Source organism: Panthera leo, chromosome E1, assembly GCF_018350215.1.
Source record: "Panthera leo isolate Ple1 chromosome E1, P.leo_Ple1_pat1.1, whole genome shotgun sequence".
Classification (NCBI taxonomy): Eukaryota; Metazoa; Chordata; class Mammalia; order Carnivora; family Felidae; genus Panthera; species Panthera leo.
In genome coordinates, this window is record NC_056692.1 from 39,608,561 (window position 1) to 39,659,756 (window position 51,196).

At 43.7% G+C, this 51,196-nt stretch overlaps 5 protein-coding genes across 10 annotated transcripts; all 5 read right to left on the minus strand.

Annotated features, from left to right (window-relative positions):
* Positions 1–701: 701 nt before the first annotated feature.
* LOC122207086 (keratin-associated protein 4-12-like) lies at positions 702–1,286 on the minus strand. Of its 2 annotated transcripts, XM_042916849.1 has the most exons (2): positions 1,165–1,286; positions 702–1,089 (listed from the first exon to the last, which is right to left on the minus strand). In XM_042916849.1, exons 1-2 carry the CDS (start codon positions 1,284–1,286, stop codon positions 702–704), a joined length of 510 nt encoding a protein of 169 aa, XP_042772783.1. The 2 variants fall into 2 exon arrangements, with proteins under 2 accessions (XP_042772783.1, XP_042772782.1); XM_042916848.1 differs by having other exon boundaries at positions 702–1,286.
* Positions 1,287–8,995: 7,709 nt separating this feature from the next.
* Positions 8,996–9,766, minus strand: LOC122207072 (keratin-associated protein 4-12-like). Of its 4 annotated transcripts, XM_042916825.1 has the most exons (3): positions 9,662–9,766; positions 9,291–9,598; positions 8,996–9,203 (listed from the first exon to the last, which is right to left on the minus strand). In XM_042916825.1, the coding sequence occupies exons 1-3, from the start codon at positions 9,764–9,766 to the stop codon at positions 8,996–8,998; spliced, it is 621 nt and encodes a 206-aa protein (XP_042772759.1). The 4 variants fall into 4 exon arrangements, with proteins under 4 accessions (XP_042772759.1, XP_042772758.1, XP_042772757.1 ...); XM_042916824.1 differs by having other exon boundaries at positions 8,996–9,557; positions 9,660–9,766; XM_042916823.1 differs by having other exon boundaries at positions 9,291–9,766.
* An 8,215-nt stretch (positions 9,767–17,981) lies between these two features.
* On the minus strand, positions 17,982–18,416 carry LOC122207093 (keratin-associated protein 4-3-like). Its single transcript, XM_042916859.1, has one exon. It carries the CDS (start codon positions 18,414–18,416, stop codon positions 17,982–17,984), a length of 435 nt encoding a protein of 144 aa, XP_042772793.1.
* Positions 18,417–28,647: 10,231 nt separating this feature from the next.
* LOC122207082 (keratin-associated protein 4-2-like) lies at positions 28,648–30,648 on the minus strand. 2 transcript variants are annotated; one of them, XM_042916842.1, is made up of 2 exons: positions 30,641–30,648; positions 28,648–29,205 (listed from the first exon to the last, which is right to left on the minus strand). In XM_042916842.1, the coding sequence occupies exons 1-2, from the start codon at positions 30,646–30,648 to the stop codon at positions 28,770–28,772; spliced, it is 444 nt and encodes a 147-aa protein (XP_042772776.1). In that variant the 3' UTR covers positions 28,648–28,769. The 2 variants fall into 2 exon arrangements, with proteins under 2 accessions (XP_042772776.1, XP_042772775.1); XM_042916841.1 differs by lacking the exon at positions 30,641–30,648 and having other exon boundaries at positions 28,648–29,422.
* Positions 30,649–41,402: 10,754 nt separating this feature from the next.
* On the minus strand, positions 41,403–41,969 carry LOC122207087 (keratin-associated protein 4-2-like). The gene has a single exon (XM_042916850.1). It carries the CDS (start codon positions 41,967–41,969, stop codon positions 41,403–41,405), a length of 567 nt encoding a protein of 188 aa, XP_042772784.1.
* Between the last annotated feature and the right edge of the window lie 9,227 nt (positions 41,970–51,196).

The following is a 51,196-nucleotide window of genomic DNA, read 5'->3' on the forward strand; positions in this document are numbered from 1 at the left end:
GGAAATATAGTCAAAGGAAATTTAAGTGACTAGGGTTTCAAGAAAAATAACCCCCCCCAAAAAAAAGATATTTATTGACAGCTGACATTATGTACCCCACTCTGCTAACTGTAGTGTATACATGGATTATGTCTTTGAACCTTTGAAGAACATTATATATTGTCCTCATTTCTCAGAGAAGGCAAACCGAGGCTCGGAGAGGTTATGCAATGTTGCCTATATCATACAATGAATGCCTACTAGAGTCTTGATTCCAATATAAGTAACTGCTCTTGAACACATTCTCCTGCATTTGAAGTAAGATGGGCTTTAGTGTGAGGTGATAGCTAAGGACATGGACACATACATGCATGCACACACACATGTACATGCCAAATCATTAACAGATCAGGAGATTTTAGTATTGGGGAAATGGCTGTTTATTAAGAACACATGAAAACAATGTCATGTAAGATCATCACAATCAGTGTATACGTAGGATGAAGATATTGCTGGCCTAAAAATGGATGTATCGGATAAAAATCATTTGACAATTGTTTTAATCTATTATTTCCTAAAACTGAATGCCAACTCTAAATGCCAAATCAGAAGATGAAGAGTTGGCAGCTGAGAGTCCATCCCCCAGTCACTGGCTGGCTCTAACACATTTTATGTGACTTGTGGAGACATCCCTATGTCACAAAGATTATAGGCAGAGAGATTCAGCAGCAAGAGGAGGCACAGCACATGGGGCGGGGGCAGGTGGAGATGACACAGGTGGGGCGATAGCAAGTGGTGTGGCAGGAGACCCGGCCACAGACTGGGCGCAGGCAGCAGGAGGGGCAGCAGGAGGGGCGGCAGCAGCTGGAGCCACAGCAGCTGGAGCCACAGCAGTTGGAACCACAGCAAGAGGGGCGGCAGCAGCTAGAAATGCAGCAGGAGGGGCGGCAGCAGCTGGAGCCACAGCAGCTGGAGCCGCAGCAGCTGGAGCCACAGCAGCTGGGGCGGCAGCAGCTGGACACACAGCAGCTGGGGCGGCAGCAGGTGGTTCTGCAGCAGGTGGTCTGGCAGCAGGTGGGGCGGCAGCAGCTAGAGATGCAGCAGCTGGGCCTGCAGCAGCTGGAGCCACAGCAATTAGAGCCACAGCAGCTGGAGCCACAGCAGGAGGGGCGGCAGCAGCTGGACACACAGCAAGTGGGCCGGCAGCAGGTGGTCCTGCAGCAGGTGGTCTGGCAGCAGGTGGGGCGGCAGCAAGGCTGGCAGCAGCTGGAGCCACAGCAGCTGGAACTACAACAGGAGTTGACCATGGTGTCAGAGGGTGAAGGTTCTGGGATGGTTTCCAGGAGAGTGAGGGGCTTGAGTTTGAAGTCTCCTTGTGCCATGGCCCCTTATATATGCCCTGAACAGGGTGATTTGTCAACACATCTTCCTTGTTTTTGTTTATCTAATATTTAAGTAATTATCACAGTACACAGTAATGTTTGTCTATGTAATGGTTTAAACTTGTGGGAAACAAATTTTCTTTTCTAGATGTGGTAAGTTCTATCTGGTCTGCTTTTCCTCCTGACTCATACCTGCTAGCATCTTCCAGACCACACTCTCCTCATCTTCCTTGACAGTGGGCTGTCATGTGATAGGTGGCATTTACAGTTACATTTCTTCCTGTCCCATTTCTTCTAGCAGTGATAGGATCAAGGCAGTTATATTTCTGGTTCTGCATTTCTTCCAATGATCAGTTGGGAAGAAATCCTATCTGCATAGTGTGGCATGGGACAAGAGGAAGAAGCTCTCTTTGGTGGGTCATTTTTGAACAATGAGGAAGGAGACAACTCTATGTGTGTATGACATTGCTGATTTCTGTGCCACTGGAATGGATTTTCTTGGATGTTTCTCCCTTTGGATCTTGTCCTCTGCCCCAAAACCATGGCAGACAATTATCTGTGTGGTCTGCATCACTGCCATGTCCCATCGCTCATTACGTTGTTACTTTGCTGTCATATATATTTGTGTTGTTTTTCCCAGTTGGTCTTTAGATTCTGGAAGACATAGCCTCGTTTTTATTCTTATCTCATTCTTAATTAAAATATTCTTCAATGGAGGAAAAATGGGCCCAATAATCAAAATGTATCTCTCCTCAGAATTTACCTCTATAGCTGGGAAATCTATGGCACACATCTTTTTCCATCCACTTGAAATGTGAATGGATTTTAGTCAATTTAATTTAGTTACCATTTCTACTTATCCTCTATTTAGTGATGGTCTAACCTGAGCATGCAGCAAATCATCTGAAGGGCTTATTAAACATGGTTGGGACAAATCCCAGAGATTCTGCCTTAGAGTGGAGCCTAGGTTTGGCATTTCTAGCAAGTACCCAGATGGATGTTGATGCTAAGGACCCAAGGACCACACTTGGAGATACTCCTTTGTTCTGTTCATTCAGGCTTTGAGGAAGTGCCTCTATCAAGTTCCAGCCTATTTATAAAGCAGATTTGTTGAGTGGGTAATCCAAGATACACATGTTGCCAGTTCCTGGGGTGACAAATATGGTTTAGGGTCTTCTCCTTGGGAATTTACAGATTACTGTGAAGATCATACGTGCGTATGCACACCCATCCCCCCCCCCCCCCCCCAGCCCGCCCCTCTCCCCCATACAACTGTGCAACATCAAGGAACTCATAGTAGTATAATTTAACTAAAAGAAGAGTGTCTAAGACAAATTAGCCAAGGTGACAGTTTGGTAAAGACATAGATTTATTCATAAATAAATAATTCTAGTTACTGTTTCTTACTTACTTTGTATGATTTGTTTTACATTTTAGGAAAATTTTACATACCCTGAAAGGTACAGATTCTAAGTGTATTATTTGATGAGTTTTGACGAATGGATACACATCCATGTAATCCCCATCCCTATAAGATATAGAACATTTCCATTATATCAGAAAGTTCCCACATATCACTTTAGTAAACTCCCTGCCACCAAAGAGACAACAATTGTTTTAGTATTTTTTTTCACTGTAGATTTGTTTTGATGTAGAGCTTCAAACATGATATATAGCATCATTTCTTTTCTGTCTGGCACCATTTACTTGGCATGTGAATATTATTAATGTTGATACTTGTATCACTAGTTCATTCAGAGCTGTAGTGACAAAGTACCAAAACTTATTGTAACTACTACCAACCATCCTTGTTTACCTGGGACTTGATGGGGGTTCCAGAACTCAAAACTTTGTTAAACAGGAAAGTCCCAGGCAAACAGCAGCATTGATCACCTTCTGATTAAATATCTTAATTGGGACCATTTGAAGACCAAGACCATTGCAATATGTTTATCACAATAACTTTCTTAGCAAACACTGATTTACGTGTTTTTATTCCATAGGCTTGTGAGGCAAAGCTAGAGAACCTAAGCCATTTAAACAATTCGATTGTGAGGCAACATGGTGTCCCAAGGGGAGAGATTTTCACTTGATTTGCTGTATGGGAGATGCTGAGGGAAGAAAAACCATAAAAAGAAAAAAAAAAGAGTTCTTAATACCAGGGGAGAGCTTTCTATATAAATCGAGAGAGATTAAGAAAACCCTTTTGTCATATATGGAAAGGCAGAGTACATTCTCATTATAGAGAAGTATGCAGAGAATCAGCCCCTAGACCAGTGGTTTGCAAAGTTGGCTGCATAATAGGATCACCTAAGGAGAGATAAAAATTACTTATGCCGACTTCTGCCCTGAAAAATTCTGATTTTAACTGATCTGGTGTATGGCCTGGGCATCTGAATTTTTTAAGCTCGTGAGGTATAATCTTAAATGCATGGCCAAGTTTTAGACCTCCTTAAACTGTCTATATCACACAGACTTGTGTAGTATTAGATTAGGAACAGAAGTAGCTACAATATTAAAATATAATTGGTAACACTTAATTAATAGAATTGTACCGATTTTGAATCACTGAACTTTGAGCAATATCAGACTGAAGCATCGATAATTCTCTTCACTCTCGTAAATCCGTCTTATGCCAAACAAAAGTCCTACATGGATAAGAATAAACAGTGGGGCATGGACCACAAAGGCAAATTACTATAGACAGCACACTGAATTTTTTAAAATTGCATATCAAAAGCAAGAGAGACATCACTCTGTGTACTCCTTGCTAAAAATTTTACCCATAGTCTGGTGAGGTAGAATTGATAATTAACATCAGGACCATGCACACAAATTATGTATGGTCTACCTAAACTTTAGTATTTTATTGCATAGAGTAGATGGAGTGTAATTTTTTTCTTCATTGTACTTAAACATTTTAATTGTATATGTTATATAAATATATGTGTGAATATATATAATATAAAATAACACTTAAATTTTTTTTTGTTGTCTTTTTAGAATTCCACAAAGTAAAATATGGTAGTTAGGTAAACATCAATGAAATTTGAATGAGGTGGACCCAACTGATGTTTGCACCACCATCGAGGAACCTGTGTTGTACCTTCCAGAGAAACTGATCACATCATATTAATATATCCTTTAAAGAATAACATGCAAAAAATAAAAGACTTTTCTCATCAGGTAAGACATATGTTAGTACTCATTATTATTTTAATAAATGCCCAGGTACCTGGAATGTATTTTGTCTGTAGCTAAAATGTATTACCACTAGGTAATTATAGTGACTTAGTTTGTAGAATTATTATCTAAACAGACACATAAAAAAGGCATGGGTAATTGATAGGAAAGTTAACATATTTCAAGTCAATTAAGTTATTTTATAATAAAATAAGCTCCATTAAAATATTTAAGGATACACATTAACAATATTGCCAGTCTTGATATAAGGTAGTATGTGTAATTAAAGCAATATTTGAAACCATATAAATGCCTATATGCCATTGATTGAATTTCCTTCAGTTCTCTAACTACGGTTGACCCTTGACCAACGCAGGGGTTAGAGATGCCATCCCCTGTGCTGTCAAAAGTCTCCACATAACTTTTGATTCCCTGAAAACTACTAAATAAAGTAAACTTTATTTATCAAAAAAATCTGCCTATAAATGGACTCACGTGGTTCAAACCTGTATCATTCAAGGGTCAACAGTATGTTCAATCAATTCTTAATCTAATATTTCTTCTTAAATTATAAATAGAGCAAACATTTCAATTCACACTGAATTTATAGAAATTTGTATTATGAAGAACACATACACTGCATGGTGTATAAAAGATACATGTATAATATATAATAAATAATTATGACACAAACACTATGTACCCAAAGCACAAGTCATGAAATAGAATGTTGCCTTCACCAAGACCACACATCTCCCTCTTTCCACCCTATAAATGATCACTAACCAGATTTTTAAATTCTCTTTTCATTAACTTTCTTCATGATTTTACCACCTGGATATGCATCCCTAAACAATATAGTTTAGTTTTACTTGGTTTTGAATTTTATATAAAGGAATCTTAAATGTATTTTGATTCTTTCACTGAATATTATGCACATGTATTGAGGCATACTCCAAGAAGGCCCAATGATTTCCACCTCTTGGTGTTCAGGGTCTCATGTAAGTACCACCCCTTGAATAAATTGCTTCTAAATAACAGGATGTGACAACATCAAGTGATTGAGTTACAAAAGATTGTCATGACTTTCATCTTAATGCCAACTCTCTCTCTCTGTCTCTCACTGGCTTTGATGAAGCCTGGTGCCATGTGGGAGAGATTCTTGCAGCAAAGAACTGAGCACAATATCCATTCAACAACAAGCAAGGAAGCGAGGTCCTCCCTCCAGTGGCCCTCCAGGATCTGAATCCTGCCAATGACCACATAAGTGAACTTGGAAGTGGATTCTTCCACAGTTGAGACTTCAGGCGAGATCTTAGTGCCAGTTAACTAGCTGAGGAGACCCTTGTGAGAGCCTCACTGAGCAGCATCGGGATTCCTGATCCACAGAAACTGTGAGGTAATAACTTTGTGTCATTTAAAGTGGCTAAATAGTGAGGTCATGTTAAGTAAATGCATATCCAGTTCAGGCTTTTCTAGCACTACATTACATACAGGTGAGGAGGAAGGGATCAAAAGGTGCAGAGAAGTACATATGCTAGAATACACGTAGTCATAAGCCCAAAAAAGCCAACTGGCAGCATATGATCCCGAGTAGGTCAAAGGGGCACTCTCTTTACCAAGGTAATAAGGAATTATCAGGTATGGGGTGCCTATTCTCTGAATACAGAGGTGGTGGAAAGGAATACTGTGAGAGAACTGGCCTCCCGAGGAATAATGGGGATGACATGTCTCTGAATAGCAGAAGCCAGGTGGCAGCATTTAACTCTAAGAAGTAATGTGGATATAATTATGTGAAAGTCAGCGAGGTTGGAATGACAAAGGGGGCAGAATGACATGTGACCCTCAGGGATCTTCCAATATGGATAATAGAGCATGATGTCCCTTGAAATAGAATGTAGGCGACCAACTAGGGTATAGCTGTACTTGTACCTTAAATTTTGTACCTTAAGTTGTTTACCTTAAGCTCTGTACAGCTAGGGAATAAATGAACAAAAAGCTGAGGTCAGTGTTCCCAAAGGAAACTGATGATCCCTCATGCAGTTTGCAGACCTGTGCCAATTCTCAGACCTAGAAGCCATTGACCCATCAAAACAGAGGCCAGTCCTCTAGGATAAAGGACAACAGCAGGTGTGTATAGTAGAAATGTCTTTAGAATTTTCCCAAATGAATATAGAGCCATTTATGGTGGGGGTGGGGGCACTAGAATACTCATGTATTTGGATGCTGTTTGATATGGGATATGATTTGACCATGAGTGCTAAATACACAAAGTGCCAGCATGGCCCCATTAGAATACATTGATCCAGATGCCATGGTTATAGGAGGGGTTCCCCACTCATCTTCATACCCAGTATTCCATTTGGGAGAATTTGCGCCTCCTTTTTCCAAAATTATGGGCTGTGTGCAGGTAAGGTCTTGGCTTTAAGAGAGAAAGCTACCTTGAGGCGACATGGTAAAGATCTGAATAAAAGCTCTGGCTGTCACCTTATCTTTTTGGGCTTCTAGTACCAGGAAATCAGCATGCAAAGTTAGGAGTTATGGGGGCCAAGAGGAATACATATAGCATTGAGATGACCCACAGGGGCATTCATGGTATTCCTGTTCCCAGGAATAACTGCAGATGGGCAAGTAGTGTCGCTTGAAGAGGACATAGAAACCATGGGCTTGGGACTCTCAGGGATGGGGATGTAGGTCACCGCACCAGACAAGTCAGCTAAAGGAGCAGAGAGCCTCCTCCTCTTGTTGGTTTTTCTAGAAATAGTGAAAAATCACATGAAGCAAGGTTACTAAGAGAAATCCATACACATGAGCAGAGGCAGGGGTAGTTACATGATATCCCATTCGATCCCTTTTGCCATAAATGCCCTTATGCACAAGCTGGTGAGAGTATGGACTGGGAGTGGCTCACACGGAACTGTAGTTAATTCTCTCAGATGAGGGAGGGGACCAGCCTGGGGATTTGTACTCTCCATCCTACATCTCGCCAAGGGTTGTGCAAAAGTAGTGTTAAGTGTATAGGGGCACAAAGACCTAAACCCTCTGCCTCCAAGAGGAGCAGGTATGTGACCCAGGCCATGCTTGTCAAAAGTGGGGTCACAATGTAAGGCTGGTATTGACCTGAAACTGCATTTTGTCTTAGCCGCTTTTACTGCTTTACCCTGTTTCCCTCACTTTCTCATTGATTTCTCCAAGGAGCACTTCCTTATACATCACGTGCAAGAATGCATTTTATTTTCTGATTTTTAAAGAAAAAATGCAATGTAAGAATCACATTTGGGGATGGTCTCCCTTAAACATAGCCCCCATTAAGGAGACAGTTCCTAATCTGGTGAGCTATGTTACTTGTGGCAGTGTGTCCTGTACTTCAGGATATATGGCATTTTAAAAATAGGAGACAAGTATTCTAAAGCCAAGTGTGCCAAAACTGTAGAAACAGCATCCTGTCAAAATATTCAGTGGTTCAGGGGAGAGTAAGTTCAGCAGTTGACCTGTCACCCTGTGACCATTCATATCATACGGAAATGTTTGAAGGCACTGCTACTGAGACTTGGAACACTGGTGTTTGGTTGACCTCAGGATCAGACCCCAAAAGAGAGGTTTGAGAAGAAGTAGTTTGTCTGGGAGGTGACCCCAAGTGGTGCTCTAGGGAAACTGATGTGATCCAGGGAAGGGTGGCAGCCAATCCAGGTTGATTTCAAGAGCAGATGACTCCTGTGGGCCTCTGGGGTTTGTGCAGTGCTGCTGAGACCCTCTGGTCTCACATGTCTCACTCGAGGGGAAAGAGGCTAGAGTACTTACCCACCAAGTACTGCCCACTGGTTGAGGACTTCTCCCAGAGACTTCCTTCCCTGCTCTGTCCTTTGCGATCTGCTCCTTCATGTAGACTGAGCCCTCTGCAGAGAGTTCCAGGTGCTTGCTGCAAGCCACCATCCTATACTGTTAGTGTGGGAAGCGCTGAGGTCATAGAAGTGAAAATCCTGAAATCGCCTGCTATGATCTCCTCATTGTGCAGAGAATAGTAGAAGACCTGACAGCTAAGGGTGAGCATCGAAGAAGGAAAAAGAACGAGACACGATTTCTTGTATTTGTATGCCTGGAAAGTTAAGATTTATTTCACATATAGAAACATCTCCATATCAGAAAATCTGGCAGTAAACAGATATATCAATTAGGATGACATGTTAACAGATATCAGAGAAAATTCAACCTTTGTATTGATTTGGGATGGAGATAGTAACAAGGAGGTGGGAGGGTGGCAGAGGAGGGTATATTCGGAAGCCAACTAAGTTGAAAATCACTGGGAACTGAGGTTTTACAGTTGGCCTCACATGATTCAGCTCCCAGTTGGATGACATGAAGGAGATTGGCTGATGAAAACAGCAGGGTGCAGGTCAGGGCACTGAGCAGCAGCAAGAGCCACTAGAGCAGGTTGGGTGGTGGCAGAGGGTCTAGCAACAGCTGGGGCGGCAGCAGCTGGACACACAGCAGGTGGGGCGGCAGCAGGTGGTCTGGCAGCAGGTGGTCTGGCAGCAGGTGGGGCGGCAGCAAGGCTGGCAGCAGCTGGAGCCACAGCAATTAGAGCCACAGCAGCTGGAACCCCCACAGCAGGGGCGGCAGCAGCTGGACACACAGCAGGTGGGGCGGCAGCAGGTGGTCCTGCAGCAGGTGGTCCTGCAGCAGATGGGGTGGCAGCAAGGCTGGCAGCAGCTGGAGCCACAGCAGCTGGAACCCCCACAGCAGGGCCGGCAGCAGCTAGAGATGCAGCAGCTGGGGCGGCAGCAGCTGGAACCACAGCAGCTGGAACCACAGCAGCTGGGGCGGCAGCAAGTGGTCCTGCAGCAGGTGGTCTGGCAGCAGGTGGGGCGGCAGCAAGGCTGGCAGCAGCTGGAGCCACAGCAGCTGGAACCCCCACAGCAGGGCCGGCAGCAGCTAGAGATGCAGCAGCTGGGGCGGCAGCAGCTGGAACCACAGCAGCTGGAACCACAGCAGCTGGGGCGGCAGCAAGTGGTCCTGCAGCAGGTGGTCTGGCAGCAGGTGGGGCGGCAGCAAGGCTGGCAGCAGCTGGAGCCACAGCAGCTGGATCCCCCGCAGCAGGGGTGGCAGCAGCTGGACACACAGCAGGTAGGGCGGCAGCAGGTGGTCCTGCAGCAGGTGGTCTGGCAGCAGGTGGGGCAGCAACAAGGCTGGCAGCAGCTGGAGCCACAACAGGAGTTGACCATGGTGTCAGAGGGTGGAGATTCTGGACTGGTTTCCAGGAGAGTGAGGAGCTGGACTTTGGAAGTCTCCTTGTGCCCTGACCTCTTATATACTGCTCGTACCGGGTGATTTGTCAACACATCTTCCTTGTTTTTGTTTACCTAATATTTAAGTAATTATGATATTTCACAGTCACATTTGTCTTTGTAATGGTTTAAACTTGAGGGGAACAAAATTTTCTTTTCTAAATGTGATAAATTCTATCTGGTCTGCTTTTCCTTTTGACTTATACCCACTGGCATCTTCTGGACCAGTCTTTCCTCATCTTTCACCCAGAGGGCTTCATGTGATAGGTGGCACCTGCAATTACATCTTTCTGTCCCCTGCTACATCCCCTAGCAGGATGGGATGAAGACAGTCCTGGTTTTGGTTGTGCATTTCTGCCAGTGATCACATCTGCAGAGGATGGAGGTGGCATGGGACAAGAGGAAAAGTTCCAATTTTATGGGTCATTGTTGATCAATGAGGAAGGGAGCAGCTGCCAGTGAGCATGTGATGTTGCTGACCTCTGCCACTAGAATGGGTTTTCTTGGATGTTTCTAACTTTGGATCATGTTCTCTACTCTAAAATCATGTAGACAATTACTTGTATGGTTCCAGTCACTGCCATGATTTGTAGTTCATTGAGTGTTTACATTTTCATCATATCTTTTTGTGTTGCATTTTTCTGTATGGTCTTTGGATTCTAGAAGACATAGCCTCTTCTTTATTCTTGCCTCATTCTTAATTAAAAATATTCTTCAATGGGGGCGCCTAGGTGGCGCAGTCGGTTAAGCGTCCGACTTCAGCCAGGTCACGATCTCGCGGTCCGTGAGTTCGAGCCCCGCGTCAGGCTCTGGGCTGATGGCTCGGAGCCTGGAGCCTGTTTCCGATTCTGTGTCTCCCTCTCTCTCTGCCCCTCCCCCGTTCATGCTCTGTCTCTCTCTGTCCCCAAAAAAAATAAATAAAAAAACGTTGAAAAAAAATTAAAAAAAAAAAATATTCTTCAATGGGACAAAAAGAATTGAGAATGTGCTTCTCCTCAGAACTTATCTCAGAGGTAATCCTAGTGCACATTTGTTGGATCCATGTGAAATGTGATTAGTCAATTCAGATTCATTTTGCTACTATTTTGAATTATTGTCCATTTAGTGAGAGTCCAGTGCATTCAGATGATGCACCAAGTCATCTGAAGGGCTTATTAGAAATGGTTGGGACAAATTCCAGAGGTTCTGAATACAGGGGGATTCTGAGATTTAGCATTTCTAACCAATCCAAGTGATGTTGATGCTAAAGGCCCAAGGATGACACTTAGAGACCTACCTCTTTTTTCTGTTCATTCAAGCTTTGAGGAACCTCTGTTAAGTCCCTGCCTTTTATAAAGGAGATTGGTTGAGTGGATAATCCGAGATACACACGTTGCCAGTATTGGCGTTGTAAGCATGAGTTAGGGTCTCCTCCCCAGAAACCTACAGACTACTGAAAAACCCTCACCCACCCACACAAATACAAATAACTGTAATATAATATAGAAAGAAACATCGAAGGAGTTCACAGTACTGTAATCTAAGTAAAAGATATTGTATTTAAGCAAATCAGCTGAGTTTGTAAAGACATAGACTTATTCATATAATTAATTTAGTCTTGTTTACCTTTAATGTTTTATTTTATAATTTAGGTGGAATTCACACAATTGAAATTCATAAATCCGTAGTCATCCATAGTGATGAGTTTTGATACACAGTAGTAGGTCCATGTAATTCCCACATCTATCAAATGAACATTTCCATTTTACCAGAAAGTCCTTTAGTGAAGTCCCCACTATCATGGAGGCAATCACTGTTTTAATATGTTTTGCACTATGGATTTTTTTTGATCTAGACCATAAGATAATATGTAGTACATATATAATTACTATAGTATATATAATACTCTTCTGTTTGGCACTGTTAACTTGTCTTATGTCTGTGAGAATCACTTAACGTCGATACATATATCTCTACTTTATTCTGTGCTCTACTAGACAAGTACCAAGATTTATCTTAACTATTACCAATTAATTTCATGGTAGGGTAACCAGGCATTCCTTAAAATCATCTTTCTTTTTTTTTTAACTCTAGTATTTTATAACATTTAAAAATTTTTATTTAAATCTAAGCATATAGTGTAATAATGGTTTTGGGAGTAGAATTTAATGATTCATCACTTACATATAACACCCAGTGTTCATCCCAACAAGTGCTTTCCTTAATAACCATCACCCATCTAACCCATCCCCTTACCCAACACCCCTCCAGCAACCCTCAGTTTGTTCTCTGTATTTAAGTGTCTCTCACGTTTGCCTCCCCCTCTGTTTTTATCTTATTTTCTCTTCCCTTTTCCATGTTTTTCTGTTTTGTTTCTTAAATTCCAGTATGAATGAAATCATACGGTATTTATCTTTCTCTCACTGACTTATTTTGCTTAGCACAAAACACTCTAGTCTCATCCACATTGTTGTAAATGGCAAGATTTCATTTTTTTGATCGCCGAGTAATAATCCATTGTACATATATACCTCATCTTCTTTATCCATTCGTCAGTGAGTGGACATTTGGACTCTTTCCATAATTTGGAAATCTCTGTTTTTAATTTTCTGAGGAACCTCCATACTGTTTCCCAGAGTGGCTGTACCAGTTTGCAGTCCCACCAGCAGTGAAAAGTGTTCCCCTTCTCCACATCCTCTCCATCATCTGTTGTTTCCTGAGTTGTTAATTTTTGCCATTCTAACAGGTGTGAGGTGGTATCTCATTGTGGTTTTGATTTGTATTTCCCTGACGATGAGTGATGTTGAGCATCTTTCCTTGTGTCTGTTAGCCATCAGGAAGTGTCTATTCATGTCTGTTGCCTGTTTCTTCCCTGGATTACTTGTTTTTTTTAGGTGTTGATTTTGATAAGTTCTTTATAGATTTTGGATACTAACCCCTTATCCGATAGGTCATTTGCAGATATCTTCTCCCATTCTGTCAGTTGCCGTTTAGTTTTGCCGATTGTTTCTTTTGCGGTGCAGAAGCTTTTTATCTTGATGAGGTCCCAATAGTTCACTTTTGCTTTTGTTTCCCTTGCCTGCGGAGACACGTCCAGTAAGAAGTTGCTGTGGCCAAGGTCAAAGAGGTGTTGCTTGTTTTCTCCTCTAGGATTTTGTTGGTTTCCTGTCTTACTTTTAGGTCTTTCATCCTTTTTGAGTTTATTTTTGTGTATGATGTAAGAAAAGGGTAAGTTCATATTTCATTTTAAATCTTAAACAGAATGTGCATTTCAGCCCACCCCAAATTTTTAAAAATTCTTTCATATTATATAAAATGCACATATGCTGAAAAGCAGATGAACTATGCATGCATGATTTAAAAAATAGTTATGAAGTAAACATCTATATACCCAAAACTTGAGTCAAGGAATAGAACATTGTTACTCCTAAGAAAGTTCTTGATATGTCTCTCCTTGTACACAATCCTTTTCCCACCCTACAGATGATTACTGTACTCACTTTTCAAGTAACCTTTAATTTATTTTTTCACAGTTTTATTACCTGGGTATTCACATCTAAAAATATAGTTTCATTTTACATGTTGCTGAATTAAAAAAATTTTTTTAACATTTATTTATTTTTTTTTTTTGAGAGACAGAGAGAGAGAGACAGACAGAGTGTGAGTAGGGGAGGGGGAGAAAGAGAAGGGGGCACAGAATCTGAAGCAGGCTCCAGGCTCTGGGCTGTCAGCACAGAGCATGATGAGGGGCTTGAACCCACGAACCGTGAGATCATTACCTGAGCTGAATTCAGACGCTTAACTCACTGAGCACCCAGATGCCCCCTGAATTTTTATATGAAGAAATTCTTAGTGTAAATGTGTTTTGATTCTTTCACTCAATATTATATAAGAGTTTTAGTAGGCAGCTTCCTAGAAGGCCCAAAGATTTCCGCCTCTTGGTGTTCATGGTCTCATGTAATTCCTTCTCCTTGAGTAACTTGCTTCTAAATCACAGGATATGACAACATCAAGTGATTAAGTTACAAGATTGTGATTTTCATTTTTTAATATTTTTATTTATTATTGAGAGAGAGAGAGAGAGAGAACACACAAGTGGGGGTGGGGGGCAGAGATAGAGGGAGACCATAGAATCTGAAGCAGGCTCCAGGCTCTGAGCCATCAGCACAGAGCCCAACATGGGGCTTGAACTCATGAGTAGTGAAATCATGACCCAAGCCGAAGTCAGACGCCTAACTACTGAGCCACCCAGGAGTCCTGTGATTTTCATTTTAATGCCAACTCTTTCTCTCTCTCTCACTGGCTTTGATGAAGCCAGGTCCTATGTGGGAGAGATCCTTGCAGCAAAGAACTGAGCACAGTCTCATTCAACAACCAGCAAGGAAGTGAGGTCCTCCCTCCTGTGGAGTGCGAGGAATTGAATCCTGCCAATGACCATATAAGTGAGCTTGGAAGTGGATTCTTCCCCAGTCGCATCCTCAAATGAGACCCCAGTGCCAGCTAGCACCTTGAGTGCAACCTAGCGAAGCTCATGAATTGGAGACTCTAGGTGGGCTCTGCCTGGTTTTTGATCCATGGAAATGAGATAACAAATGAGAGTCATTTTAAGCGGCTAAATTTTGAGGTAATGTTACATAACAGTAGATAACCAGTATAGATTTATCTATGGCCACAGCACACTCAGGTGAGAAGGGAGGGATTGAAAGTGCAGAGAAGTAGAAATGCTCAAATAAGGTTATAAAGTCACAAAGCCTAACTGGCTATGTTCCCTTGGAGAGATCAGGAGGTACTCTCTTTACTAAGATATTATGGAATCATCAAGTATCACTGTCAGCTAGGTACTGAGATAGTAGTGATTATTCTCTAAAATCAGATAGAAGTGGCTAAACTATGCTCCCTAGGAAAAACAGGGATGATATCCCTGAATGGCAGAATCCAGGTGGACATGTAACTTTAGGAAGTTCTGTGGATATAATTATGTGATTGCCAGCAAGGTTGGAATGACAAAGGGGGCAGAATGATTTGTCACCCTCAGGGACCTATCAGTATGGATAAGAGAGCATGATGTCCCACATAGTAGGTAATGGGGCAGACAACTAAGGTACAATTATATGTGTGTGTGTGTGTGTGTGTGTGTGTGTGTGTGTACATCTATTTAAAAGAGCTTAAGAATAAAAGAACAGGGGAGCCTCAGTGGCTCAGTTGGTTAGGTATCTGACTCTTGATTTTGGCTGGCTTAAGTCATTGTCTCACAGTTCGTGAGACTAAGACCTGTGTTTGCTTCTACACTGACAGTGCAGAGTCTGCTTAGGATTCTTTCTCCCTCTCACTTTCTGCCCCTCCCCCATTTGTGTGCTCACTCTCTATCACTTTCTCTCTCTTAAAATCAATAAATAAAATTTTTTTTTACAAAAAAATAAAAGAACAAAGGCTGAGATTATGGATCGAATGGAAAGCCATGATCGATGACACAGTTTGCAGACTATGCTGTTTTCAGACCATTAACCCATCAATAGGATGGTTAGGACCAAATGGACATTTGGACTCTTTCCATAATTTGGAAATCTCTATTATTAATTTTTTCAGGAACCTCCATACTGTTTCCCAGAGTGGCTGTACCAGTTTGCAGTCCCACCAGCAGTGCAAAAGTGTTCCCCTTCTCCACATCCTCTCCATCATCTGTTGTTTCCTGAGTTGTTAATTTTTGCCATTCTGACAGGTGTGAGGTGGTATCTCATTGCGGTTTTGATTTGTATTTCCCTGATGATGAGTGATGTCGAGCATCTTTCCTTGTGTCTGTTAGCCATTGGGTGTGAAGGACAACGGCAAGTGCATATCATAGAATTTCTCTAATCCTTGCCTGAGGAATCTACAGCCATTGTCTCAGAGCACGCTGAAATACTCATATGTTTGCAGACTGTTGGACATGGGATCTGAGTTGAACTCATTGCTGGATACCCACAATCCTTCATGGTCCGTTTTTGAATATACTGATTAGATGTGAGAGTTAAAGGAGAAGTTTCCCCACTACCTTCATCCCAATGATCCTTTGGAGGGAATTTGTGCCTCCTTCTACCAGAATTGTAGGCTGTGTACAACTAGAGATCTTGGCTCTAAGGCAGGAAAACTAACTGGAAGGGACATGGTAAAGTTCTGATTGGAATTAAACCCCTGGCTGCCACCTTATTCCATGGACTTCTAGTGCCAAAAGGGCAGCAGTCAACGTTAGGAGCTACAGGGGCCACAGGGAATATTTTTAGCATGCAGGTGATCTGCAGGGACATTTGTGGTATTCCTCTTCCCGGCATTAACTGCAGATGGGCAAATAGTATAGCCTAAAGAGGACACAGGAACGATGGGTTCAGGACTCTCAGGAATGGGGAACTTGGTACTGAACCAGGCAAGTCAGCTAAGGAGCAGAGAAGCTGCCCATTAACTCTCATCTTCTAGGTTTTTATGGAAACTGTGGCAAACGACCTGGAGCAAGGTTACTGAGAGAAATGCATAGATATGGGCAGAACCAGGAGTAGGTATACGATATCCCATTCTGATTCTCTTTGCCATACATGCCCTCATCCACAAGGTAGTGCGAGTGTGGGCGACACGTGGTTCACACTGACCACGCACTATCTGCAGGTAACTGTCTCAGGCTCTGGGGTGGGGGCCACCTGGATTCTTCCTCTCCATCCTTTCCACTCACCAAAGGATGTTGACAGGTAGCAGTAGGTGACGTAGGAGCACAAAGGCTCAAACGCTTTTTCCACTAAGATGAGCGAGTCCGTGGCCCAGTACACACCCCTCATGTGTGGGTCAGAATACGGGGGTGAGTTGAACTGAAAGCACCCTTTGTCTTAGCTTCTTTTACTGCCCTGTGCTGACTCCGCTTTACACTGGGTCTCCTGAGAGCACCTCCTTCCTTATGCAGTACTTATGCAGGAATACCCATTGTCGGCTCTGGTGTTTTGAATGCAACGTGAGAATCACAGTTTGGTGCGGTCCGCCTCAAGCATAGCCTCCTTGAGAGAGACACTTCCTAACATGGTGAGCTGTTTTATTCGTGGGAGTGTCTGCGGTCCTTTGGGATATATGATGTTCCAAGAATTGGACACAGGAAGTCTAAAACCAAGTGTGCACAAACTGTGAGAAGCAACAGCATCCTATGAAAAGATTCAGTGGTTCAGCGGAGAATAAGGTCAAGAGCCCACGGTGTCACCCAGTGACCGTTCATATCATAGGGAAATGTTTGAAGGCACTGTTACTGAGACTTGGAACACTGGTGTCAGGTCGACCTCAGGGTCGGAGCTCAAAACAGAGGCTTGAGACCAAGTAGATTGTCTGGGAGGTGGTCCCAAGTAGTGCTCTAGGGATACTGTGAAGTGATCCAGGGAAGGGTAGAAACCAATCCAGGTTGATTTCAACAGCAGGTGAGTCCTGTGGGCATCGAGGGTATGTTCAGTGCTACTGAGGCCCTCTGGTCTCACATGTCCCACTAGAGGGGATAGAGGCTAGTGCACTTATCCTCCAACTACTGGCCACCGTTTGAACGCTTCTCCCAGGCACGTGCCTTCCCTATTGTGTCCTTTGCGATCTGCTCCTTCACGTAGACTGAGCCCTCCGCAGAGAGTTCCAGGCGCTTGCTGTAAGCCACCATCCTACACTGTTAGTGTGGGAAGGACTGAGGTGATAGAAGTGAAAATCCTGAAATGGCCTGCTATGATCTCCTCGTTGTGCAGAGAATTAGAAGACCTGGCAGCTAAGGGTGACCATTCACGAAGGAAAAAAGAATGAGACACGATTCTTTATATTTAATGCCTGGGAAGTTAAGATTTATTTGCTATATAGAAACATCTCCATACAGAACATCTGGCAGTAACAGATACATCAGTTGGGATGATATGTTATCATATATCAGGGAAAATACAATCTTTGTACTGACTTGGGATGGACATCATAAGAAAGAGGTGGGAGGGAATTGGGCGGTGGGGTGGTATATTCCAAGGCCAACCAGTTGAAAAATCACCGGGAACTGAGGTTTTACAGTTGGCCTCACATGATTCATCTCCCAGTTGGATGACACGAAGGAGATTGGCTGATGAAAACAGCAGGGTGCAGGTCAGGGCACTGAGCAGCAGCAAGAGCCACTAGAGCAGGTTGGTGGGTGGTGGCAGGGGGTCTAGCAACAGCTGGGGCGGCAGCAGCTGGACACACAGCAGGTGGGGTGGCAGCAGGTGGTCCTGCAGCAGGTGGTCCTGCAGCAGATGGGGTGGCAGCAAGGCTGGCAGCAGCTGGAGCCACAGCAGCTGGAACCCCCACAGCAGGGCCGGCAGCAGCTAGAGATGCAGCAGCTGGGGCGGCAGCAGGTGGTCTGGCAGCAGCTGGGGCGGCAGCAGCTAGAGATGCAGCAGCTGGGCCTGCAGCAGCTGGAGCCACAGCAATTAGAGCCACAGCAGCTGGAGCCACAGCAGGAGGGGCGGCAGCAGCTGGACACACAGCAAGTGGGCCGGCAGCAGGTGGTCCTGCAGCAGGTGGTCTGGCAGCAGGTGGGGCGGCAGCAAGGCTGGCAGCAGCTGGAGCCACAGCAGCTGGAACCACAACAGGAGTTGACCATGGTGTCAGCGGGTGGAGGTTCTGGGCTGGTTTCCAGGAGAGTGAGGGGCTGGACTTTGGAAGTCTCCTTATGCCCTGGCCTCTTATATACTGCTCGTACCGGGTGATTTGTCAACACATCTTCCTCGTGTTTGTTTACCTAATATTTAAGTAACTGTCAGATTACAGAATAATGTGTGTCTATGTACTGGTTTAAACTGATGGGAAAGAGATTTTCTTGTTGGATGTGAGAAACTCTGTGTGGTCTGCTTTCCTCCTGACCTACACCCGCTGGCATCCTCTGGACCAATCTCCTCTTCTTCCTCCACAGCAGGCTGTCATGTGGTAGGTGGCATTTGCAATTACATTTCTTGTTTTCCTCTCCTACACCCTTAGCAGCAAGGGGTTAAGGCAAACCTGTTTTGGATTGTGCATTTCTTCCAATGGTCAGTGGGAGGGAACCCCATCTGCATACTGTGGAGGTGGCATGGGACAAGAGGAAAAGGTCCTATTTTATGGGTCAGTTTTAATGAGGAAGGGAGTCACTGTATATGAACACGTGATGTTGGTAACTCTGCCACTGGAATGGGTTTTCTTGTTTCTAACTTTAATGTTTCTACCTTTGGATCACGTTCTCTACCCCAAAGCCACGGCAGACAATTAGGTGCATGGTTCCCATCACTGCCACGATTTGTAGTTCACTGAGTGTTATCATTGCCGTCATGTATTTTTGCATTACATTTCTCTGGAAGGTCTTTAGATTGTGGAAGACACAGCCTTTACGAATTCTTATCTCATTCTTAATTAAGAATATTCTTCAATGGAGAAAAAAAAAGTTGAAGAATCAGAATGCACTCTCCTCAGATCTTATCTCCGTAGCTGGGAATTCTAGAGTGCGCGTTTGTTTGGATCCATTTAAAGTGTGAATGGATTTTAGTGTAGTCAAGTTACACAGTTGGTCTTTATACTTATTCCCCATTTACTAATAGTCCAACTTGAGCATGCAGCAAGTATCTGAAGGGCTCATAAGATATGGTGCGACAAATCTCAGAAGTTCTGAATATGGCGCTAGGGGTGTGGGGTGAAATTTGGCATTTCTGACAAGTACCCAGATGATGCTGAAGGCCCCAGGATGACACTTAGAGGCCTGTTCCTTTGTCCTGGTCCTTTAAGCTCTGAGGAGGTGCCTCTGTGTAGTTCCTGCGTGCTTTTAAAGCCGACTTGTTGAATGGCTAATCCGAGATACACACATTGCCAGTTATTGATGTTCTATATACCGTTTAGGGTTTCCTCCCCGGAAATCCACAAGCTACTGAGAAGCCCCACCATGAACACACTTACAGATAACTGCAATATAGTATTGAAAGAACCATCAAAGGAGTTCGCAGGAGTATGATTTAACTAGAAGAATTGTGTTTGAGGCAAATCAGCCAAGAAGACAGTTTGGTAAAACCATAGAGTTACTCATAAATAAATTACTTAGTCACTGTTTCTTGTTTACATTTTGTGATTTATTTCACAACATAGAAGGCATTTACACACATTTGAATCTATTTATCCTAAGTGTACTCATCCATAGTGATGAGTTATGATACACAGAAGCAGGTCCATGTAATCCCCACATCTCTCAGTAGAACATTTCCATTATGGCAGAAAGTCCCCACTTGTCCCTTACTAAAGTCTGAACTACCATAGAGGCAATCACTGTTTTCATGTATTTTTCACTATAGATTAGTTTTGATCTAGACCTTTGAATAGATGATATGTAGTATATATCTCTAGCATATATACTGTTTCTAGAGAATATGTTATTTCTCCTCTGTTTGGCACCATTAACATGCCTATGCCTATGCGAATCACTAACATTGGTGCATATATTAGTGGTTCATTTTGTGCTATACGAGAGAAGTATCAAGACTTATCCTAACTGTTTCCAATGTATGTCATGGTAGGGTAACCAGGCATTCCTTAAGCCCATCTTTCATTTTTAATCTTAAATAGAGATGCATTTCAGTGTGCCCTAAATTTTTAAAAAAGTCTTTCATATTATTTAAAATGCACATATGCAGTGTGTGCAGCATGGTCTTTCTTGGCTTTGGGAGTTGATTCCCTTGGTTTGTCACTTGCATGCAGCACTTGGTGCTTGTCCCACTGGGTGCCTCCTCTGTGCCCATCACCCATTTTCCCCACCCCACTGACCCTCGGTTTGTTCTCTGTATTTAGGACTCTCTTAGGCTTTGCCTCCCTCTCTAGAGACAGAGACTGTTAAGGGCAGAGAACTAACTAAGGATCCCTGGAGGGGCTTGCGTGGGGGAATGGGCTAAGTGGGTGATGGCATTGGGGAGGGCACTTGTTCGGATGGCCACTGGGTGTTGTATGTAAGTGAGGAATCACTAACTTCTTTTGCTGAAACCATTACTACCCTGTATGTTCACTAACTTGGATGAAAGAAAAGAAAGAAAAGAAAACAAAAGAAAAGAAAAGAAAAGGAAAGAAGGAAAGAAGGAAAGAAAGAAAGAAAGAAAGAAAGAAAGAAAGAAAGAAAGAAAAAGGGAGGGAGAAGAAAGGGAGGAAAGGAAGGAAGGAAGGAAGGAAGGAAGGAAGGAGGGAGGGAGGAAATCTGAGACTCGGCAATGAGTGGGTGGCCCTTCGCTGTTTCCATGGCAGATCCTAGATCTATAGAAACTATAAAATTCATCTACAGAGGGAAAAGAAACAAGAAACCAGTATGATCCCTGATGTCAAAATATAGGTCTACATGTCACTACTTTGTAGACAACCAGCCTTGACTTCCATTTCTGGCTGCACTCTGAAAGCTGGGTTCCTGGCCACGTAAGAGGAAGTGCTTAAGGAGGCCAAGACATGGCCAAGTAAGTACTGGTAATTCATCTCCGCATGGCAAACAGAATAAACCCATTATAAAAGGCATTCTTTTATCTTAAGAGCAATATATCCCCATGTGTTTAAGTAAGAGTAGGTGGTATTTTTACTTTACATTTTGGCAGATTTGTTGTGAAAAAATTCAGGCCATACCACATCGTCTGAAGAGCAGAGAATACGTCCAATAGTTGGACGAGGATCTGTCCCTTGGTACTGAGCTAGAGTTAGAAGGAAAGCATAGACATTTAAGAGCCCATCAAGAAGTAGAAAATTTGAACAGACCCATAACCAGTAAAGAAATCGAATTAGTAGTCAAAAATGTCCCAAAACACAAGAGTCCAGAGCCAGATGGCTTTCCAGGGGACTTCTACCAAACATTTAAGGAAGAGTTCATACCTATTCTCTTGAAGCTGTTCCAAAAAATAGAAATGAAAGGAAAACTTTCATACCCTTTCTATGAAGCCAGCATTACCTTGATTCCAAAACCAACCCCATTAAAAAGGGGAACTATAGACCAATTTCCCTGATGAACATGGATGCAAAAATCCTCAAGATATTAGCCAACTGGATCCAACAATACTTAAAAAAAAATTCTTCACCTCGCCCAAGTGGGATTTATACCTGGGATGCAGGGCTGGTTCAATATCTGCAAAACAATCAACGTGATTCATCACATCAATGGAAGAGAGTTCAAGAACCGTATGATCCTCTCAATAGATGCAGAGAAAGCATGTGACAAGATACAGCGTCCTTTCTTGATAAAAATCCTCAAGAAAGTAGGGGCAGAAGGATCATACCTCGAGGTCATAAAAGCCATATATGAACAACCCAACACTAATAGCATCCTCAGTGGGGAAAAACTGAGAGCTTTCCCCGTAAGGTCAGGAACACGACAGGGATGTCCACTCTCACCACTGTTATTCAACATAGTATTGGAAGTCTTAGCCTCAGCAGTCAGACAACACAAAGAAATAAAAGGCATCCAAATCGGCCAGGAGGGAGTCAAACTTTCACTCTTCGCAGATGACATGATACTCTATATGGAAAACCCAAAAGATTCCACCAGAAACTGCTAGAACTGATTCATGAATTCAGCAAAGTTGCAGGATATAAAATCAATGCACAGAAATCGGTTGCATTCCTATACACCAACAACAGAAAGAGAAGCAACAGAAAGAGAAATCAAGGAATCGATGCTGTTTACAATTGCACCCAAAACCATAAGATACCTAGGAATAAATCTAACCAAAGAAGTGAAAAATCTATACACTGAAAACTATAGAAAGCTTATGAAAGAAATTGAAGAAGACAAACCCAAAAAAGGAAAAATATTCCATGCTCCTGGATAGGAAGAACAAATACTGTTAAAAGGTCAATACTGCCCAAAGCAGCCTACATATTCAATGCAATCCCTATCAAACTAACACCAGCATTCTTCACAGAGGTAGAACAAACAATCCTAAAATTTGTGTAGAACCAGAAAAGACCCCAAATAGCCAAAGCATTCTTGAAGAAGAAACCCAATGCAGGAGACATCACAATTCTGGACATCAAGCTGTGTTACAAAGCTGTAATCATCAAGACAGTATGGCACAAAAACAGACACTCAGGTCAGTGGAGCACAATAGAGAACCCAGAAAGGGATCCACAAACTTATGGCCAACTAATCTTTGACAAAGCAGGAAAGAATATCCAATGGAATAAAGACAGTCTCTTCAGCAAGTGGTGCTGAGAAAACTGGGCAGCGACATGCAGAAACACGAACCTGGACCACTTTCTTACACCATCCACAACAATAAACTCAAAATGGATGAAAGGCCTAAATGTAAGACAGGAAGCCATCAAAATCCTCAAAGAGAAAGCAGGCAAAAACCTCTTTGACCTTGGCCACAGCAGCTTCTTACTCAGCATGTCTCTGGAGGCAAGGGAGACAAAAGCAAAAATGAACTACTGGGACCTCATCAAAATAAAAGTTTCTGCACAACAAAGGAAACAATCAGCAAAACTAACAGGCAACCCACGGAATGGGAGAAGATATTTGCAAACGACATATCAGATAAAGGGTTAGTATCCAAAATCTATAAAGAACTTATCAAACTCAACACCCCCAAAACAAATAATCCAGTGAAGAAATGGGCAAAAGGCATGAACAGACACTTCTCCAAAGAAGACATCTGGGAAATACGAATCAAAACCACCATGAGATACCACCTCACACCTATCAGAATGGCTAACATTAACGACTCAGGCAAAAACAGATGTTGGCGAGGATGTGGAGAAAGAGGATCTCTTTTGCACTGCTGGTGGGAATGCAAACTGGTGCAGCCACTCTGGAAAACAGTATGGAGGTTCCTCAACAAATTAAAAGTAGAACTACTCCACGACCCAGCAATTGCACTACTAGGTATTTACCCAAGGGATACAGGTGGGCTGTTTCGAAGGGACATATGCACCCTAACGTTTATATATATGTATATATATACACACACACACATATATCCACAATGGAGTATTACTCGGCAATCAAAAAGAATGGAATCTTGCCATTTGCAACTATGTGGATGGAACTAGAGGGTATTATGCTAAGCAAAACTAGCAAGTCAGAGAAAGACAAATATTACATGACTTCACTCATATGAGGACTTTAAGATACAAAACAGATGAACATAATGGAAGGGAAGAAAAATATGAAAACAGGGAGGGGGACAAAAACATAAGAGACTCATAAATATGGAGAACAAAGAGAGAACAAAGAGAGGGTTAGTGGAGGGGTTGAGGGAGGGGGGATGGGCTAAATGGGCAAGGGACATTAAGGAATCTACTCCTGAAATCATTGTTACACTATCTGCTAACTAACTTGGATTAAATAAAAAAAATAAATTAAATAAAAATTGTTTTTTAAAAAAGAGCCCATCTGTGACCCACTGGTAAATGCAACCTCTTTCTAAACCTTTCTAAATCTCTTACCCACTGGTAAATGTCAGTGGATCTCACCGTGAAAAATGAGAAATAGAAGAAAGCTTACCACTTCTCAAATCCTATTAGAAAAAACAACTGTTGTATATTGTATTTTTCCATGGAGGAGTCAGCTCACATATTAACATATGAATTCTTTTTCTTGTGAAGACGCCATGGAAGCATTCATTTGACTAACAACACCCTAATATTGCATTTTTACAATGAAAAAAAATGCACATATGGTGTAAAGCGTACAAAGTACATGTACGTGATAAAACATGGTTATAGGGGCGCCTGGGTGGCTCGGTTGGTTGAGCGTCCAGCTTCGCATACTTTGGGGTCGAGCCCCATGTCGGCCTCTGTGCTGACAGCTCAGAGCCTGGAGCCTGCATCCGATTCTGTGTCTCCCTCTCCTGCCCCTCCCCTGCTCGTGCTTTGTCTCTCTCTCGCTCCCTCAAAAATAAGTAAACATTAAAAAAATAGTTATAGAGCAAACATCCACATATCAAAATCTTGAGTCAAGAAATAGAACCCTGTTACTACTAAGAAGGCTCTTCTATGCCTTTTCTTGACCACGAACATTTTTCCACCCTACAGATGATTATTATGCCGATTTTTCAAGTAATCTTTTCATTTATTTTTCTTGCAGTTTCATTACCTATGTAGACATCCCTATATGATACAGTTTTATTTCGCATCTTTCTGAATTTTTATATGAATGAAATCTTACTGTAAGTGTAACTTTTTTTTAAAAGTTTTTATTTATTTTTGAGACAGAGAGAAACAGAGCATGAACGGGGGAGGGTCACAGAAAGAGGGAGACACAGTATCTGAAACAGGCTCCAAGCTCTGAGCTGTCAGCACAGAGCCCGACACGGGGCTCGAACTCACGGACTGTGAGATCATGACCTGAGCCGAAGTCGGACACTCAACCGACCAAACCACCCAGGCGCCCCTAAGTGTAACTTTTTTACTCAATATTATGGAAGAGTTTGGGTAGGTAGCTTCCAAGAAGGTCCAATGTTTTCCACCTCTTGGAGTTCATGGTCTCATGTAATTCCCACCCCTCAAGTAAACTGCGTATCAACAGGAGATGACAACATCAAGTGATTGAGTTACAAAAGATTGTGACTTTCATCTTAATGCCAACTCTTTCTCTCTCTCACTGGCTTTGATGAAGCCAGGTCCTACGTGCAAGATCCTTGCAGCAAAGAACTGAGCATAGTCTCCATTCAACAACCAGCAAGGAAGCGAGGGCCTCCCTCCTATGGCCCTTAAGGATCTGAATCCTGCCACATAAATGTAGTTGGAAGTAGAGTCTTCCCCAGGCGAGACCTCAGATGAGACCCCAGTGCTAGCCAGCACCTTGAGTGCAGCCATGTGAAACCCTATGAAATGGAGAGTCTGGGTGGGCCACACCTGGATTTGGATCCTCAGAAATAGAGAAAATAAATGTCACTATAAGCTGCTATATGTGGGGGTAATGTTACATAACAGTAGGTAACCAGTATAGATTTATCTAGGACCACATCACACAGAGGTGAGAAGGGAGGCATCAAAAGGTGCCAAGAAATAGAAATGCTAAAATGGATATAGTCATAAGGTCACAAAGCCAATCAGCCATTCCCTAGGAGGGTCTGGGGCACTCTCTTTAACATGCTATTAGGGAATCATCAAGTACCGGTGTCAGCAGCATCTTGGGAGAGGAGTGCCTATGGTCTAATGTTAGAGGTTGTGGTAGGGAATACTGTGACCAAACTGTGGTCCCTAGGAAGAATGGGGATGGTCATACCTCTGAATGACTGAGTCATGTGCAGGACTTAATTGTAGGAAGTAATGTGGGTATAATTATGTGATTGCCAACAAGGTTGGAATGACAAAGGGGGCAGAATGATATGTGACCCTCAGGGATCTATCATTATGGTAATAAAGCATGATGTCCCTCATATAGGATATAGGTAGCCAACTCAGATACACCTTTATAGAAGAGTGTGTGTGTGTGTGTGTGTGTGTGTGTGTGTGTGTGTAGGTGTGTGCATGCAATTAAAGGAACAAGAATAAAAGAACAAAGGCTGAGACCATGAACCAATGGAAAGTCATGATCCCTGGCAGAGTTTGCAGAGTCAGGCTATTAGTAGACCTAGAAACCATTAACCTAGAAATGAAGAGGCCAGTCATCTAGAATGAAGGGCTGCACAGGTATATAGCATAGAATATCTTTCATCCTTTCTCAAGGAATCTATGGCCATTGGTTCAGCAGAAACAGGAATACTCATGTGTTTGCAGGCTGTCGGAGGAGATCTGAGCTGAACTCACTACTGGATATGTACAATCATTCATGGTTCCTATTTAAACACCTTGATCTAATGTCAGAGTTAAAGGAGAAGGTTCCTCACTACCTTCATCACAGTGATCCACTGGGGGGAATTTGTGCCACCTTCTGCCATAATCGTAGGCTGTGAACATCTAGAGGTCTCGGCTGTAAGACAGGAAAGCTACCTGGAAGGGACATGGTAAAGTTCTGTGTGGAATTAACCTCCGGCTGCCACCTTATCCTTTGGACTTCTAGTGCCTAGACATAGGAGCTATAGGAGCCACAAGGAATATGTTTAGCATATTACATGTTTAGGTGATCTACAGGGACATTCATGGTATTCCTATTCCCGACATTCACTGCAGATGGACAAGTAGTTGTAGTCTGAAGAGGACACAGGAACCATGGGTTCAGAACTCTCAGTAATGGAGACCATGGTCACTATACCAGGCAAGTCAGCTAAAGGAGCGCAGAAGCTGCCCACTAACTCTCATCTTCTAGGTTTTGATAGAAACTGTGGCAAACGACCTGGAGCAAGGTTACTGAGAGAAATGCATAGATATGGGCAGAACCAGGAGTAGGTATACGATAACCCATTCTGATTCTCTTTGCCATACATGCCCTCATCCACAAGGTAGTGCGAGTGTGGGCTACGTGTGGTTCACACTGATCACGCACTATCTGCAGGTAACTGTCTCAGGCTCTGGGGTGGGGGCCACCTGGAGTTCTTCCTCCATCCTTTCCACTCACCAAAGGATGTTGACAGGTAGTGATAGGTGACGTAGGAGCACAAAGGCCCAACCGCTTTTTCCACTAAGATGAGCAAGTCCGTGGCCCAGTACACACCCCTCATGTGTGGGTCAGAATACAGGGGTGAGTTGAACTGAAAACACCCTTTGTCTTAGCTTCTTTTACTGCCCTGTGCTGACTCCGCTTTACACTGGGTCTCCTGAGAGCACCTCCTTCCTTCTGCAGTACTTATGCAGGAATACCCGTTGTCGGCTCTGGTGTTTTGAATGCAACGTGAGAATCACAGTTTGGTGCGGTCCGCCTCAAGCATAGCCTCCTTGAGAGAGACACTTCCTAACATGGTGAGCTGTTTTATTCGTGGGAGTGTCTGCGGTCCCTCGGGATACATGATCTTTCAGGAATTGGACACAGGAAGTCTAAAACCAAGTGTGCACAAACTGTGAGAAGCAACAGCATCCTATGAAAAGATTCAGTGGTTCAGCGGAGAATAAGGTCAAGAGCCCACGGTGTCACCCAGTGACCGTTCATATCATAGGGAAATGTTTGAAGGCACTGTTACTGAGACTTGGAACACTGGTGTCAGGTCGACCTCAGGGTCGGAGCTCAAAACAGAGGCTTGAGACCAAGTAGATTGTCTGGGAGGTGGTCCCAAGTAGTGCTCTAGGGATACTGTGAAGTGATCCAGGGAAGGGTAGAAACCAATCCAGGTTGATTTCAACAGCAGGTGAGTCCTGTGGGCATGGGGGGTTCGTTCAGTGCTACTGAGGCCCTCTGGTCTCACATGTCCCACTCGAGGGGATAGAGGCTAGAGCACTTATCCTCCAACTACTGGCCACCGTTTGAATGCTTCTCCCAGGCACGTGCCTTCCCTATTGTGTCCTTTGCGATCTGCTCCTTCATGTGGACTGAGCCCTCCGCAGAGAGTTCCAGGCGCTTGCTGTAAGCCACCATCCTACACTGTTAGTGTGGGAAGGACTGAGGTGATAGAAGTGAAAATCCTGAAATGGCCTGCTATGATCTCCTCGTTGTGCAGAGAATTAGAAGACCTGGCAGCTAAGGGTGACCATTCACGAAGGAAAAAAGAATGAGACACGATTCTTTATATTTAATGCCTGGGAAGTTAAGATTTATTTGCTATATAGAAACATCTCCATACAGAACATCTGGCAGTAACAGATACATCAGTTGGGATGATATGTTATCGTATATCAGGGAAAATACAACCTTTGTACTGACTTGGGATGGACATCATAAGAAAGAGGTGGGAGGGAATTGGGCGGTGGGGTGGTATATTCCAAGGCCAACCAGTTGAAAAATCACCGGGAACTGAGGTTTTACAGTTGGCCTCACATGATTCAGCTCCCAGTTGGACGACATGAAGGAGATTGGCTGATGAAAACAGCAGGGTGCAGGTCAGGGCACTGAGCAGCAGCAAGAGCCACTAGAGCAGGTTGGTGGGTGGTGGCAGGGGGTCTAGCAACAGCTGGGGCGGCAGCAGCTGGACACACAGCAGGTGGGGCGGCAGCAGGTGGTCCGGCAGCAGGTGGTCTGGCAGCAGGTGGGGCGGCAGCAAGGCTGGCAGCAGCTGGAGCCACAGCAATTAGAGCCACAGCAGCTGGAACCCCCACAGCAGGGGCGGCAGCAGCTGGACACACAGCAGGTGGGGCGGCAGCAGGTGGTCCGGCAGCAGGTGGTCTGGCAGCAGGTGGGGCGGCAGCAAGGCTGGCAGCAGCTGGAGCCACAGCAGCTGGAACCCCCACAGCAGGGCCGGCAGCAGCTAGAGATGCAGCAGCTGGGGCGGCAGCAGCTGGAACCACAGCAGCTGGAACCACAGCAGCTGGGGCGGCAGCAAGTGGTCCTGCAGCAGGTGGTCTGGCAGCAGGTGGGGCGGCAGCAAGGCTGGCAGCAGCTGGAGCCACAGCAGCTGGGGCGACAGCAGGTGGTCCTGCAGCAGGTGGTCTGGCAGCAGCTGGGGCGGCAACAAGTCTGCTGACCACAGCCCTGGTCAGAGCAGACGGAGCCACAACAGGAGTTGACCATGGTGTCAGAGGGTGGAGGTTCTGGGATGGTTTCCAGGAGAGTGAGGGGCTTGAGTCTGACGTCTCCTCGTGCCATGGCCTCTTATATACTGCCCGTCCATGGTGAGTTGTCAACACATCTTCCTTGTGTTTGTTTACCTAATATTAACTAATTACCAGATTACACAATAATGTTTGTGCATGTAATGGTTTAAACTTGTGGGAAACAAAATTTCTTTTCTGGATGTGATGAATTCTATCTGGTCTGTGTTTCCTCCTGACTCACACCCACTGGCATCTTCCTGACCACTTTCTCCTCATCTTCCTCCACCGTGGGCTGTCTTGTGATAGGTGGCATTTGCAATTACATTTCGTACTCTCCCTCCTGTATCCCCTAGCAGGTAGGATAAGGGCAGTCCTATTTTTGGTTGTGCATTTCTTCCAATGATCAGTGGCATGAGTAATGATCTGCATGTGACAAGAAGAAAAGGCCCTCTTTTGTGGGGCAGTTTTGAGCAAAGGGGACAGCTGTAGATTTATATGACGTTGCTGATTTCTAGCCCCTGGACTGGATTCTTTTGGATATTTCTACCTTGGATCACGTCCTCTACCCTACAACCGTGGCAGACAATTATCTGTATGGTTCCCATCACTGCCATGCTTCATAGTTCATGAAGTGTTAACCTTGGTGTCATGTATGTTTGTTTTTATTTCTCCCGATGCTCTTATCTTGTGGAAGACATTGCTTTATTTTTGTTTCTTATTCTTTTTTTAATATGAAATTTGTTGTCAAATTGGTTTCCATACAACACCCCGTGCTCATCCCAACAGGTGCCCTCCTCAATACCCATCATGAACCCACCCATCTCCCCCCCCCCCCCATCAACCCTCAGTTTGTTCTCAGTTTTTAAGAGTCTCTTAACTTTTGGCTCCCTCCCTCTCTAGCCTTTTTTTTTTTTTCCCTTCCCCTCCCCCATGGTCTTCTGGTAAGTTTCTCAGGATCCACATAAGAGTGAAAACATATGGTATCTGTCTTTGTAGGACTTATTTCACTTAGCATTACACTCTTTTCACTTAGCATAATACTCTCCAGTTCCATCCATGTTGCCACAAAAGGGCATATTTCATTCTTTCTCATTGCCACGTAGTATTCCATTGTGCATATAAACCATAATTTCTTTATCCTTTCATCGGTTGATGGACATTTAAAGGCTCTTTCCATAATTTGGCTATTGTTGAAAGTGCTGCTATAAACATTGGGGTACAAGTGCCCCTGTGCATCAGCACTCCTGTATCCCTTGGGTAAATTCCTAGCAGTGCTATTGCTGGGTCATAGGGTAGATCTATTTTAATTTTTTGAGGAACCTCCACACTGTTTTCCAGAGAGGCTGCACCAGTTTGCGTTCCCACCAACAGTGCAAGAGGGTTGCCGTTTCTCCACATCCTCACCAGCATCTATAGTTTCCTGATTTGTTCCTTTTTGCCACTCTGACTGGCGTGAGGTAGTATCTCAGTGCGGTTTTGATTGTGTTTCCCTCATGAGGAGCGACGTTGAGCATCTTTTCATGTGTCTGTTGGCCATCTGGGTGTCTTCTTTAGAGAAGTGTCTATTCATGTTTTCTGCCCATTTCTTCACTGGATTATTTGCTTTTCGGGTGTGGAGTTTGGTGAGCTCTTTATAGATTTTGGATACTAGCCCTTTGTCTGATAATGTCATTTGCAAATATCTTTTCCCATTCCGTTGGTTGCCTTTTAGTTTTGTTGATTGTTTCCTTTGCAGTGCAGAAGCTTTTTATCTTCATGAGGTCCCAATAGTTCATTTTTGCTTTTAATTCCCTTGCCTTTGGGGATGTGTCAAGTAAGAAATTTCTGCGGCTGAGGTCACAGAGGTGTTCTCCTGCTTTCTCCTCTAGGGTTTTGATGGTTTCCTGTCTCACATTCTGGTCCTTCATCCATTTTGAGTTTATTTTTGTGAATGGTGTAAGAAAGTGGTCTAGTTTCATCCTTCTGCATGTTGCTGTCAAGTTCTCCCAGCACCATTTGTTAAAGAGACTGTCTTTTTTCCGTTGGATATTCTTTCCTGCTTTGTCAAAGATTAGTTGGCCATACTTTTGTGGGTCCAATTCTGGGGTTTCTATTCTATTCCATTGGTCTATGTGTCTGTTTTTGTGCCAATACCGTGCTGTCTTGATGATTATAGCTTTGTAGTAGAGGCTAAAGTCTGGGATTGTGATGCCTCCCGCTTTGGTCGTCTTCTTCAAAATTACTTTGGCTATTCGGGGTCTTTTGTGGTTCCATACACCTTTTAGGATTGCTTGTTCTAGCTTCGAGAAGAATGCTGGTGCAATTTTGACTGGGATTCCATTGAATGTGTACATAGCTTTGGGTAGTATTGACATTTTAACAATATTTATTCTTTCAATCCATGAGCAAGGAATGTTTTTCCATTTCTTGATATCTTCTTCAATTTCCTTCGTAAGCTTTCTATAGTTTTCAGCATACAGATCTTTTACATGTTTGTTTAGGTTTATTCCTAGGTATCTTATGCTTCTTGGTGCAGTTGTGAATGGGATCAGTTTCTTTATTTGTCTTTCTGTTGCTTCATTATTAGTGTATAAGAATGCAACTGATTTCTGTACATTGAGTTTGTATCCTGCGACTTTGCTGAATTCATGTATCAGTTCTAGCAGACTTTTGGTGGAGTCTTTCGGGTTTTCCATGTATAATATCGTGTCATCTGCAAAAAGTGAAGGCTTGACTTCATCTTTGCCAATTTTGATGTTTGATGTTTCCTTTTGTTGTCTGATCGCTGATGCTAGCACTTCCAACACTATGTTAAGCAACAGTGGTGAGAGTGGACCTCCCTGTCGTGTTCCTGATCACAGGGGGAAAGCTCTCATTTTTTCCCCATTGAGGATGATGTTAGCTGTGGGCTTTTCATAGATGGCTTTTATGATGTTTAAGTATGTTGCTTTTATCCCGACTTTCTCGAGGGCTTTTAATTAAGAAAGGATGCTGAATTTTGTCAAATACTTTTTCTGCATCGATGGACAGGATCATAAGGTTCTTATCTTTTCTTTTATTAATGTGATGTATCACATTGATTGATTTGCAAATGTTAAATCAGCCCTGCAGCCCAGGAATGAATCCCACTTGATCATGGTGAATAATTCTTTTTATATGCTGTTGAATTCGATTTGCTGGTATCTTATTGACAATTTTTGTATCCATATTCATCGGGGATATTGGCCTGTAGTTTTCTTTTTTTTTTTTTTTTTGCTGGATCTCTGTCTGGTTTAGGAATCAAAGCAATGCTGGAAGTTTTCCTTCCCTTTCTATTTTTTGGAATAGGTTGAGAAGGACAGGTATTGTCTCTGCTTTGAATGTCTGGTAGAATTCCCCTGGGTAGGCATCTGGTCCTGGACTCTTATTTTTTGGGAGATTTTTGATAGCTGATTCAATTTCTTTGCTGGTTATGGGTCTGTTCAAGTTTTCTATTTCTTCCTGTTTGAGTTTGGGAAGTGTGTGGGTGCTTAGGAATTTGTCCATTTCCTCCAGGTTTTCCAGTGTGTTGGCAGGACGTAGTATTTTTCATAGTATTCCCTGATAATTGCTTGTATTTCTGAGGGATTGGTTGTAATAATTCCATTTTCATTCACAATTTTGTCTATTTGGATTATCTCCCTTTTCTTTTTGAGAAGCCTGGCTAGAGGTTTATCAATTTTGTTTATTTTTTCAAAAAACCAACTCTTGGTTTCATTGATCTGCTGTACAGTCTTTTTTAGATTCTGTATTGTTTATTTCTGCTGTGATCTTTATTATTTCTCTTCTTCTGCTGGGTTTGGGGTGTCTTTGCTGTTCTGCTTCTGTTTCCTTTAGGTGTGCTGTTAGAGTTTGTATTTGGGATTTTTCTTGTTTCTTGAGATAGGCCTGGATTGCAATGTATTTTCCTCTCAGGACTGCCTTCGCTGTATCCTAAAGCGTTTGGATTCTTGTATTTTGATTTTCATTTGTTTCCGTATAGTTTTTAATTTCTTCTCTGATTGCCTGGTTGACCCATTCATTCTTTAGTCAGGTGTTCTTTAACCCCCATGCTTTTGGAGGTTTTCCAGACTTTTTCCTGTGGTTGATTTCAAGCTTCATAGCATTGTGGTCTGAAAGTGTGCATGGTACGATCTCAATTATTTTATACTTATGAAGGGCTGTTTTGTGACCCAGTATGTGATCTATCTTGGAGAATGTTCCATGTGCATTCGAGAAGAAAGTATATTCTGTTGCTTTGGGATGCAGAGTTCTAAATATATCTGTTAAGTCCATCTGATCCAATGTATCATTCAGGGCCCTTGTTTCTTTATTGATCCTGTGTCTAGATGATCTCTCCGTTTCTGTAAGTGGAGTGTTAAAGTCCCCTGCAATGACCACATTCTTATCAATAAAGTTGCTTATGTTTGTGATTAATTGTTTTATATATTTGGGGGCTCCCATATTCAGTGCATAGACATTTATAATTGTTAGCTCCTCCTGATGGATAGACCCTGAAATTATTATATAATGCCCTTGTTTGTCTCTTGTTACGGCCTTTAATTTAAAGTCTAGTTTGTCTGATGTAAGTATGGCTACTCCAGCTTTCTTTTGACTTCCAGTAGCATGATAGGTAGTTCTCCATCCCCTCACTTTCAATCTGAAGATATCCTCAGGTCTAAAATGAGTCTCTTGTAGACAGCAAATAGATGGGTCTTGTTTTGTTTTGTATTGTCTTGTTTTGTTTTGTTGTTTTTATCCATTCTGATACCCTATGTCTTTTGGTTGGAGCATTTAGTCCATTGACATTTAGTGTTAATATAGAAAGATATGGGTTTAGAGTCATCGTGATGTCTGTAGGTTTCATGCTTGTAGCGATATCTCTGGTACTTTGTGGTCCTTGAACATTTCACTCACAGAATCCCCCTTAGGATCTCTTGTAGGGCTGGTTTAGTGGTGATGAATTCCTTCAGTTTTTGTTTGTTTGGGAAGACGTTTATTTCCCCTTCTATTCTGAATGACAGACTTGCCGGATAAAGGATTCTCGGCTGCATATTTTTTCTGTTCCTCACATTGAAGATTTCCTACCATTCCTTTCTGGCCTGCCAAGTTTCAGTAGATAGGTCTGTCACTAGTCTTACCGGTCTCCCTTTATATGTTAGAGCGTGTTTATCCCTAGCTGCTTTCAGAATTTTCTCTTTCTCCTTGTATTTTGCCAGTTTCACTATGATATGTCGTGCAGAAGATCGATTCAAGTTACGTCTGAAGTGAGTTCTCTGTGCCTCTTGGATTTCAGTGCCTTTTTCCTTCTCCAGATCAGGGAGGTTCTCAGCTATGATTTCTTCAAGTACACCTTCAGCCCCTTTCTGTCTGTCTTCCTCTTCTGGTATTCCTAGTATACGGATATTGTTGCGTTTTATTGCATCACTTAGTTCTCTAATTCTCCCCTCACACTCCTGGATTTTTTTATCTCTTTTTCTCAGCTTCCTCGTTTTCCATAATTTTATCTTCTAATTCACCTGTTCTCTCCTCTGCCCATTCAATCCGAGCTGTGGTCGCCTCCCTTTTATTTTGCACCTCATTTATAGCATTTTTTTTAGCTCCTCCTATTTCTTAGTCCCTTGATCTCTGTAGCCATAGATTCTCTGCTGTTCTCTACACTTTTTCAAGCCTAGCGATGAATTTTAGGACTATTATTCTAAATTCTTGTTCCGTTATATTGCTTAAATTGTTTTTGATCAATTCGTTAGCTGTCGCCACTTCCTGGAGCTTCTTTTGAGGAGAATTCTTCCGTTTCGTCATTTTGGATAGTCCCTGGGGTGGTGCGGAACTGCAGGGCACTTCCCCTGTGCTGTGTGGAGTAACTTGTGTTGGTGGGCGGGGCCGCAGTCAGACCCGATGTCTGTCCCCAGCCCACCGCTGGGGCCAAAGTCAGACTGGTGTGTACCTTATCTTCCCCTCGCTCAGGGGCAGGACTCACTGTGGAGTGGAGTGGCCCCCCTGTGTGGGCTACTTGCACACTGCCAGGCTTGTTGTGCTGCTTTCATGGGATCTGGCGTATTAACCGGGGTGGATCCGCAAGGTGCACAGGGGTGGGAGGGGCGGGCTCAGCTTGCTTTGCTGTCGGTGGTCCCCTGAGGGAGGGGCCCTGCAGCATCAGAGAAGGAGGCCGACCCGTCAGAGGCATGGATCCACAGAAGCACAGCGTTGGGTGTTTGTGCAGTGCAAGCAAGTTCAGTGAACTGGTTCCCTTTGGGGTTTTGGCTGGGGGATGGGAGAGGGAGATGGCGCTGGCCAGCGCCTTTGTTCCCCGCCGAGCTGAGCTCTTGTCTTCCAGGGCTCAACACCTCTCCCTCCCGGTGTCCTCTCGCCCTCCCTCTCTCCGAGCAGAGCTGTTGACTTATAACATGCCAGATGTTAAGTCCCGCTGGCTGTCAGAACTCACGCAGTCCGGCCCCTCCGCTTTTGCAAGCCAGGCTCGGGGGCTCTGCCTTGCCGGGCGGGCTTCCCCTCCACTGCCCCGGCTACTCCCGGCAGTCCGTGTAGCCCGCACTGCCTCTCCGCCCTTCCTACCCTCTTCTGTGGGCCTCTTGTCTATGCTTGGCTCCAGAGAGTCCATTCTGCAAGTCTTCTGGTGGTTTACTGGGTTATTTAGGCAGGTGTGGGTGGAATCTAAGTGATCAGCAGGACGAGGTGAGCCCAGCGTACTCCTGCGCCTCCATCTTCTCCCTGTTTCTTATCTTATTCTTAATAAAATTATTCTGCATCAATTCTGGAAAAAAAAACAAAACCAAGTTTGAATATTCAGCAAGTACCTCTCCTGAGGATTTACCTTTCGCTGGCAAATCTACAGCAAACAGTTTTTGGATCTATTTCAAATGTGAATGGATTGTAGTCAATTCGGGTTCTTTCAGTTACTATTTCTGCTTATTCTCCATTTTGTGATAGTCCAACATAGCACACAGCAAATCTGTTGAAAGACTTATTACATATGGTTGAGACACATCCGGGAAGACCACACTTAGAGAGCTACTACTTTGTTCTGTTCATTTTAGCATTGGGGAAGTGCCTCTCTCAAATTACTGCCAGGTTTTAAAGCCTATATGTTGAGTGGATTTGTTGAGATACACACATTGACAGTTACTGGCATTACAGATGTGATGTGGAGTCTCCTACCCAGGTATTTACAGTTAACTGAAAAGATTACACACATACACACACACACACACACACACACACACACACACACAACTGTAATAAAATATGAAACAGTTACATCAGAGGTGGGAATAGTAGTGTAATTTAAGTAAAGAGTTGTGTTTTAGGCAAATTAGCCAAGATGACAGTTTAGTAAAGACGTAGATTTTATTCATAAATAATTGTAGTCACCATTTCTAACTTACTTTTACGATTTACTAAAGATTTTAGGTGAAATTTACACACATTGGAATGCACAAATCCTGCCTGTATTCATCCAGTGTGATACGTTTTCAAAAACTGATGCACATCCATGTAATCCCCACATTTATCAAGAAGAAGAACATGCCCTTAGACCAAAAAGTCCCCACTTGTCATTTTGTCCCCATACTTGTCTGCCTGGTACCAGAGGCAATTGCCATCTCAATACATTTCTCACCGTCACATTGTTTTGATCTAGAACTCCAAACAAATGATAATATAGTATAATTTCTGTTCTGTCCTCCACTTAGCTTGGCACATGCTAATGTTGATGCAGGTATCACTAGATCAGACCTGTCCTAACAAAGTACCAAGGTTTATGATAGCTATTACCAATTACTTTCATGGTAGGGTAACCAACTTTCATTTAAGCTCATCATTTTTAATAACATAAACAGAGTAAGAAATTGAGTTCCTCCTGGTTTTCAAAAAAATTTCATATTGTGGAAAACATACATATACTAAAACGTGTAAAACATATAAATACAAATCATTATGGAGCAAATCGTCTATATACACAACACTTGAGTCGAGAAATGGAACACTGCTATCAAGATGCCTCTTCATATGTCTTTTCTTGGTCATAATTCTCCTTCCATCTCATAGATGGCTAGTATGCTGATTTCTCAAGTAACCATTTCATCTATTTTCTTTATAGTTTTATTACCTAGGTATAACCCCGAAACAATAGAGTTTAGTTTTAAATGTTTTCACATTTTATATAAGGAAATCTTACTACGTATGTGTTTGGATTCTTTCACTCAATTATGTAATGGTTCTAGTAGGAAGCCTCCAAGGTGGCCCAATAATTTCAGCCTCTTGGTGTTCAGAGTCTCATGTAATTTCCTCCCCTTGAGTAACTTGCTTCTATCCACAGGATATGACAACATCGAGTGACTGAGTTACAAATGATTGTGATTTTCATTTTAATGCCAACTCTTTCTCCCTCTCTCACTGGCTTTGATAAAGCCAGGCGCTATGTGGGAGAGATCCTTGCAGCAAAGAACTGAGCGCAGTCTCATTCGACGACCAGCAAGGAAGTGAGGTCCTCCCTCCTGTGGACTGCGAGGAATTGAATCCTGCCAATGACCACATAAGTGAACTTGGAAGTGGATTCTTCCCCAGACCATACCTAGATGAGACCTTAGTGCCAGCCAGCACTTTGAGTGCAGACTTGTGAAACCCTATGAAATGGAGAGTCTGGGTGGGCCGTACCTGGATTTTATCCACAGAAACAGAGAAAATAAATTTGAGTGTCACTCTGAGCTACTAAATTTTTAGGTAATATTACATAACAGTAGGTAACCGGTACAGATTTATCTAGGGCCACGGCCCACATGGTTGAGAAGGGAGGGATCAGAAGGTGCAGAGAGAAATAGAAATGCTGAAATGGATATAGTCATAAGGTCACAAAGCCAAGCAGCCATTCCCTAGGAGGGTCTGGGGCACTCTCTTTACCACGCTGTTAGGGAATCATCAAGTACCAGTGTCAGCAGCATCTTGGGAGAGGAGTGCCTATTTTCTAAAGTTAGAGGTTGTGGTAGGGAATACTGTGACCAAACTGTGCTCCCTAGGAAGAATGGGGATGGTCATAGCTCTGAATGATTGAGTCATGTGCAGGACTTAATTGAAGGAAGTAATGTGGGTATAATTATGTGATTGCCAACAAGGTTGGAATGACAAAGGGGGCAGAATGATATGTGACCCTCAGGGATCTATCAATATGGATAATACAGCATGGTTTCCCTCATAATAGGATATAGGCAGCCAACTCAGTTTCACCCTCATATACACAAAAGCCTACACACACACACACACACACACACACACACACACACACAAACACACACAGACATATACACCTACCCCTGGTTCTGCCCATGTCTGTGCATTTCTGTCATTAACCTTGCTCCAGGTGGTTTGTCACAGTTTCTATAAAAACCTACAAGTAGAGAGTTAATGGTCGGCTTCTCTGCTCCTTAGCTGACTTGCCTGGCACAGTGACCAAGGTCTTCATTCCTTATATTCCTTATATTCCTTATATTCCTTATTCCTTATATAGGGGTGTGTGTGTGTGTGTGTGTGTGTGTGTGTGTGTGTGTGGAATTAAAAGAACATAAGAATAAAGAACAAAGGCTGAGGTCATTGAACCAATGGAAAGTCATGTTCCCTGACGCAGTTGGCAGAGTTAGGCTATTAGCAGACCTAGAAACCATTAACCTACAAATGGAGAGGCCAGTCCTCTAGGTTGAAGGGCTGCATGAGTACATATCATAGAAATTCTTTCATCCTTCTTCCAGAAGTCTATGGCCATTGGTTCAGCGGAAGCTAGAATACTCATGGGTTTTCAGGCTGTTGGACATGGGATCTCAGTTGAACTCACTGCTGGATACCCACGATCCTTTATGTCCCCTATTTAAATACCTTGATCTAGATGTGAGAGTTAAAGGAGAACTTTTCCCATTACCTTCATCTGAATGATCCACTAGGGGGAATTTGTGCCTCCTTCTACCATAATTGTAGGCTGTGTGCCTCTAGAGGTCTCAGCTCTAAGACAGGAACACTCATTGGAAGGCACGTGGGTAGTTCTGATTGGAAGTAAAATTCTGGCTGCCACCTTATCCCTTTGGGTTTCTAGTGCCAGGAAGGCAGCAGTCAACGTTAGGAGCTACAGGGGCCACAGGGAATAGTTTTAGCATTCAGGTGATCTGCAGGGGCATTTGTGGTATTCCTATTCCCGGCATTCACTGCAGATGGGCAAATAGTGTAGCCTGAAGAGGACATAGGACCCATGGGTTCACAACTCTCAGGGATGGGGACCTTGGTCACAACACCAGGCAAGTAAGCTAAAGGAAGACAGGAACTGCCCACTAACCCTCCTGCTGTAGGTTTTTACAGAAACTGAGACAAACCACATGGAGCAAGGTTAGTGAGAGAAATCCACAGACATGAGCAGAACCAGGGGTAGGTATACAATATCCCATTCTGATGCTCTTTGCCATACATGCCCTCATCCACAAGGTAGTGTGAGTATGGACTTTGAGTGGCTCACACCGATCGCACACTGTAGGTAAGGGTCTCGGCCTCTGGGGTGGGGGACACCTGGAGTTCTTCCTCTCCATCCGTTCCACCCATCAAAGGGTGTCAAAACGTAGTGAAAGTGATGTAGGAGTACAATGGCCTAACCCCTTCGCCTCTGTGACGAGTAAGTCACAGTGGCCCGGTACACACCCCTCATGTGTGGGTCAGAATACGGGGGTGGAGTTGAACTGAAAGCACCCTTTGTCTTAGCTTCTTTTACTACCCTGTGCTGACTCTGCTTTACACTGGGTCTCCTGAGAGCACCTCCTTCCTTCTGCAGTACTTATGCAGGAATACCCGTTGTCGGCTCTGGTGTTTTGAATGCAACGTGAGAATCACAGTTTGGTGCGGTCCGCCTCAAGCATAGCCTCCTTGAGAGAGACACTTCCTAACATGGTGAGCTGTTTTATTCGTGGGAGTGTCTGCGGTCCCTCGGGATACATGATCTTTCAGGAATTGGACACAGGAAGTCTAAAACCAAGTGTGCACAAACTGTGAGAAGCAACAGCATCCTATGAAAAGATTCAGTGGTTCAGCGGAGAATAAGGTCAAGAGCCCACGGTGTCACCCAGTGACCGTTCATATCATAGGGAAATGTTTGAAGGCACTGTTACTGAGACTTGGAACACTGGTGTCAGGTCGACCTCAGGGTCGGAGCTCAAAACAGAGGCTTGAGACCAAGTAGATTGTCTGGGAGGTGGTCCCAAGTAGTGCTCTAGGGATACTGTGAAGTGATCCAGGGAAGGGTAGAAACCAATCCAGGTTGATTTCAACAGCAGGTGAGTCCTGTGGGCATGGGGGGTTCGTTCAGTGCTACTGAGGCCCTCTGGTCTCACATGTCCCACTCGAGGGGATAGAGGCTAGAGCACTTATCCTCCAACTACTGGCCACCGTTTGAACGCTTCTCCCAGGCACGTGCCTTCCCTATTGTGTCCTTTGCGATCTGCTCCTTCATGTGGACTGAGCCCTCCGCAGAGAGTTCCAGGCGCTTGCTGTAAGCCACCATCCTACACTGTTAGTGTGGGAAGGACTGAGGTGATAGAAGTGAAAATCCTGAAATGGCCTGCTATGATCTCCTCGTTGTGCAGAGAATTAGAAGACCTGGCAGCTAAGGGTGACCATTCACGAAGGAAAAAAGAATGAGACACGATTCTTTATATTTAATGCCTGGGAAGTTAAGATTTATTTGCTATATAGAAACATCTCCATACAGAACATCTGGCAGTAACAGATACATCAGTTGGGATGATATGTTATCGTATATCAGGGAAAATACAACCTTTGTACTGACTTGGGATGGACATCATAAGAAAGAGGTGGGAGGGAATTGGGCGGTGGGGTGGTATATTCCAAGGCCAACCAGTTGAAAAATCACCGGGAACTGAGGTTTTACAGTTGGCCTCACATGATTCAGCTCCCAGTTGGACGACATGAAGGAGATTGGCTGATGAAAACAGCAGGGTGCAGGTCAGGGCACTGAGCAGCAGCAAGAGCCACTAGAGCAGGATGGTGGGTGGTGGCAGGGGGTCTAGCAACAGCTGGGGCGACAGCAGCTGGACACACAGCAGGTGGGGCGGCAGCAGGTGGTCCGGCAGCAGGTGGTCTGGCAGCAGGTGGGGCGGCAGCAAGGCTGGCAGCAGCTGGAGCCACAGCAATTAGAGCCACAGCAGCTGGAACCCCCACAGCAGGGGCGGCAGCAGCTGGACACACAGCAGGTGGGGCGGCAGCAGGTGGTCCGGCAGCAGGTGGTCTGGCAGCAGGTGGGGCGGCAGCAAGGCTGGCAGCAGCTGGAGCCACAGCAGCTGGAACCCCCACAGCAGGGCCGGCAGCAGCTAGAGATGCAGCAGCTGGGGCGGCAGCAGCTGGAACCACAGCAGCTGGAACCACAGCAGCTGGGGCGGCAGCAAGTGGTCCTGCAGCAGGTGGTCTGGCAGCAGGTGGGGCGGCAGCAAGGCTGGCAGCAGCTGGAGCCACAGCAGCTGGGGCGACAGCAGGTGGTCCTGCAGCAGGTGGTCTGGCAGCAGCTGGGGCGGCAACAAGTCTGCTGACCACAGCCCTGGTCAGAGCAGACGGAGCCACAACAGGAGTTGACCATGGTGTCAGAGGGTGGAGGTTCTGGGATGGTTTCCAGGAGAGTGAGGGGCTTGAGTCTGACGTCTCCTCGTGCCATGGCCTCTTATATACTGCCCGTCCATGGTGAGTTGTCAACACATCTTCCTTGTGTTTGTTTACCTAATATTAACTAATTATCAGATTACACAATAATGTTTGTGCATGTAATGGTTTAAACTTGTGGGAAACAAAATTTCTTTTCTGGATGTGATGAATTCTATCTGGTCTGTGTTTCCTCCTGATTCACACCCACTGGCATCTTCCTGACCACTTTCTCCTCATCTTCCTCCACCGTGGGCTGTCTTGTGATAGGTGGCATTTGCAATTACATTTCGTACTCTCCCTCCTGTATCCCCTAGCAGGTAGGATAAGGGCAGTCCTATTTTTGGTTGTGCATTTCTTCCAATGATCAGTGGCATGAGTAATGATCTGCATGTGACAAGAAGAAAAGGCCCTCTTTTGTGGGGCAGTTTTGAGCAAAGGGGACAGCTGTAGATTTATATGACGTTGCTGATTTCTAGCCCCTGGACTGGATTCTTTTGGATGTTTCTACCTTGGATCACGTCCTCTACCCTACAACCGTGGCAGACAATTATCTGTATGGTTCCCATCACTGCCATGCTTCATAGTTCATGAAGTGTTAACCTTGGTGTCATGTATGTTTGTTTTTATTTGAATCTATTTATCCTAAGTGTACTCATCCATAGTGATGAGTTATGATACACAGAAGCAGGTCCATGTAATCCCCACATCTCTCAGTAGAACATTTCCATTATGGCAGAAAGTCCCCACTTGTCCCTTACTAAAGTCTGAACTACCATAGAGGCAATCACTGTTTTCATGTATTTTTCACTATAGATTAGTTTTGATCTAGACCTTTGAATAGATGATATGTAGTATATATCTCTAGCATATATACTGTTTCTAGAGAATATGTTATTTCTCCTCTGTTTGGCACCATTAACATGCCTATGCCTATGCGAATCACTAACATTGGTGCATATATTAGTGGTTCATTTTGTGCTATACGAGAGAAGTATCAAGACTTATCCTAACTGTTTCCAGTGTATGTCATGGTAGGGTAACCAGGCATTCCTTAAGCCCATCTTTCATTTTTAATCTTAAATAGAGATGCATTTCAGTGTGCCCTAAATTTTTAAAAAAGTCTTTCATATTATTTAAAATGCACATATGCAGTGTGTGCAGCATGGTCTTTCTTGGCTTTGGGAGTTGATTCCCTTGGTTTGTCACTTGCATGCAGCACTTGGTGCTTGTCCCACTGGGTGCCTCCTCTGTGCCCATCACCCATTTTCCCCACCCCACTGACCCTCGGTTTGTTCTCTGTATTTAGGACTCTCTTAGGCTTTGCCTCCCTCTCTAGAGACAGAGACTGTTAAGGGCAGAGAACTAACTAAGGATCCCTGGAGGGGCTTGCGTGGGGGAATGGGCTAAGTGGGTGATGGCATTGGGGAGGGCACTTGTTCGGATGGCCACTGGGTGTTGTATGTAAGTGAGGAATCACTAACTTCTTTTGCTGAAACCATTACTACCCTGTATGTTCACTAACTTGGATGAAAGAAAAGAAAGAAAAGAAAACAAAAGAAAAGAAAAGAAAAGGAAAGAAGGAAAGAAGGAAAGAAAGAAAGAAAGAAAGAAAGAAAGAAAGAAAAAGGGAGGGAGAAGAAAGGGAGGAAAGGAAGGAAGGAAGGAAGGAAGGAAGGAAGGAAGGAAGGAAGGAGGGAGGGAGGAAATCTGAGACTCGGCAATGAGTGGGTGGCCCTTCGCTGTTTCCATGGCAGATCCTAGATCTATAGAAACTATAAAATTCATCTACAGAGGGAAAAGAAACAAGAAACCAGTATGATCCCTGATGTCAAAATATAGGTCTACATGTCACTACTTTGTAGACAACCAGCCTTGACTTCCATTTCTGGCTGCACTCTGAAAGCTGGGTTCCTGGCCACGTAAGAGGAAGTGCTTAAGGAGGCCAAGACATGGCCAAGTAAGTACTGGTAATTCATCTCCGCATGGCAAACAGAATAAACCCATTATAAAAGGCATTCTTTTAGCTTAAGAGCAATATATTCCCATGTGTTTAAGTAAGAGTAGGTGGTATTTTTACTTTACATTTTGGCAGATTTGTTGTGAAAAAATTCAGGCCATACCACATCGTCTGAAGAGCAGAGAATACGTCCAATAGTTGGACGAGGATCTGTCCCTTGGTACTGAGCTAGAGTTAGAAGGAAAGCATAGACATTTAAGAGCCCATCAAGAAGTAGAAAATTTGAACAGACCCATAACCAGTAAAGAAATCGAATTAGTAGTCAAAAATGTCCCAAAACACAAGAGTCCAGAGCCAGATGGCTTTCCAGGGGACTTCTACCAAACATTTAAGGAAGAGTTCATACCTATTCTCTTGAAGCTGTTCCAAAAAATAGAAATGAAAGGAAAACTTTCATACCCTTTCTATGAAGCCAGCATTACCTTGATTCCAAAACCAACCCCATTAAAAAGGGGAACTATAGACCAATTTCCCTGATGAACATGGATGCAAAAATCCTCAAGATATTAGCCAACTGGATCCAACAATACTTAAAAAAAAATTCTTCACCTCGCCCAAGTGGGATTTATACCTGGGATGCAGGGCTGGTTCAATATCTGCAAAACAATCAACGTGATTCATCACATCAATGGAAGAGAGTTCAAGAACCGTATGATCCTCTCAATAGATGCAGAGAAAGCATGTGACAAGATACAGCGTCCTTTCTTGATAAAAATCCTCAAGAAAGTAGGGGCAGAAGGATCATACCTCGAGGTCATAAAAGCCATATATGAACAACCCAACACTAATAGCATCCTCAGTGGGGAAAAACTGAGAGCTTTCCCCGTAAGGTCAGGAACACGACAGGGATGTCCACTCTCACCACTGTTATTCAACATAGTATTGGAAGTCTTAGCCTCAGCAGTCAGACAACACAAAGAAATAAAAGGCATCCAAATCGGCCAGGAGGGAGTCAAACTTTCACTCTTCGCAGATGACATGATACTCTATATGGAAAACCCAAAAGATTCCACCAGAAACTGCTAGAACTGATTCATGAATTCAGCAAAGTTGCAGGATATAAAATCAATGCACAGAAATCGGTTGCATTCCTATACACCAACAACAGAAAGAGAAGCAACAGAAAGAGAAATCAAGGAATCGATGCTGTTTACAATTGCACCCAAAACCATAAGATACCTAGGAATAAATCTAACCAAAGAAGTGAAAAATCTATACACTGAAAACTATAGAAAGCTTATGAAAGAAATTGAAGAAGACAAACCCAAAAAAGGAAAAATATTCCATGCTCCTGGATAGGAAGAACAAATACTGTTAAAAGGTCAATACTGCCCAAAGCAGCCTACATATTCAATGCAATCCCTATCAAACTAACACCAGCATTCTTCACAGAGGTAGAACAAACAATCCTAAAATTTGTGTAGAACCAGAAAAGACCCCAAATAGCCAAAGCATTCTTGAAGAAGAAACCCAATGCAGGAGACATCACAATTCTGGACATCAAGCTGTGTTACAAAGCTGTAATCATCAAGACAGTATGGCACAAAAACAGACACTCAGGTCAGTGGAGCACAATAGAGAACCCAGAAAGGGATCCACAAACTTATGGCCAACTAATCTTTGACAAAGCAGGAAAGAATATCCAATGGAATAAAGACAGTCTCTTCAGCAAGTGGTGCTGAGAAAACTGGGCAGCGACATGCAGAAACACGAACCTGGACCACTTTCTTACACCATCCACAACAATAAACTCAAAATGGATGAAAGGCCTAAATGTAAGACAGGAAGCCATCAAAATCCTCAAAGAGAAAGCAGGCAAAAACCTCTTTGACCTTGGCCACAGCAGCTTCTTACTCAGCATGTCTCTGGAGGCAAGGGAGACAAAAGCAAAAATGAACTACTGGGACCTCATCAAAATAAAAGTTTCTGCACAACAAAGGAAACAATCAGCAAAACTAACAGGCAACCCACGGAATGGGAGAAGATATTTGCAAACGACATATCAGATAAAGGGTTAGTATCCAAAATCTATAAAGAACTTATCAAACTCAACACCCCCAAAACAAATAATCCAGTGAAGAAATGGGCAAAAGGCATGAACAGACACTTCTCCAAAGAAGACATCTGGGAAATACGAATCAAAACCACCATGAGATACCACCTCACACCTATCAGAATGGCTAACATTAACGACTCAGGCAAAAACAGATGTTGGCGAGGATGTGGAGAAAGAGGATCTCTTTTGCACTGCTGGTGGGAATGCAAACTGGTGCAGCCACTCTGGAAAACAGTATGGAGGTTCCTCAACAAATTAAAAGTAGAACTACTCCACGACCCAGCAATTGCACTACTAGGTATTTACCCAAGGGATACAGGTGGGCTGTTTCGAAGGGACATATGCACCCTAACGTTTATATATATGTATATGTATACATATACGTATATATATATATACGTACATATATATATACGTATATGTATATATATACATACGTGTATATATATATACATATACGTATATATATATATACATACATATATATATATATACACACACACACACACATATATCCACAATGGAGTATTACTCGGCAATCAAAAAGAATGGAATCTTCCCATTTGCAACTATGTGGATGGAACTAGAGGGTATTATGCTAAGCAAAACTAGCAAGTCAGAGAAAGACAAATATTACATGACTTCACTCATATGAGGACTTTAAGATACAAAACAGATGAACATAATGGAAGGGAAGAAAAATATGAAAACAGGGAGGGGGACAAAAACATAAGAGACTCATAAATATGGAGAACAAAGAGAGGGTTAGTGGAGGGGTTGAGGGAGGGGGGATGGGCTAAATGGGCAAGGGACATTAAGGAATCTACTCCTGAAATCACTGTTACACTATCTGCTAACTAACTTGGATGTAAATAAAAAAAAAATAAATTAAATAAAAATTGTTTTTTAAAAAGGACCCCATCTGTGACCCACTGGTAAATGCAACCTCTTTGTAAACCTTTCTAAATCTCTTACCCACTGGTAAATGTCAGTGGATCTCACCGTGAAAAATGAGAAATAGAAGAAAGCTTACCACTTCTCAAATCCTATTAGAAAAAACAACTGTTATATATTGTATTTTTCCATGGAGGAGCCAGCTCACATATTAACATATGAATTCTTTTTCTTGTGAAGACGCCATGGAAGCATTCATTTGACTAACAACACCCTAATATTGCATTTTTACAATGAAAAAAAATGCACATATGGTGTAAAGCGTACAAAGTACATGTACATGATAAAAAATGGTTATAGGGGCGCCTGGGTGGCTCAGTTGGTTGAGCGTCCGCTATGCATTCTGTGGGTTCGAGCCCCATGTCAGCCTCTGTGCTGACAGCTCAGAGCCTGGAGCCTGCATCCGATTCTGTGTCTCCCTCTCCTGCCCCTCCCCTGCTCGTGCTTTGTCTCTCTCTCGCTCCCTCAAAAATAAGTAAACATTAAAAAAATAGTTATAGAGCAAACATCCACATATCAAAATCTTGAGTCAAGAAATAGAACCCTGTTACTACTAAGAAGGCTCTTCTATGCCTTTTCTTGACCACGAACATTTTTCCACCCTACAGATGATTATTATGCCGATTTTTGAAGTAATCTTTTCATTTATTTTTCTTGCAGTTCCATTACCTATGTAGGCATCCCTATATCATACAGTTTTATTTCGCATCTTTCTGAATTTTTATATGAATGAAATCTTACTGTAAGTGTAACTTTTTTTTAAAAGTTTTTATTTATTTTTGAGACAGAGAGAAACAGAGCATGAACGGGGGAGGGTCACAGAAAGAGGGAGACACAGAATCTGAAACAGGCTCCAAGCTCTGAGCTGTCAGCACAGAGCCCGACGCGGGGCTCGAACTCACGGACTGTGAGATCATGACCTGAGCCGAAGTCGGACACTCAACCGACCAAGCCACCCAGGCGCCCCTACGTGTAACTTTTTTACTCAATATTATGGAAGAGTTTGGGTAGGTAGCTTCCAAGAAGGTCCAATGTTTTCCACCTCTTGGAGTTCATGGTCTCATGTAATTCCCACCCCTCAAGTAAACTGCGTATCAACAGGAGATGACAACATCAAGTGATTGAGTTACAAAAGATTGTGACTTTCATCTTAATGCCAACTCTTTCTCTCTCTCACTGGCTTTGATGAAGCCAGGTCCTACGTGCGAGATCCTTGCAGCAAAGAACTGAGCATAGTCTCCATTCAACAACCAGCAAGGAAGCGAGGGCCTCCCTCCTGTGGCCCTTAAGGATCTGAATCCTGCCACATAAATGTAGTTGGAAGTAGAGTCTTCCCCAGGCGAGACCTCAGATGAGACCCCAGTGCTAGCCAGCACCTTGAGTGCAGCCATGTGAAACCCTATGAAATGGAGAGTCTGGGTGGGCCACACCTGGATTTGGATCCTCAGAAATAGAGAAAATAAATGTCACTATAAGCTGCTAAATGTGGGGGTAATGTTACATAACAGTAGGTAACCAGTATAGATTTATCTAGGGCCACGGCCCACACAGTTGAGAAGGGAGGGATCAGAAGGTGCCAAGAAATAGAAATGCTGAAATGGATATAGTCATAATGTCACAAAGCCCACGTAGCCATTCCCTAGGAGGGTCTGGGGCACTCTCTTTACCACGCTGTTAGGGAATCAAGTACCGGTGTCAGCAGCATCTTGGGAGAGGAGTGCCTATTGTCTAAAGTTAGAGGTTGTGGTAGGGAATACTGTGACCAAACTGTGCTCCCTAGGAAGGATGGGGATGGTCATAGCTCTGAATGACTGAGTCATGTGCAGGACTTAATTGTAGGAAGTAATGTGGGTATAATTATGTGATTGCCAACAAGGTTGGAATGACAAAGGGGGCAGAATGACATGTGACCCTCAGGGATCTATCATTATGGTAATAAATCATGATGTCCCTCATATAGGATATAGGTAGCCAACTCAGATACACCTTTATAGAAGAGTGTGTGTGTGTGTGTGTGTGTGTGTGTGTGTGTGTAGGTGTGTGCATGCAATTAAAGGAACAAGAATAAAAGAACAAAGGCTGAGACCATGAACCAATGGAAAGTCATGATCCCTGGCGGAGTTTGCAGAGTCAGGCTATTAGTAGACCTAGAAACCATTAACCTAGAAATGAAGAGGCCAGTCGTCGAGGATGAAGGGCTGCACAAGTATATATCATAGAATTTCTTTCATCCTTACTGAAGGAATCTATGGCCATTGGTTCAGCAGAAACAGGAATACTCATGTGTTTGCAGGCTGTCGGAGGAGATCTGAGCTGAACTCACTACTGGATATGTACAATCATTCATGGTTCCTATTTAAACACCTTGATCTAATGTCAGAGTTAAAGGAGAAGGTTCCTCACTACCTTCATCACAGTGATCCACTGGGGGGAATTTGTGCCACCTTCTGCCATAGTCGTAGGCTGTGAACATCTAGAGGTCTCGGCTGTAAGACAGGAAAGCTACCTGGAAGGGACATGGTAAAGTTCTGTGTGGAATTAACCTCCGGCTGCCACCTTATCCTTTTGGACTTCTAGTGCCTAGACATAGCTATGGGAGCCACAAGGAATATGTTTAGCATATTACATGTTTAGGCGATCTACAGGGACATTCATGGTATTCCTATTCCCGACATTCACTGCAGATGGACAAGTAGTTGTAGTCTGAAGAGGACACAGGAACCATGGGTTCAGAACTCTCAGGAATGGAGACCATGGTCACTATACCAGGCAAGTCAGCTAAAGGAGCGCAGAAGCTGCCCACTAACTCTCATCTTCTAGGTTTTTATGGAAACTGTGGCAAACGACCTGGAGCAAGGTTACTGAGAGAAATGCATAGATATGGGCAGAACCAGGAGTAGGTATACGATAACCCATTCTGATTCTCTTTGCCATACATGCCCTCATCCACGAGGTAGTGTGAGTGTGGGCTACGTGTGGTTCACACTGATCACGCACTATCTGCAGGTAACTGTCTCAGGCTCTGGGGTGGGGGCCACCTGGAGTTCTTCCTCCATCCTTTCCACTCACCAAAGGATGTTGACAGGTAGCGATAGGTGACGTAGGAGCACAAAGGCCCAACCGCTTTTTCCACTAAGATGAGCGAGTCCGTGGCCCAGTACACACCCCTCATGTGTGGGTCAGAATACGGGGGTGAGTTGAACTGAAAGCACCCTTTGTCTTAGCTTCTTTTACTGCCCTGTGCTGACTCCGCTTTACACTGGGTCTCCTGAGAGCACCTCCTTCCTTCTGCAGTACTTATGCAGGAATACCCGTTGTCGGCTCTGGTGTTTTGAATGCAACGTGAGAATCAGTTTGGTGCGGTCCGCCTCAAGCATAGCCTCCTTGAGAGAGACACTTCCTAACATGGTGAGCTGTTTTATTCGTGGGAGTGTCTGCGGTCCTTTGGGATATATGATGTTCCAAGAATTGGACACAGGAAGTCTAAAACCAAGTGTGCACAAACTGTGAGAAGCAACAGCATCCTATGAAAAGATTCAGTGGTTCAGCGGAGAATAAGGTCGAGAGCCCACCGTGTCAACCAGTGACCATTTATATCATAGGGAAATGTTTGAAGGCACTGTTACTGAGACTTGGAACACTGGTGTCAGGTCGACCGCAGGGTCAGAGCTCAAAACAGAGGCTTGAGACCAAGTAGATTGTCTGGGAGGTGGTCCCAAGTAGTGCTCTAGGGATACTGTGAAGTGATCCAGGGAAGGGTAGAAACCAATCCAGGTTGATTTCAACAGCAGGTGAGTCCTGTGGGCATGGGGGGTTCGTTCAGTGCTACTGAGGCCCTCTGGTCTCACATGTCCCACTCGAGGGGATAGAGGCTAGAGCACTTATCCTCCAACTACTGGCCACCGTTTGAACGCTTCTCCCAGGCACGTGCCTTCCCTATTGTGTCCTTTGCGATCTGCTCCTTCATGTGGACTGAGCCCTCCGCAGAGAGTTCCAGGCGCTTGCTGTAAGCCACCATCCTACACTGTTAGTGTGGGAGGACTGAGGTGATAGAAGTGAAAATCCTGAAATGGCCTGCTATGATCTCCTCGTTGTGCAGAGAATTAGAAGACCTGGCAGCTAAGGGTGACCATTCACG

What these genes read in the sequence shown, in the direction of transcription:
- LOC122207086 (XM_042916848.1), bottom strand. Translation starts at nt 1,286, where the DNA reads ATGGTCAACTCCTGTTGTAGTTCCAGCTGCTGTGGCTCCAGCTGCTGC.
- LOC122207072 (XM_042916822.1), bottom strand. Translation starts at nt 9,766, where the DNA reads ATGGTCAACTCCTGTTGTGGCTCCAGCTGCTGCCAGCCTTGTTGCTGC.
- LOC122207093 (XM_042916859.1), bottom strand. Translation starts at nt 18,416, where the DNA reads ATGGTCAACTCCTGTTGTGGTTCCAGCTGCTGTGGCTCCAGCTGCTGC.
- LOC122207082 (XM_042916841.1), bottom strand. Translation starts at nt 29,411, where the DNA reads ATGGCACGAGGAGACGTCAGACTCAAGCCCCTCACTCTCCTGGAAACC.
- LOC122207087 (XM_042916850.1), bottom strand. Translation starts at nt 41,969, where the DNA reads ATGGTCAACTCCTGTTGTGGCTCCGTCTGCTCTGACCAGGGCTGTGGT.